Here is a 60,948-nt window from a genome sequence, read left to right as displayed (position 1 = left end):
TCATTGATGGAAACTTAGGTTGTTTTCATGTGTTGGCTATTGTGAATAGTGCTGCAATGAACACAGGAATGCAGATATCTCTTTGAGATCCTATTTTCATTTCCTCTGGATATATAAACCCAGAACTGGGATTGCTGGATCATATGGTAGTTCTATTTTAAATTTTTGAGGAATCTCCATATTGTTTTCCATAGTGGTTGCACCAATTTACATTCCCAGCAACAGGGCACAAGGGTTCCCTTTTCTCCACATCCTCACCAACACTTGTTCTTATCCCTTTGACGATGGCTATTCTAACGGGTGTGAGGTGGTACCTCATTGTGGTTTGGTTTTGCATTTCCCAGATTATTAGTGATGTTGAGTACCTTTTCATGTACCTGTTGGCCATTTATATATTTTCTTTTGAAAAATGTCAGTTCAGTTTTTCTTCCCATCTTTTAATCAATTTTTTTTTTTTTTGGCTATTGAGTTGTATGCGCTCTTTACATATTTTGGATATTAGCCCCCATCAGATATATTATTTGCAAATATTTTCTCCCATTCCATAGGTTGCCTTTTCATTTTGTTCATGGTTTCCTGGACTCCATTTCTTAAAGAGAAAATTTACATTTCTGATTTTATATTTTCTTTCTAAACTCCTGCATCAGAGTCCTTTTTGTGTCCTCCAAGACCTTGCTCCATCTCTTTGCCCTATCCTTCTACAACTTCACTCCCACTCCACTATTTCTTCCCCAAAGCCTCCCATGGGCCAGTCCCTTTCCCCCTTAGGTCACTTGTCCTTTTCCTGTATCCTCCTCTGGCTATCTTCCCATCTCCTCTCTTCCCAACTGAACTTTGTGAAAATATTTGTCTTGCTTTCTCTATTTTCTAACTCCCATTCACTCACCAGCAAACTGCAAACTGACCTGCAAACACGCATCTCTGATAAATGTGCCTTGAAAAAGCTACCAGTAAACTAGTCAGAAGATGACTGGGTTCCTTTCCTGACCTCATCTAACTGAACTCCACTATACTTGTTATTGCTGACATGCCATCTTTCTTAAAGGCCATCCATGTTTATGAGTTTCCATGATAGCTGTATCCTCCTATTGTTCCTCATATGTGCAAGCTTGCCTTTTTCATCTCTGTTATGAGGGGGGATTTCTTATTCTGCTCACTCCTTTAGTGTTGACATTCTGTCTTTGGTTTGGTGCTTTTCCATTCACAGACTCTCTGAGCATGAAACATTCCAGAATTTAGTGCTGAACATCTGCTCTTTTCTCCTATATCTTTGTCTCCAGCCCAGTCCCTTTCTACAAGTTTCAGATTTATGGTCTGGCTGTTTGTTGGGCTTGCTGTTTTATGTTGAATTGTGTCTCCCCAAAAGGTGCTGAAGTCCTAACTCCCTGTACCTGTTAATGTCACCTCATTTGGAAATAGGGCCTTTGTAGATGATCAAGTTAAGATGAAGTCATTAAGGTGGGCCTTTATCCAATATGACCAGTGTCCTTATAAAAAGGGGACATTTTGATACAGAGACAAACATGTACAGAGGGAAGATGATATGAAGACACAGGGAGAAAGCCATCTACAAGTCAAGGAATGCCTGAGGCTACGAGAAGTGAGGCATGGGACAGAGTCTCCCTCACAGCCCTCAGAAGGAACCAACTCTGTTGAGATTTTGATTTCAGACTTCTAGAGCTGTGAGACAAAAAAAATCACTGTTGTTTAAGCCACTAGTTAGTGGTACTCTGTTATGGCAGCCCCAGGAAATTAATAGATATGCCCACTCGATAATCCCACTATTACCACTAACACAACACGTCCCAAAGTCAACTCATTATCTTCTTTCTGAAAGGGCCTCCTCTTCCTGCATTCTCTGGCTTAATTGTTCAGACCATTCTCTATCCAGTCTCTCAGGTTAAAGACCCAAGACTCCTTAACTGCTCTCTTCTCCTGTATCCAGCTAACCAAATGCCATGATCTTTCAATTCTACCTCCTAAACATTTTTCCTGTCTCTCTTCTTCTCTCCATCTTAGCTCTGCCTACCCTAGTTAAGTCCTCACCAATGCTGTGTGGACCATTGCACAGGTGGTCATTTAACTAGTCTTGCTGATTCTGCAATTGGGGCTGAGTGTTCTATCTAGAGACAAAATCTGCTCATGTCACTATTGCTTGTGAGATATCCCTCAAGCTCCCTAACATGGCAGACAAGACCTCCATGCTGTGGTAATGCCCATTTCCCTAAACTCATCTTCTGTACTTTCATAACTGACCACGCAGGCAGGTGATTCCCTTCAGAACCAATTCTGTTTCTTGTTTTCATGCTTTTGCACAAGTTGTGCGCCAGTGTGGGAAATCTTACCATACTACTTCCTATCTAACATTTAGCTCAGGAATTACTTGCTGAAGGAGATCTCCCCTGTGCTTTCCAGTTCGGGATTGGAACCCTTCATCTGGTCTCCCATGATGGCCTGGATGTCCCCCTGCTATTGTAACTAAGACATGCACTGTCATCTATTATTATGTCTGTCCTCCATATTAGAATGGGGCATAGTGACTGTGTCTAATTTAATTTACTGTCCCAAGGGCCTAGACTCTAGACTATAGCAAGATCTCAGTAATTATTGAATTTATTTAGATTTGACTTTCAACATCCTTGCCCTAATTTTTCACTCATAACTAATGTCCACTACATCACCTCTATACAAAATGACCTGATGGCTGTAATCTCTGCCTGCATGGTAGAGATCACCACAAGAAGCAACCTAGAACATGGTCCTGGCCCCTCTGAACATGCTCTGACCCACTGATACCTATGAATTGTCATTTTACAAAAATACTGATCCATTTGATGTTTGAAGCTTTATATATGATTTGACCATGGAATTAGTTGCATCTCAGAAGGAAAACATGGCAGACTTACACTGAGTAATTTGAGCACAGTGTTAAAAGAGACATTTTACACAGGGTTGGGAAGGTGGTAAGGAAATCCTAAGATACTGTGGGGAATCCCAGAGCTAGCAAAATAAAGGCAAAAAAAAAGGACCTGAAGAGACAGGGGAAGAGAGAAGTTACCAGAACATGTGGAGGAGCTACCTGTCAGGAGCTGTGAACGGTAGTGGAAGGATCAGCCAACTCCAGACCCTATAAGGAGGAACCTTAAAGATAGATACTCCCTGTCCTCACTCTCCTACCTCCGTTGAAATCCAGCAGAAGCCATTGGACAAAGGAGGGTGGGATGCAAGCCATGCGGGTCAGCCTCCTTGGCCTGCACAGGATGAAGTAGAGTGTAGCGCACAAAGGGAGGAACACATTAACAATATATCCAGCCCAACAAATATAAATTAATAATCATTTTCACAAACAGGAAAAATCATTGCCCTAGTGAGGTTACCACCCTAGATTGAGAATTTCAAAACATTATTTCCTGTTTCGAGATCCAGAAACTGTGAATGGAGCCTATTGGCTCCTGCATGGCAGCTCCTCCGAATCCATTGTTAATTCTATGAAGATGACAACTTTGTTGTTGGCTATCATTTTATTTGAATTTTCATTCAGCTTATATTTTCCTCAAAAATAAATCTGAGTAAAATAAAGAACTGATCTTGGATTTGAGAAGAGCCACAGCGAACACAATTCTTTCTGTTGGTATTTTCATCACTGAAGCCTTCTCATTTATGAATAAGGTGCCTAAAGACTTTTCATCTGAGGTGGAATTACTAAGAAAGAAAAATGACATAGAATTAAAAATTTAAGTAGTATTTCTGTGGCTATAACCATAGATGAAATCATTATCCTTTACCTTCATAAACGAGTGAGTTTCCTCTCTTTAGCCCAGTCTTGGACATCTCCTTCTCCAAATATGAGGTAGATGAGCAGTCCTAAGAGGTTAATGGCAAACATCAAGAGGAAGACATTCCTCCACCCAAATTCAGAGTCCTGGGGACACAAAACCTCAAGTGAATATTATCCCTTTCATCCTGTTTTCTATGAAATTCATATTAATAGTTTAGAAGACAATGCTCTCTAGTGAGTGTCCATGAAGAAATTCATTTCCTGAAAGTGGATGGATAGTTGCATGGAAAGAAGAATTTCAAAATACATTCAGAATATTCTTGATAAAAGGGATTTAGGGACCTTTACGATTAACCTACAGAACTGCATTTGTCACAATTTATCAAAGTGCCATACACTTTTTCTTTCGTGAAAATCATAACAGCATAAAATATACTAAGAATGTTTTCAAAGTTCGTCTTGTATTGTGATGGCATAGTGAAAAGATTGTGGGCTTTGGAGCGAGACAGGTCTAAGTTGGAAGAATTCTGATTCTATATCTTCTTAGCGGAAAGATTTGTTTTATCAGATTTTTAGTTTAATCATCGGGAAATGAGGATAATAATATTCCACTTTCACAATTGGTGTAAGAATCAATAATTAAGTGAAATTACTGCATATAAAATACCTATAATAACACCTGCATGTATCAGACACTTAAACATATTTACTTTCATTATCTCTGCTTTTGCATGGTTAGGCAAATGAAAATTTCAAAGTGTTGCAGAAGACATGGCCAGTTGCATTCATGCACAGAATCATCATCTCACGAAATCTATGTGGCTGTGTGGTTTCAGTTTCAAAGACTGAATATTACTAGCGGATCACTAGTTAGTTCTTTGGCTTTAGAATGAGTAAAGATGGAGGTCCAGAAAGAAATTGTTCTATATTTTTCTTTGCCAGACTGACCTTATGACTAAGTTACTCACAATTTAATTTTGTTTTTCAAAATGTGAACACATTCTTTACGCTATTACCTTTCTGAGTGGATTTGGAAGGGCATTTTAAGAGTCCTTGACAGGAAAACTCTACCTGACTGAGGAGAAATCCACTAACAGTGGGTGCCAGGACAGCTGCTATTTGTGCAAATCCCCTTGCGGCTCCCGTGAGAAAACTGGAGTATCTGTGGGTGACAGGAATGTTCCAGGCTAGATCTAGAGATGCTTGACAGTATTCTTCAGACTTTCTCTGTGTATGAATCCCTCATATAATTATACCCAAAACTACTTGTGCTATGTGTGTTCCACGAAAGGCTCAAAGACACATCAATATTACCCCTCCCCCACATACCTGAAAAAAACAGCCACAGGTCTATCTGTTGTCCTTGCCCATGATTTATTATTTCCCAAAGTTTAGGGCTCCCTGAAAGCTAAGCAGGCTAAATTTTTCTCAAAAAAGGTGAAAATAAGAGTGGAGATTGGAGTCTTACCTTGGAGCAATATCCAAGGCATTGATATAGACCCCTGTCTGACATAATGAGCTTAGTCCACAAGCCAGCGTCAGGAGGGTCATTGTTGTGATATAGCTGGAGGTGAGGTAAGGCAGAGCCACCAGGAATGCTGAGGGAGGGAGAATTCCTAGGGAATGAAGAGCACACAAATTAAACAATGAGACATCTTTGGCCATTGTGTATGCTTTATGAATTACTGACCCTTAGGCCCTGTTCTTACCAAGAACTGTAGCAATTTTCCTGACTGTAACAATCCTAAAATTCTTGGTCAGAAGGAAATCTGCCAGGTGGCCTCCCAGGACACCAATGACCCAGGCAACAATAAAGGGAAGGGCAGACAGGAACCCATTCTGAGGGGAAAAATTTGAGTAAACCATCATAATAAAGGCAGCGAGCCCACATGTTTTATTGATGAATCACTGATAATCATACTGACAATCCTGTAATCACACTTTCTTAAGAAAATCAGTAGCCTCTTCAATCACATCCTCAGAAAAGCTACGGGCATGAGTATTAAATATTAGATTATTTCTTGGTAATAAAAGATAAAGCTTTCTAAATGGAATGATTTGTGAAGGCAGAGTAATTGTGAGTCATGCTAATAGGAGTAAGGGTTGAGGGGACATATACTCACATCTCTGATGTTAACATGGAACACACTGCTGATGTAAGTTGGTGTGTATACAATAAATATGTTAATTAACCACAGATGGCTGAAACTGCAAAAACAAATGGACCAAAAGGGAAGCGATCGGACCACAGCTTTGATGGGAAGAGACTGCTTAGAAGAGCTGACCTGAAAATAAATTTACTGATCAGAATAGTAAGATCTGAGACATGGTCACACATTCTTAGTCACCCTGAGAAATCCAGATGCTGATACAACACAGCTGGAGAAGGTTGGAGTCCTTACGTGTACCTGTTGGGCCAAGGAGGATATGATGTATTCTTTTTCTGTGACATTTATCCATGGGTGTGAGACAGGGTCATCATAAACCAGAACAAACCAGAGAAGGCAGCAGACACAGCCAATGCCTCCTGCAAGCAGAGGGTAAAATTGGTAACTGAGCTGATTTCTGCCTTCTATATCAATTTTTTTTACATTGGGACATTTTCTGGTACAGGTCTTGGGAAAAGCTCTTGCTCATAATAACCCCTTTCCATTTCTCAAAAAAATTCACATGAATATCACAGCTTTCTAGAACCCAATCCTTTACATTTCTTGATTATTTGTGCATGTGGAAATCACAGACCCTAGGAATGGCACAAATTTGGTATCTCAACCTTTTTAATATTAGTAAAGGAAGAACTATTTCTCTTCTCACAACACTTCTGAAAACAAATGTGTGGGGTTTTTTCACACTAAGCAATTCTCCAATTCTCTGTGGACACCAACTTGGTATCCTACAGTTTAGCTTAACTCTGACACGGCCTGGCATAGTAAGGGCTCAGTCCCACAAGACTGCCCCCCACTTCAGACATCAATTCCAAGTAGCGGGTCCCCAGGTTACCTACACTTCTGTTGGGCTTGACTACCAAGTCAGAGGTTCCCACAACTCCATCTTAGTTTTGATAATTTGCTAGAACAGCTCACAAAACTCAGGAAAATTTACTTATGTTTATCAGTTTATTATAAAGGATATGATAAAGGAAACAGATGAACAGCCGGATGAATAGATACAAAGGGAGAGGTCCTGAAGGGTCCAGAAAACAGGAGCTTCTGACCTTGTGAAGTTGGAGTGTGCCACCCTCCCAGCACGTGGATGTATTTGCCAACCTGAAAGCTCTCAGAACCCCATCGTTTAGGGATGTTTTGGAGGCTGCATCGTGTAAGCATAATTGATTATTAGCAAATTCTGCAGCCACCATCCCTCCTCAGAGAATGGAGGGTGGGGTCAAAAGTTCCAAGCTTCTAATCATGGCTTGGTCTTTCTGGTGACCAGCCTCCATCCTGAAACTATCCAGCAGGCCACAAAGAGTTACCTTATTAGAACAAAAGATGCTCCTATCACTTGGGGAATTCCAAGGGATTTAGGAACTCTGTGTAAGATGCTCCTGTCATCCCCATCACTTAGGAAATTACAAGGATTTTAGGAGCTCTGTGTCAGGAACTGGGAGCAGACACTATATATACTTCTTATTATGTCATAATTAACCATTCTAATAGGTGTGCAGAGGTGTATCATTGTCATTTTTATTTGCATTTCGCTAATGACTAAGGATATTGAGTTGACCACCTTTTCACGTGCTTATTTCCCCTCTCTCTATCTTTTTCGGTGAAGTGTCTTTGTCCATTTTTTAATTGTTTTTTTTTTCTTATTATTGAGTTTTGAGAATTATTTATACTTTCTGGATAAAATTCCTTATTTTATATATATAGACATATGTTTTGTAAGTATTTCTCCCTATCTTGGCTTGTCTCTTTATTATTCTCATAATGCCTTTTGAAGAGGAGAAGTTTTTGACTTTGATGAAATCCAATCTATCAATTTGTTATTTTATGGATCAAGCCTTTGGTGGCATATCTAAGAAATCTTTGCCTACCTAAAGAATAAAAAATTTCTCATTTATTTTCTTCTAGAAGGATAATGATTTCAGATTTTACAATTAGGCCCAGGATTCATTTTGAGTTAGATTTTGTATAGGGCACAAGATATGGATCAAAGTTCTTTTTTTTTTTTTGCACATGGATATCCAATTTTTGAGCACCATCTGTTGAAAAGACTATCCTTTCTTCACTGAATTGCCTTTGAATCTTTGTCAAAAATCAGTTTACCTTTTATATGTGAGTCTATTTATGTCTGCATTATGTTTCACTTGTCTATTTGTCTGTCTTTATACCAATACCACAATGTCTTGATGACTGTAATTTTGTCTTGACATCAGGCAGTATTAGTCCTCCAACTTTGTGATTCATTTGCAAAATTCTTTGGCTATTCTAGGATCTTTTATTCTCATGAGAACTTATTAATTTTTTTTTTTGAGGAAAATTAGCCCTGAGCTAACATCTGCTGCCAATCTTCCTCTTTTTGCTGAGGAAGATTGGCCCTGAGCTAACATTTGTGCCCATCTTCCTCTATTTTTTATGTGGGATGCCTGCCACAGTGTGGCTTGATAAGTGGTGTGTAGGTCAACACCCAGGATCTGAACTGCTGAACCCTGGGCTGCCGAAGTGGAACATGTGAACTTTGCTGCGCCACCAGGCTGGCCCTGAATTTTCAGTGCATAAATCTTTCACAGCTTTTGTCAGATTTATCTCTGTATTAAACATTTTTTTGATGCTATTGAAAATGATACTGTTTTCTTTAATTTGGGTTTCTGATTCTTTCAATTTTTATATATCTAAAATGTCCTTTATTTGCCTTTGGTTTGAAAATTTTTTCTCTGACTCTAGAATTCTATGTTGACAGTTTTGGTTTTTTTTCTTGCAGTACTTGAAAGATGTCATTCCATTGCCTTCTTGCTTGCATTGCTTTTGACCGGAAAGCTGCATCATCTTCTTTGTTAGTCTGTATATAACATGTTTTTTAGCTTAGCTGTTTTTAAGATTTTACCTGGTTTTGATTTTCACTGGTTTTGAACCATTTGATTATTGTGTAGCTTAGTGTAGTTTTCTTCATGTTTCTTGAGGTTCATTGAACTTCTTGAATCTGTGAGTTAACATTTGGAAATTATTTCTTCATTTCTTCTTCTGTTATTTCTTCAAATATTTTTTTCTGTTCCTCCATCTTGTTCCTCACCATTGGGCACCCCACACCTTACTGCTGTTCTCATTTCCTTATTATTATTTTTTTTCTCTGTGTGGTTCATTCTGGATGGTTTCTATTGCTATTTTTAAGTTCATTAATCTTTCTTCTATTGTGTCTAATCTGTCATTAATTCTATCCATATACTATAGTTTTCAATTCCAGAAGTTTGATTTGGGTCTTTTAAAAAATATTTTCCATGTTTCTATTTAACTTTTGAATAAATAGACTTATAATACAGTTATAATAACTGTCTAATTTAATGCTCCTGTCTGCTAATTTTAACATTTATGTCAGCTTTGGGTTGGTTTTGATTGTTTTATTCTTCTCATTATTGTGGATTGTGTTTTCTTGCCTTTTTTCCATGGAGCCAGACTTTGTGAAGTATACCTTGCTGGGTGTTGAATATTTTTGTGTTTCTGTAAATACTTTTGAGCTTTGTTCTGGGGTGCAGTTATGTGGACACAGTTTGATCCATTTAGGTCTTGCCATCATCATTTGTGAGAGGGATATACAATAGTGCTCCCTCTAGAGCTAGTTATTTCTTACTACTAGGAAAGGCTTTTATGAGTATTCTGCCCAATCACCCATGAATTATACATTTTTTCAGGCTGTCTTGTGGGAACAGGCACTACATCTGATTTTCTGTAAGTAGTGGACACTGTTCTTTAATCTTTTCCAAAGACTTTTCCCCCTGGGCTCAGATGACGTCTTCACGCACATCCTGATCAGTGCTTTGCTGAGTATCAAGGGGGACTATTTAGTATTTCTGGCTTCACAATCTGATTCATAAAGTGTTTTCTCTCCTATTTTCAGGAAGAATTTGTGTAAAATTGGTATCATTTTTTACATGTTTGGTAAAATTTTCCACTGACATCATATGGGTCTGGGGTTTTCTTTGTTCAAAACCTTTAAACTGCAAAATCAAATTCTTAATATATATGAAATATTCAGATAACCTCTTTCTTCTCGAGTGAAATTTGTTACTTTATATCTTTCAATGAATTTGTCCATTTTATCCAAATGATTAAATTTATGGGCATAGAGTGTTTCATAATATCCATTTATTATGATTTTTTTAAACATTTGTAGGGTCTGTATTGATATCTGTTTTTTATTCTTGATATTGGTTATCTGTATCTTCTCTATCTTCTATTTATCTATAATATCTATCTACTTCACCTATCTATGTTATTGATCTTTTCAAAGAACCAATTTTTAGTTTTACTGATTATTTTTCTGTTTGAATTAATTAATTTCTGCTTTTATTTTTATTTCTTTTCTTCTATTGATTTGGGTTTAGTTAGCTTTTCTTTTTTTCCTTCTTAAGGTGTAAGTGCAGATCCTTAATTTGAAACCTTTTGTCTTTTCTAATGTAAGTGTTCAATGTTAAAATTTTCTCTCTAAGCATTGCTTTGGCTGCATTCCACAATTTTGATATATTGAGTTTCATTTGCATTCTATTCAATTTAAAAATTTCCCTTGTGGGGCTGGCCTAGTGGCACAGTGGTTAAGTCCATGCGCTCTGCTTCAGTGGCCCAGGGTTTGCTGGTTTGGATCCTGGGCATTGACCTATGCACAGCCTATCAAGCTAGGCTGTGGGAGGGATCCCACATGTTAAGTAGAGGAAGATGGGCACTGATGTTAGCTCAGGGCCAATCTTCCTCAGCAAAAAGAGGAGGATTGGCAGTGGATGTTAGCTCAGGGCTAATCTTCCTCAAAAAATAATTTCCCTGTGTCTTTTTCTTTAACCCATTAGAAGTGTGTTATTTAATTTTCAAATATTTGGGGCATTTCTAGATATCCTTCTGTTATGGATTTTTAGTTTAATTCCATTATGCTCAAAGAACACATTTTGTATAATTTTCTATTCATTTAAATTTGTTAAAGTTTGTTTATGAGTCATAAGATTGACTATCTTGGTGCATGTGCAAAGTACACTTGAAAAGAATATTCTACTGTTACTAGATGAGGTATACTTCATCTGTCTTCCACAATCTCTAATTGTGGATTTATCTATTTTTCCTGGCACTTCTATTAGTTTTTTCTTCACATATTTTGAAGCCCTTTTGTTAGATGCATATACATTTCAAATTGTTATCTCTTCTTGGTGAATTAACACTTTTATCTTTATTTGTTGTCTACCCTTATCCCTGGTAATAGTCCTTGTTCTGAAGTCATCTTTGGCTGATATTAATATATCCACTCTGTTTTCTCTTGATTAGTGTTTTCTTGGTCCATCTTTGTCCACTGTTTTATTTGTATCTATCCATGTCTTTAAATTTAAAGTGGGTTTCTTGAAAATAGGATACAGTTTTGTCCTTCTTTCTAAATCCAGTCTGAAATCTGTATCTTTGTAATTGATCTATTGAAGCCATTTATATTTAATATAATTCTTGATATGGTTGGATTTACATCTACAATTTTATCTGTTTTTTGTTTTGTTTTGCTTTCTCTATGTACTTTTTGTTTTTTTCTTTCAATTGTTTTTGCCTTCTATTAGTTTATTTAGAATTTTTAAATATTCCAATGTAGTTTTCCTTTTGAAATTTGGCTATGTCTCTCTATGGTTTTTTATTTGCTGCTTTAGGGAATACAATATACATATCTATCTATTCTTATTCTTAATTTAGTCATAGTATTAGAGTTAATACTGTAGTACTCTAAGCAAAATATAAAAGTCTTGCAAATATATAGGTTCCATTACCCTCTCCACTGGCCATTATGCTATAGTTGACATATAGTTTACATCTGCATACATTGAAAACACCTCCAGACAATGATGTAAGCTTTACTTTCAACAATCATACATATTGTAAATAACTTAAGAAAAATAGTATTTTTTTATACATTCATATATTTATAATTTATGTTACTCTTCACCAGGCTGGCCCCTTGACCCTCATTTCTGAAGGGTATTTTCAATAGGTATAGAATTCATGATAAACAGTTCATTTCTTTTAGCACTTTAAAGATGGTTTTCCACTGTCTTCTGGCCTCCAAATTTGCTAATAAGAAATCTGTGGCTTTTAAGTTGTTGTCTCCTTGTGTGTAATGTTTTATTTGTTTTCTAGCTTTTTTAAAGATTTTTTCTTTAACGTTTTTCAGCACTTTGATTATGATGTATCTAAGTATGATTTTCTTTAATTTGTTCTCTGTTAAGTGTTCACGGAGCTTCTTGAATTAGTAAATTTATGTCTTTTGCCAAATTTGGGTATTTTGAGGGTATTATTTTTTCATATATGTTTCAGCCCTGAACTCTTTCTTCTCTTCTTCTCTGATTCTAATAACATGTATATGATTCTTTTCACATTGTCCCATTAGCTCTTAAGGCTCTCTTTAATTTTTTCCAAATGTTTTATTTTCTTCCTTCTATTATATACTTTTGCTCTGTCTTCAAGTTCACTGACTTTTTTTATTATCTCCATTTTCTCATTAAAGCTATATAGTGAATTTTTTGTTTCACATAATGTATTTTTCACTGGTAAAATTTCCACATTGTTCTCTTTTTACAATTTACATTTCTCTGCTAAGAAATTCTATCTTTCCATTCATCCTATATGTATTTAACTTTACCTATAGAGCATGGTTATAATGGCTGCTTTGAGACCTTTACCTGGTAATTCTAATATCTGAGGAACCTCAGGGCTAGCATCTACAGATTGTCTTTTCCCTTCAGAATTGGTCGTATTTTCCTGGTATGCATATGTTGAGAAATTTCTTAATTGTATCTTGAACATTGTAATTGTTATGACTTGAACCATGATTTAAATCAGTGGAGTTATTACAGCCTTTGCTAATCCACTTTGGTCTGCCCCATGCATGTGCAATTCAGGGGTGATCCTAAAGCTTGTGCACGTTTATCTTCAGGTCTTTCCCCTCTTTCTTCCATACACTATCCTGCTTGCAGGAGTCTATTTTCCTAGTTCCTCTTTTTAAAAACATGGAATTTCTATTGGAATTTTACTCATCTGCACCATGGTGACTAGGCTCACTCTCAGGGCAAAGCAGTGAGAGAAATGAGAAAAAAAGAAAAAAGGAAAGTCAATTCCTTGCCTCTCACCTTTCCAAGTTTTTAATTCTTTCCACAATCTGTCTACTTCTGTTTTTGTTTCAGAGTCTTCAGGTTGTGCTTTTTGTATTTTGTCCAGAATTTTAACTTTTAATCAGAGATAGGTTGTGGTAGACTTATGCTAAAAGAATAGAATTAAATCTTAGTAATTATTTCTTGAGTGAATGAAATTTTTTCAGTTGTATGTGTGTGACTATACATGTGTGTTTGAGAAAATGTGTGAGAGAGCAGAGAGTGAGAGTGAGAGAGAACACATGAGAGAGAGAAAGAGAAAGAGAGAGAGTATTAAATGTTTACTTGAGTTCATTATCTTGAGGAACATTCTGGATTGACTGGCCCACATAGACTATTGTCCCACATTGCTCTATCAAATTACTGAAGCCATTGAAATGACAAGGTAATGTCTAAAACTGAAAAACAGAGACACAAGATGTGATTTTGAATTCAGGAAGGCTTAAAGAAAAATATTTTGAAGTGAAACGAAGTTTCGCTGCCCTTTCTGCAGAATCAATAAACATGACAAGCCTGCATTTAGACCTTTTCTTTCCTTTGTCTTATCGGTAAAATGAAGATAATAATACCAACCTCACATGGTTATTTAAATGTTAAGTGAGAAAATGTACATAAAACCTTTAGAGCCTGTTACATAGTAATTATTTTATAGTTAATTACTATTGTCATTATTATTACTGTTATTTAAAAATTTATTCTGGGGCCAGCCCCAGTGGCCTTGTGGTGAAGTTCAGTGTACTCTGCTTCAGTGGCCCAGGTTTGGTTCCCAGGCATGGACCTATACCACTTGTCTGTCAGTGGCCATGCTGTGGTGGTGGCTCATACACAAAATAGAGGAAGATTGGCAACAGAATTTAGCTCAGGGCAAATCTTCTTCAGCAAAAAAAAAAAAGAAAAAAAGAAAAAAAATAATTCTGTCTGACTTTAGCTTAATATTTGTAGCATCATACAAATGAAGCAATTTAAACATTCATGAGCAAAATTCTAAACAATTCAATTAGGTTTAACTCATTTGTTCAACAAGTATGTCTAGTACTGCCAGGGGGTGGGGACAACAAAGACGACTAAGATCTATCATGGTCACAGTGGAGTCCACTGTCTACTGGAGTGGATAGACTTATGGACTACATGGTACTAAGTATGACATGAATTGGAGAGTAAGTGAATTATGAACAAAATACTGTGTAAGCATGAAGAAAAGAATAATTTAAAATGAGGAAAAGAGAAAGGCTTCACAGGAGGATGACTCATGAAGGATGTAGGACATCAATAATTGCAGAAGCAGGGAAAGGTCCCTCAGGCAGAGGGAGCTGTGTGAGGAAAACCCATGACAGCCCATCAGTGAAGATGCTGTTCTGGTAAAGGAAAGCATCCTGGTGTTTCTAGAATCTATTAGTGTGTAGGAACAGGAAGGAGTGTTGAGAACTTAGGTTAAGAAGAAAGTTATATCAATAGACCCCACCAAGGCAAGTGAAAAATGTCAGGTTACAGTTATTAGTAAGCACTTCCTGACAGAGCCACGGAAAGGGTAACTCTGTCTTCCATAAGTTTGATTCAACAAATATTTATTCAGCCCTTACTATGTGCCAGAGACTGCAGGGTCCAAGGAACCAAGAAGGCTTCATCTCTGGCTTCCAGGAGCTCATCTTGCCCACAAAGAGAGACAGATGTTTAAACAAATACACATAAGGTGGGGGGAGATTTGAAAGCAGAATGTAGAAGCTACTGAAGTCTGAAGTGGTGGAGGAAGAGGTTGCTCTTGATTTCCATTAGTTAAATGGAAGGCTCTGGGGGAAAATGCTGGAGTAGGCAAAATTCATCCTATTGGTAGTTGGTGTTTTCTCTCCTTTAGGCAACTTGAGCCTTTTCCAGGACCTTCATTGCCATGCTTAAAAATCCACAGCAGCAGCTCTCTCTCTGGACTTCTTTCTCCCATCTCTCACAACCACTGCTCTGCAAGCCTGTCCCCTGCTGCCGGCAAGAGGGTACCCAGTCATTTTGTGTTAATAATGCATTAGGGTTGGTTAATAGCATCATGGGTAGGAGGGCTTCTAAATTCTTTGATGGTGTGGGTTAGTTTTTCCCTAATATTATATTAAGACACTTTGTTTTTCTAGGATTTTTCTCTCTTGACTCATGTCCTCCAGAAAAGTACACACAGATAGATGCTCAGAAGAATCTCTCTGAATATGAACTCCTGCAAATGGGGAGACAATAGCTTACCAAAGATATAGAAGACGAAAGGCCACCCCAGGGCTTGAGAGATGACACCACCCAGGAGGATGGCCATGAAGGCTCCCATTATCATTCCTGCAAAGGGACAGAGAGTAACAATGGGCCTCTGGACTCCACCTGACAGAAACCTACAGAATGACAGTAACGTGTTATAGAGCAGTTGTCGCCAAACCATAAGGAGACGAGCATACTGGAATACATGAACTTCAGATTTATGATTTAGTTCATATGTTCTTCTGAGGATTCATTATTCTGGCTGTTTCCTAGTAACATTGCAGATGAGAGCCATGCTTTATTTTACACTTTTTAAACTTTTAATTATACAAGTCATATAATATGTGCTTATTGTAAAAGTAAATTACCACAAAGACCTAGTTTCCCTCACATGCCCCACTAATCTCCTGCTCTTCTTCTCTCTGATGTTAACCATTAGCAACTGTTTGTTATGTGATACATAATTGCATACCTTTTCCTCTGTGCACACGTACATAATGTATATCTACACACACACTTCTCTCTTTGTAAATGCGTTTCTGTAATACACAGACAGGAAGCTAGATAGATTTATCTATAAGTGTGTACTAACACTTTTAATTTCCACAGCTTTACAGAATATTCTCATATACAGTAGGGCACATTTCTTTTTTACAACGTTTTCAAACTGTCTATTATGTTTTTTTATTTTCCAGATGAACATTAACATCAACTTGTCAAATTTCATATATATGTATATGAGTTATTATTTTTAAATAAATGGAATCATAATGCACCTGTTGGCCTGTGACATTCCTTTTTCATTTAACAATTGTTCTTGTATTTCCATGTCACTGTAGATTCTACCTAATTATTGTTATTTTTGAACATAAACTTAATCATCATTTCTGAACATAAACATAATTTATTTCTCTACAATTGAATATCATAAGTAGACTTGTTAGGTCAAAAACTATGTGCATTTTAAATTTTTATAGCTACTACTGAATTATTCTGCGAAAAGGCTATACCAAATTAAATTGCCAACAAATATTGGTTTTTTCCTCATCTCCTGGATGAGGACATCCTCGAAGTCTATAAAAATAGTTTTCCAAATATAAATGTAAAACAGAATCTCATTATTTCCTTTTTATAGTGAAGCTGAATATTTTTTCCTCCGCTAATCATTTTTATTTCTTCTGTGAACTGTCTGTTCATAATCTTTTTTCTTTCTTTCTTTCTTTCTTTCTTTTTCTTTCTTTCTTTCTTTCTTTCTTTTTCTTTCTTTCTTTCTTTCTTTCTTTCTTTCTTTCGCTTGTTTAACTTTGTCTCAATTTACAGAATCTGTATGTATAATGAATAATAATCTTCTGTCTAGTATGCTGGCTACAATTCTATTCAAACAACTTTAACTTTGTGTATGGTGCGTTTTGTAATTCAGCAAGTGTAAGCTTTTATGGGGTGGGATCTATGCATCTCCTCTGGAATGACTTGTAGATTTACTCCCTTGCTTAAAAGGTTTTCCCCATCTCATAGTTTAAAAAAAAATGGTCATTTATGTTTTCCTTCTCATTTAGCCATGCTGTTTATTTAAGCATGTTACCTGTGTTATTTCTTTTAAGTTCTAGTATCAAAATTTAGAATTTAGGAAATAGAGACATGGAAAAGTTAAATAACTAGCCCAAAGTCACACAGCTAATAACAAGGAAAGGCAGCATTTGAAATGAGGCTGCGTGATTCCAGGGCACCAATAGATGAAGATGGAAATCAGTGCATTTTCCACCACTAAGTCCACCAAATCTGCATCTTTTCCCTGAACCTTCTGCCTTTACTCCAGTTACGATGGAGGACAGGTTCTTGCATTCACTCAAGACCAGGCCTCCTCTTGTCTTCTGGACCACATCTCCTCCAATCTGCTCCAGACCTAGGTACTCTGAGAATGCACTTCACTTCTGCATCCTCACTTACTTCCTCAACTCCTGGATCTCTCCCATCCACATGCAAACGTACCTTCATAAAGCCCATGTCCAAAACAAAACAAAACAAAACTTTCGACCTCTTCAGAGGCTCCGTGTACTTTACCATTTCTCTGCTTCTCTTCAGGGCAAAACTTCTCAAAAGGCTGTGCTTACTGCTTCCACTTCCTTTCCTTCCTCAGCCAACTCCAAACACTCTTCCAACCCGCCCCGCTCCCTGCCGTGCACCCCACATTGCCATGGTTCTTGTCAAGGCCTTTAATGACCTTCAGCTTGCCAAACCCACGGCTATTTGCTCAACCCTAGCAGTATGTGGTACAGCTCACCCTTCACCTCTGCTTGAATGTTGTCCAGTGGCCTCATAGGAAGCTTCTTAGCCCCTTCTACTGGCCTCTTATCCTCCTCTGTTGGAGGCCTGAATTTTGGAGGCTTCAGAGCTCTTTCCTTAGTTTTCTTCTCCATCTATGTTCTTTGTCTGGGTGATAGCATTCGGTCCCAGGGCTTTAAATATAGTCTGTATATGTACCACTGTATATGTACTGAGAAGTTTCGGTATGTCTTGTTATATCTCATTTTCCCACTGAATGCCAGACTGTAATCTGATCTCCATTCAGATGCATTGTAGTTCACAGCTAATACTTGATTTATGTGCATGGTGAATCACTTAATGCTCAAACATATCTATCTATCTGTGTATGAGAACTGTATCATATATGTTGTTCATATATATGTTATACGATATATATATGAATCATATATGTATATGTATACCTAATGCGTATGTTTTGTTTTGATTTTTTGATCTTTATTAAGGTGATATCATCCTGGATGTTCTCATCTAGGACATTGTAATGTGTCCTTGCTTTATTATTCAAGAATTTTTATTTCTACCATAGAAGATGAATAAATTCATCTTATAAGACACAGGAAAATATCCTAAGATATCTTAGGTATAGACAATGATTAAGTCAGCAGATTGTGAGATAGAGAGACGAGATTTATAAGCTGTGTTAATTAAAGACAAGTAATTTACTAAAAATAACATGTTTGTCTTTGAATATAGACAGAAAAAGATACAAAGACCAAGAGACACATAACATTAGTCAGGCAATAATTATAAACATGAGACCCTGTACATTCTCAGGGCATATGAGCACTCAATCAGTGGAGTGCTGGAGCTGGTGAAATTTCATTGTGAACACCTCTTCCTAACCCTGCATTCAGTGACTTAGGGTGGATATCTTTAAATCAGCCATAGTGGGAGTATTTAGAGAACAGAAATTGATAAATACTATAAATCAGCTTTTTTCTTTTTTCTTCCTACAGAGCCTGTTTACCAGCACAGCATTGCTGACGCAATATTTGTGAAGGCCTAATTTAGCCATCCACTGGGAATACCCATTCTGGCCCTTTGTGTCCTCTGTGTAAGAAACATAAATAAAACCCATGACACTAATAGGTTACTTAGTAAACTGAGCTGTGGTCAGCTGCACTCATCCCATTTTCTCTCCCATAGAGTGAGTGTGTGTCATTGGCCCAGGATGCCTCCCCTCTGTGGGCTCTTTTGCTTGAAGCCCAACGCTGGTTCTCATATCCACACCATCAGTGGGAAGGATGATGGAGCAGAGAAAGAAACAGAGAGATAGAGAGAGATAGAGAGAGAGAGTCAGACAGAGAGATAGTGTTTGAACATTCTGCATGCTTGACTCAGGTGGTGTGGTCCTTCCACCTGGTTGCACCCTATCTTAAATGTGTTAATTTACCCCATTTTGCATCTTACCTCTCACTCTGTGGTTTAACAAACTGTGCAATTATAGTACCTAATTTGGCCTGTGAGCCTATCTGTTCCATGACCTCTGGGATAGCTTGCCTGGTAGTATAACTGGGGCTTCCATTGCATTAAGGCAATTTTAGACATGCTTTATTCATTCAACATTTGCGTTTCTAAAACTTACCCATGTTATTGCATGCAGCTATAGTTTCTTCATTTTCATTGCTGTATGATATTGCATCATCTTTAGATTAAAGGGGTGTGTGCGTGTGTGTATGTATGTGTTTCCATCATCTATGAGGCCTGTCTCAAATATGAGCTGGCAATTCTGTTTGGGCTACTTAGTCCTCCTCTCTTAAGTTATTGAGCTCCTAAAGTGGCTACAAACTTTCCTGCCTATAGATGTGCCACTGTGGGCCCCCTTAGAGGAAGATCCATTTTTTCCTAGAGGCTGGCAGTACCTGGGCCCTTCCACTGAGGGCAGGAGCCTTTTTTGGGGAGTCCTCCTCCAACCTCATGGGCTGAGTGATCCTGTTCACTAGTGCAGCCTGCTGAGGAACCCCAGTATCACTGGAAATGGCAGTTTGTATAAGAACTACTGAGGTAAGCAGGTAGATTCTGTCTACTCCACCTATTGATGGGTTCCTCCAGTGACTTTCTATTGGACTCTCTCAGACAGCCAAAGGCTCTGTGCTCTCTGAACCAGGTTCTAAAGGCCAGAAAAGACCACCTGCCTGGGTATGCCAAGATATTCCTCCAACACTAAACACAAGGAGATCTCTGGAACTTGCAGTCTTGTAGGTTTCTAAGATTCCTCTAGTCACTCTCAGTTTACCTATTCCAGTTGCTCTATCCTTGTATAATAAGCAATGAGAGGAAAGGGCATTGCCCCTTGTATAAGATCACTGTCTTCCTTCCAAGTCTTTTAAATTTTCTTTTGTTTTCCAACTCCTGATTTTCTTGCATTGTATTCTGGGATAATCCCTCAACCTATCTGTCCAATTCACTAATTTAACGGTCATCTCCCTTCATTTAGAAATTCAGATTACTCATTTTGATTAAAAATTTTGGCAATCATATTTTTAATTAGCAGTAACTGTTTTTTACGCAATCTGTTCTTTTTAAACAAATGCTGCCTACCCATGTTCCCTTGGATTTCTCTGATGTTATTTGTCAATTATTTAAAATTTTCTTCTAATTCCTTTATTAATTTATTTTTCATTTGGACTTGTTCTTATGGTTTTGGGTTTGGTCTCTCTCTTTCATGCTCTTGGTTTCCTTCAAATGTTTGAGGATTTATGGAGGTCAATTCTCTTTATATTTGAGGACCTCCCTTAGTTTTGTTAACTGAAGTGAGTTTCTTTAGTCCAAATTGGAGCCTCCATTCCCTAATCAGTGAATACAAGCTCTGATGACAGAGACTAATCCTCCAGGGCTGTTAAGGGCTCTAGAGGAGCATGAGGTCAGGTAGGGTGCAAGTGTGTGTGTGTGTGTGTGTGTGTGTGTCTGTGTGTGTGTGTGGTTTGTTTGCCGGACTTGAAGAGTCCCTGGCTCTCTTGATATCTACAAGTTACCTAGAAAGTTACCCTTCTTTTCTTCCCAGCACCCATTTAGGCAATCTCCTGTTTGTTAGCCATATTCTTTCCATTTTTCATTCTTCCCTGATATAACCTAAGCTTCTCCCTCCAGAATATTTATTCCAGGTACACTGTTCAGGCAGATCCTTATCAGAAAGAAATTCTCAGGAAAACTGAGAGCAATTCCAAAGAAGATTAAGTTGGATCCATACCTTACAATGAATATTAGCATAAACTCCAAAATAATATAAAAACAGAATCATACAAATTCAAGAAAAACCACTGGTGGATGCTTTTATGAACTTTCCACCTATGACTCAAAATTCAAAAGCCGTAAAAGAAAAGAATGATCAATTTGACACTACAAAAATATATTTTTTTAAAATGGAAAAAATCAGTATAGGCAAAGTCACATTACAAATGACAACCTAGGGAAAAATAACTGAAAGTCATGTCACAAACGATCCATCTCTCTAATTGATAAATACTTGATCAACATTGAGGAGAAGACAGAGAATCATGCAACAGAAAAATTGTGAAGGAACCCAGTGCGAGAATGTGAGATTGTAGCAGACTCACTTTAGTTATATGTTTTTACCTGATAAAGCAAAGGAGCAGAGGCGGCTTCGTTCATGTGGAGGACCCCATCTCTCCCAAAGTGCAAACTGACCCCCAAAGACTGATCCCTGAAATAAAAATAGAGTTCTTGATACGTGGTACCGTATAGAAATTCACATCCAGCTCATATTTATAAAATGCCTAGCTACCTGGGTTAGGCCCTGGAGAAGTCGTGTTGCAATAAGGAAAACCAGTCCAAGGTCAGCTGCCAGAGGGGTGAAGAGACTGAGAATTGAGGATCCAAACAAAGAAAAACCAAGCACTCGTTTTGTTCCTACTCTTCCAGCCAGGTATCCACCGGGAACCAGTGTCAGCAGCATGCCATAGTTGATAGAACCAAAGATGATGCCTTGGATTTGAGGGCTCCAGTCATACACAGGGGCCTTCTAGAAACAGAGAAGGCTGTAGTAAGCCATTCACAGGAAGACTCTTCCATAACTTAAGAAGCCTCTTTAGACTTTTGCTTGCTTTCAAATCACTATTTTCTTAATTAAAACTTTCTAATCTATAAACTCTAGAAAAACAAATGTCCAAACAAACAAACAGAAAAATAAGAGCACAACTTAAATCTTGCATTGCTTACCCCTGCAGGAAGACTCTTTGGGGCATTATTTGGGCCTCCAAATGAGTCAACAGGCGGCCCCTCAGTGGAGTTGTTAAACTGGGACTGATGGCCTGTACTGTTGACCATGGTGACCATGGAGATGTTCATGATAACATTTTGTGCCATTATTGTGAAGTTGCAGAGATGTGCGAGGAAGGCTATTCCATAGCGGGTGGAACACAAGCTTGGAGCTGGAAACATTATGACATTACATTAGTGCTTTCCATATGGAGACATCATTTGTCTTTCACAAGTTGTAATACAGAAAAGGACCACAGATCATCACTGGATGATTTAGATGGCATTTCTACTGGCTTTAGGAAGGAAAGCTACAAAAGGAGGAAATCACTGAGTTGAGGCAAAGGGTGGTTTATACCATGGTTTTATAGACCCTGACTTGCTCTGGGGCATTCTGTCTTTCCTGTAATTTTGTCTCTCCCATTCCTAGGTTATTTTATTCTATAGTTGATGAAATTACTCATAAGTAAATAGATATAGACATAGATACAGATATAGATATATAGTACACACATATACTAAAAGTAAATACATACATATAAATAAAAATATGTATATGTGTACATATTTAAATTATACAATTTATATTATATGTACTGTATTCTAAATTATATGTATACTGTAAATTTTAACCTTTGAAAGAATTGTTCATTGGTTATGTAGTTGGTTATTCTTCTCATTTGTCTTCAGGCATTGGGGACAAACTTTCATTTAGATTTTGAAATTAAACCTCTAGGAAGTTTTTCTCATTAGAGAAATTAACAGCCACAATGAACAAATATGATGAAAAAATAGTAGAAAAAGAAATAAGTACAGCGTGCAAATAATGTGTTTTTGTATTTCCAGAAAAGATGACTATCGCCAGGAAGAAACTATTGCAATAATCCAGAAGAGAAATGAAAAACCTTGGACTAGGATGCTAGCCATAGAGGAGCTAAGACGTAATCAGATCCCAGGTAAATCCCAGTCAACTAAAGTAAATCAAGGTTTCAATTTTACAGATGGACTGGGGAGGGGCATTGGAGAGGTTCTTAGTGTAAACAACTAGACAAATGGTGTTGCCAGTCACTGAGGAAGAGAGTTCTATGGGAGGAGCAGATTGGGGAAGCGAGGTTGATAAAGAGCTTATTATCGGACAGTTAAGACTGAGATGCCTCTTAGGCACCCAAGAGAAAGTGTTGAGAATGTTGTTCGACATACAACTCTAGAGTTGAGAAGACAGGTAGGGGTTGAGAAATAACATTGGGAGTTAATAACCTACAGATGATACTTGAAGCCATGATATTTCGGAAGTGAGAATAAAGAGAAAAGAGAACCAAAGACTGACTCTGGGGCTCTCCAATGTTTAGAGGTTGGGTAAATGGGGAGAAACCAGCAATGGAACCTGAAAAGGAATGGTCAGTGGGGTAGGAAGAAAACCAGGAGAGTGTGGCATTCTGGAAGCCAAGGGAAAAATGGCTTCAGTGAGGAGAGAGTCAGTGGGTGTGTCAGGTTGTGATAGGCTATGTAACATGATGACTGAGAATTAACTCATTTAATCCTTACAACAATCCTAGGAGGTGGCTGCTACTACTATCCACATTATATAGATGAGGAAACACAGGTGCAGAGAGGCCAGCTAACAGTGTAGCTCAGGTGTCTATGCTCTTAGCCACCGTTTTGCATGTGTATGGTGGCTTTTATTTTGTCCCAGATGATGCCATGAGAATACCTTTGCTACAACCCAAGAGCACTCATCTGTGGGGTTTATATGGCTGTATAGTGTGGGAGAAGAAAGCAACACCCTGCGTCTTCAAAATGTCCTCCAAACTTCCGGAAAAGAAGTGCCTTGAAATTAAGAAAAGAGCCTTCTCCTCAAGGCCACTATGTTTTTTCTTTAAGTGAAACACAAGTCTTTGTAGTGAATGGAGAGGGGAGGAATAATTTGGAAGAAGCTGGAAAATATACTGTAATTAGAATGAGGGGCTCAAATATAATATCTTTGCAAAGGTTTTCCTTCCTGATTCAGGGCTGGGTGGTGATTTCCTATGTCAATCAAATCAACTTAATTTATGAGTTCTTGTGGCCTCTGATTTCCCCAAGTTGCCTTGGGATACTAGAGCCAAAGGCTACTGAAAAAGAGTATCAGCAAACCAAGAGGCTGATGGCTCACAAATGAGTAGGTGGTACACCTGCCTTATGAGAGTGCTGAAAGATTTACTAGAGGGTGTTTTTAAAAGGCTTAGCCTGGTGCTTGCTAGGTATTAAGTGTTCTCTACAGGCTACTGTATGTGTCCTTAAAAGTTATTTGTTTCCTGGTTCCATGCTGAATGAACTGTTGCAGTGGTGTCTACTCTAATAGGTTGGTGCCATTGCCATGCTGGCTGTTAAATGTTTTCAATGATTCCCCTTAGCCACATGAAAATGTGTGAGTTTATACATGTGTGTGAGAGACTGTGTGAATCAGTAAATATTTTGAAGGCACAGTATTTAAGCACTGGAAGAGAGCATTGATGCCATAAATCATGGACCTTTGAAATTGGATGTTTATATTGAGGAATTAAATACTATTCTAATCAGGATCCAGGAGACATGATTTTTAACTTGATGTAATAGACAGTTCTTAGGGTGACCCCCAATGATTTCCACCCTATAATGTTCACAAATTTGTGTAAATTCCTCTCCTTGAGTGGGGGCAGAACCTATGAATTACTTCTAGCCAGCAAAGGTGATGGAATGTCAGTCCCATGATTACATTACATTATACAAGACTCCATCTTAGCAAATTGAAGCTAGACACTCTTCTTGTGGGCTTCATGGAGTAAGCACAAAGTTGGAGAAGGCCACCTGGTAAGGAACTATGGACAGCCTCTTGGACCTGAAAGTGGCCTCCAGCCAAAATCCTGCCAAAAGCCAGAACCCTCAACTGTGTAGCTATAAGGAAGTGAATTCCATCAACAACCTAAATGAGCTTGGAAGTTGTTGTGATGAGAAAACAGTCAGAACCTCGTATTTTGAGTTGCTGCCTAGGCATTTTGCTGTATGACAACTCTACTCACATCCAGAATCTGCATATTTAGATAAGGACTCGAGGTTAGGATTCCCACAAGTTCCTGCTTTGCTTTTCCCAGGGCAACTTTAAAAGAACCACTTAGAGTTGAGTCCACAAAAAATTAATAGCCTTATCCCCAGTCACCTTATAGTAATAGGTGCTTGCCACCCTGCTCACTATTTCCTGATTGCTTATGACCTGGGACGGAGGACTGCCCTTGCCCCAGCTCATTGCATCCCTCCCATCTCCTACTCCCCTGTTTTGTTTCTGGAATCTGTAAGCAATAAACCTTGTGACTTTTATTCCTTTGCATAATTGTATTGAAACTGTGCCTTCAATCATAATGACCCTGGGGTTTTCACTTCCCTGAAGTGGGAGCTCTGATGCTGAGTGAGCTACCTGCTGATCCCACATGAGTGACTTGTGCCTCCTGATTCAGTGGGTCAGAATCTACGTATTCTTAATTTAATACACCAACTATGGGCCCCCCAACACGGAGGGGTTTTCCCAGTCTAGCCTCCAAATGAGAATGCAGCCTGGCCAACAACTTGATTGCAGTCTTGTGAAACCCAGAGGAGAAGAACCAGAGTTCCATGGCTGGAACTCGGACCCACAGAAACTACGACATAATAATTGTGTGTCATTGTAAGCTGTTAAGTTTGTGGTAATACATTTGCAAGAATAGAAAATAAGTACAGTTGGAAAAAATAATAAATATCAACAGAATATATTAACAGACTACACAAGAATTTTTTTGGAGGCGAGGGCAAGCATTGAAAGATCTTTGCATTATAAAGCATTGAAATTTGTCATGAGGGTAAAATGGTAATACATCATTATATGGAAAAAAGAATAAGCAAAAAAATCCAAGGAACAATAGAAAAACTTCCAAAAGAACGATATAGTGAGTAAAGAATGTTATGGCAACTAATAGAAGAAAGCTAAATGATGTAATCAGTGGTGCTGAGATGACTGATTAAATATATGGAAAATTAATGTTGCAGTAATATCTCATGTTCTAAATCAAAATAAAGTCAAGATATAATAGTAATATTGCACTTTGTAAAATTGGAGCTGCCGTTGATTTTAAGATGCATCATTTTTTTGTTCCACTAAAAATCAATCGATCAACTAATCAACAAATCAAACTTAGATCCAAAACTAGTTCCTGAGCTCCACTCCCAAACTCGCTCTGCCCGGATTCTTTCTCAATTCCGTTGATGGAAATTCCATCCTTCCAAACGCTATAATTATCCTTGATTTCTTTCTTTTACATCTTATGTCCAATCTGTCTGGTACATACTGTTGTCTTTACATTCAAAATGTACGTAGAATCCAACCACTTCTCACCAGGGCCACTGCTTCTTTTGGTTTAGAGTCTCTTCCATGTGATTCTACCAACATGCCTTGACTGGATTTTTGCAATAGCCTTCAACTCGACTTCCTTCTTCCAATCTATTCCCAATACAGCAACTGGAGTAAATTGTCATGCCATAAATTAGATCACCCCCTCTTTTGCTCAGAATCTTCTCTGGGACTTCACTTTTGCTCATATTAAAAACTAAGGTTCTGGGGCCTGCCCGGTGGTGCAGCAGTTAAGTGTGCATGTTCCGCTTTGGCGGCCTGGGGTTCGCCAGTTCGGATCCCGGGTGTGGACATGGCACCGATTGGCAAGCCAGGCTGTGGTAGGAGTCCCACATATAAAGTAGAGGAAGATGGGCACGGATGTTAGCTGAGGGCCAGACTTCCTCAGCAAAAAGAGGAGGATTAGCAGCAGATGTTAGCTCAGGGCTAATCTTCCTCAAAGAAAAACCCAAAAACACCCTAAGGTTCTATAGTGGCTAATGGAAATGAAATGTTTACAACTTTTGCTTAAAATTTTTAATTTCTTAGGAATAAACCCTGAGGAAATAAAAATTCCAACTGTAGACAAGTCTTATATTAAACGACATTCATATATATATTTTATATATATCCTAGAATATATATAATGTTATAATATATAATGTATATAATATATATAATGTACACATATAATATATAACATATCTATAACACATAGTATATATGTTATATACATACAACATTATAAACATATAAACATATAAACATAATAATATGTAACAACATATATATAATAGCTAAGTAACAAACCTCCACAACTTAAATATCCAACCACAGGAGGATTTTTCAGGTAAATAATACTTTAACTATTGGATGTATTGGAATAATAATATATATCCTTTAAGAATAATGATTGTGAGTATTATAAAGTGTATGGAAAAGTAACTGTTGTCAAATTGAAAAATATACAGCATAGAACTATGTAACATATAAATATAAAAGGAAGACAATAAAAACAAATTACAGTGGTTGAATTAAGCTTATTAAAAACTTTTTTTCATTTCTTGACTTTTCAAACCTTCTGTAATTAATTTTTCTTACTTTACCTAATTAAGAAATACAATTATGTTTATAAAATTACATGCAATAACAAGCAGAATACACAATACTGCGTGTAGATATTTGGTAGCAATTATCGAGAATGTAAATGTATATGGACAAAGATTAGAAGGTAATCATCAAAAATAAAAGACATTTTTAGAATAGTGGTATTTGTTTCCTTCATGTATTTGCAAAATGTACATTAATAGTATCTGATTTTCTAAAAGAATTAAACAACTTACAAAATATAAATTCATTTCTTTGTATTATCACATTGTAGATAAAGAACCCCCCATAAAATCCTAAAACCAAGTAGCCGAGGTTGAGTTTACCTTTCCTGAGAATGAGCTTCTCATCCACTTGCGTATCTTGGGAGTACTTATTCTTTTCTTCTGTGGAACTCAACTCTGTCATGGTGGCCATTGCATTCTCTCCTGATGACTATTTCTCACCTATCAGGGTGATACGCAGTCCACAGGTGTCAATCAAGAGAAAGAGGCTCCTTTAAGACATCTAATCAGTGGGCAACAAGCAAACAAAAACGGGGCCATTCCATCTGGATGGGGTATAGGGAGGATCACTACCCCCTCTTGGCTCGATACAACAGGTGTACTGCACCTAAGGTTTGGAATTGTTTATTATTTAGGATCTAGAGTGCTCACTATGTGCCAGTTTAAGAGCTTTGGAGCTAGGCATTTCTAAATTCAAATCCAGGTTGGTAATTGATCTAATGTGCCAAGTGCCACCAGGAGCAAATTTGTGTGTTTCAGTTTCCACCTGTTGTTAATAATAGCAATAACAACAACAGCAGCTTCATCAAGGATTGTTAGGATTCAATTGACCGAACACGCCTAGAATTCAGCAAGTGGTAACTGTATAGTTTATTGTCATTGTCGCTGGAGCTGCCACAGATGTGGGTCACCTCAGAGCCGTGCTCCTCTGGAATCCTCTACTGCACTTGAGAACCTGGCTTCTGGTGCCCCTGATGGCTCCCATATTGCTTCCTCATTTGACCCACTGTGAGTGTTGTTGATATGTCTGTCACTAATAATTGGGGACCAAATTTGCACAATGAGATGATACAATTCTAATCTCATATTATTTTTGGCCACAAGCTGATGTGTCTACAGAGTTCTAGAAACAACTAACATGGAGATCTTCACCTTTCTGCCTATAAAAGAACTAAAACTATCTTTGCTACTTACAATATTATAATCTTTAACACCCAAGGGGATTTTTGTGTTGTGCTGTGTATACAGTTACAATATTTGTGCTATGTTACTGCTCAATTTATTAAATTTATAAATCTCTTTAAAAGTTTCAAAATATATAACTACTTATGCTGCTAATAAATCAAACTTGTTGATTTAATAAATAAAGTCCTCTTAAATATTTAAACACTAGCACTTAACTAGACCTGGTCTAATACCATTTGTGCAAACTGAGGCATACCTCTTAGCACCTATTTATAATGAAAAGTTTCATTACTCAGAGGTGTTTATCCCCAGGAGATGAGGACTTGATTCAGGGCAGTAGGCTGTCCATGAGTGTATACAGTTAGACTGTCTCCGGTGACACATGGCCAGCAGTGTTGCTTCTGCTTCTCACTGTTTCTCAGTGTGTGATTACCAGGGTTGATTGATCTTTTGTGTTCTTGATCCTATTTTTCTTCAACTATTTGCCCTACTTCCAGGACCCAAATCCATCCATTCTTCATATAAACGAACTTCATATGTAGACATATATACTTTTAAAAAAAGGAGGGGAACACACTTCTGTCTATTCTTTTCTACATATTAAAATTTATTTTTAAAATATTGCTAATAATGTCATCCTTCTTTTGTGTTACAACTATTATATTAGTATTTCTTACATCAGTCTCCTTTTTAGACAGTTATTATGGAATCGTGGTTTAAAAATGATTCCATTTAAATGTGATTACGATTTTCTTTTCATGTTAAAATTATCCTCCTTGATTGCAGGTCATGTTCAGAGTTTGGCCTTTGGATGTCTCCCCTCTATTTCTAGTCATTTTTTTCCTTAACCAGATTTATTGAGGGATAACTGACATATAGTGAACTAAGCTTACATAAAGTGTACAATTTCATAAGTTTCGAAGGATGTATACAGCCATGAGACAGTCAATGCAATCAGAATAGTGAACATATACGTTACTGCCTAAAAGTTTCCTTCCGTCCTTTTGTGATTCTTGCCTGCAGCATCTCCCAGCTCATCCCATTTGTCTTGCTCTTCCACCCTGGCAACCAATGATCTGCTTTCTGTGATACAGATTAGCTTGTGTTTTCTAGAAATTTTATAGAAATGGAATAGTGGTTTTAATTTGCATTTCTCTAATGAAATCAAGCACTTTTCATGTGCTCATCTGCTATCAATGTATCTTCTTTGAAGAAGTGTCTCTTCAAATCTTGGCAGTGGACATTCTAATTCCATAGGGTGGCCAGGCCATTTTACTTAGAGAAATTACCCTGATTCTAAGTGCAAAGACTGTTTGGGAGATATTTTACCATTTGACAAAGACATGACCACCTGCATTGTCTTGTGCCACTTAGCAATGCTGAACAGAAATATATTGTTTCCATTAACAGCTTTTCCCCATAAGTGATATTTATTCTCACTTCAATGCTCTGTTATGATGTCAGTCAATGTAATTCTCTAGCTGTGAGACTTTACCATCCCCCTACTGTGGGACTGTTTCGACTGGAACATTCTGAATGTCAGATTTCCATTCTAAGCCGCTCCAAGATTAACCCCAGGTAAGAGGTAAATCTATGGGCTCTTCACAGGGCATCAGCCTCTGTATACTTATTTTTGGTTACATGATGGAAAGATTAGATTCTGGAGCCTTAATGACTGGCCAAGAAGAGGAAATGCTTAGTGAAGTGCTAATAATCACATGAATCCCATGACTGCCTCAAGTGAACAGTGTTTCTGTTGTGAATGGGATGTATTTGGTTTAAAGTTATACATATCCTCTTGTTTAACTAATAAGTAGCTGGGATTGTGATGTTGCTTTTAACTGACCCATAGTGTGAAAAAATGAAACTATATATATAATCCGGCAGGGAAAATGGAGGTAAAACTTGATGATCAAAATGTCATCCCTTAGCAGCTGGGTCTGAGTTCAGAAATAATGCCCACAGGTTTGAATACACTCCATTTTAGCATCCAAGAATGGGGGCTTGAGACTCTGAGTCCCCTGAACTATTGATATTGGAACACTCTTAGTTTTCCCTTTCTTAGACTCTGTTGAGGGCTGCGCAACAGTTGACATCTACCTCATTGAAGAAATTCAATAATTTCTTGATGGGAGGGTGGTTAGCTTTTTGTAGAAGAAGGTTAAATAGAGGCCCTAAAAAGAAAAATGAGACAACAGACAGCCTCAGGAATGTTAAGTTATATCAGAGGGCAAAATTGTATAAATAGATGAAGGCATGGAAGAACCTGAATTGAGATAGGAAAGCAAGAGAGAACCCCAACATGGTCCCCTCAGAGAGGAGAGTACAGGGTAAGGCAGTTGTGTCCCAGAGTCAGCTCACATGAGCCCCCAAAAGCAGATTGTTAAATTTTTAGGAATTTTGCAAGCTGATTGTTGAAAACAGCCACTATTAGCAATTAAATTATATAAATTTAAACAAATTATACTTTAAAAAAGTAATAAATATTTAAAGATTATCATTTCATAATATTTTACTGCATTTTACTGTCAGCTATGCTCTTGAGGTCTTTTGTGTTTCTTGCATCTCTATAGTGGGAATATTACATAAAGGCAGGCTATTGTGTATCTCTTCTTAGCTCTGAATTCAATGATGTCATGTTGTTAGCTTGAAATTGGCCGTGATCAGAGCTTGTGCACCAAAAAAATGGCAAATGCTACAAATCTGGGCTTGATTTATTGATTTCCTAAACTTTAGAAATTATCAAACAATATTATGTTAGAATTATACTCATTATTGATGATATGAGCGACTTTTTTGCTTAATTGGATATTCATCAAACATTTATTTATAGTCTGATTTTATGGTACTGTTGTTGGTGATAGAATTATAAAAACTCAGAGTGGATTTTGCAAGAAATAGAAAATCACACTGAAGTTATAGATGTAACTGGAAAACAGATTAAGTACTTTAGCTGAAGATATGTGTTATTTTAAAAATAATGTAAGTACATTAGTATCAGACAGTTTCTGTTAACCCTCAAGTGGTATTGTGAATTTTACTAACATGAAGTTAATTTGAACAATTTATGCATTTTGTAGATAGTACCATAGAATAAAACAACGCTTCAACTCTTGCAACTATACAAAAGCTGAAAAGAATAGTTAGAACTATTGTAATTCAGCTGTAATTTCAATTGAAGCTGAAAGTGATTTCAGTTTAATGAATATAATTTGTAATAGAGTGAGAAATAATTCAATAGATCATCGATGAGATTTAATGAGAATAAATATATCAGAAAGAATTGGCACACTGGGATGCAATTTCATTTGTCTAGTTGTGGTTGAATTTCAACCATAGGTTGCCTATGGTCTACTCAAGAGTTTAGCAAAATAAATGAAAGTTGTATACTTTAAATATATATACAATTCCTATTTGTTAATTATACCTCAATAAATCTGGAAAAAAAGAAAGTATTCCATGAGAATCAATTGGCTCTATGGAATTTATAATAAACAGTATTTTATATTTTATTATTATTTGTGAATTGTGCGCTCCAGATCCTTTATATCACTAGAATTTATAACAAACCTGTATGTGTTTGTGTCTGCACTTTTCCCCTGGTAAGCCAGTTGTGGAATATTCACCAGCTGACCACCAGGGTAAGGAAACCCATTAGATAACTTCCCTTTGGGCCTCTGCACTTGATGCAATCATCTACTGATAAACTCACATTTTTCATTTTGCCACCAGCATTTAAAAAGTTTTCTAATGAGTTTTATGTCATTTGACACCCCTGTTCCAGGGATTCCAGAAAGACAGGCAATTTACAAGGAAGTATTTTTTTTTTCCTCAGGAAGCAAAGGTCTAGTTTTCCTGTTGAAAGAACAAATTGGAAATCTATCTGGTTCCTGAGTTCCATGTTCATTCCTGTTGCATGTTCTATCATGAGACACTCAGATCAAAGTCCACTGAAAAAATGAATATATTGGGAGGTTCATTAGGCCCTCCGAGTTCCCATGGGGTGGTGATTCTCACTGAAAAGAACAATAAGGAGGGTTCCAACCTATCACAACTACTACAATTAAATTCCAAGTGTTATTCATTTCCACTGCCTGTGGCTCCTGGACCAGTTCCAGGAGACAGGGATCCTTACAGGTACCTGCAGCTTGTTGGCATCACAAACACTGATGTTGTCTGATCTGTGTAATATTCTGACCATCCTCTGGCTTATGAAGGACCATCTTGAGCCATTTTATTACTGTTGATCAGGTTGTTGACTGCCCGGACAGTGACACTCTATCCAGCCAAACTTTGCGCATGATGCCATTATTATTTGAGAGAAGAAAAAGCCTCTAGCCATTCCAGGGTGATCTAGAAACTAAGCTTATTTTATTCTCTTCTTTTATGCTTTGACTACCTAACAGCTGGCCCCTTAAGATGGAGAGCAAGATCCTGTCACCTGAGTTTGATGCTGAATTCCATTGGATGAAAACATGATGGTATGCCACATTCATGGTTTACCACAACTTTGTCCATTCTTAACTGTGTGCCTCTGACTGATCCTTGGGAACTTCCTCCCAAGGCAGGACTCAGTTCTTGAGCCCTCTAGCTCTGGGTCTATCTATCCAGGGTGTAGCCCCAGTGAAGTTCTTATATTCTATGGAGGGTATTTGTCCATTTTCAAGTTGCTTTCAAGGCTTAGAAACACGAAGTAGAATCTCAGTATTTATTAACATTGTGCTCAGAATAGCAGCTTTGATAGAAGCAGAAACTTAAATAATAACTTTTAGGTAATTTCAAGTACTTTTAGTTTTTTATTATCTCTATTCCAGACAGCCAGACATGCCTTGTCCTGGAAACCTGAGTGCCCAATCCCAACAGATGTGACCGTATACATGGACATCATTCTCCCAGGAGATTTTGTAAGCATTCTCTCACACAGCTAAACAGGTGGTTGGGCATAGACAGTGAATAGGGATTCACATAAAAGAAAGTTCTGAGAGCATTTGGCTGTCAAGGGAGTATCTGAATTCCAGGGTAGGTTGGTGCCCTCAAGAAGATTTTGTGGCTGGATGCCCAGACAGTGGGGTTACAATGGTTATACTTTTGTATAGCTTAGGGCTATACAAAAGAAACAACTTATAGTTTTATATATATTTATTCACACACATCTATATATATACATATATAATTAATATATATTATATGTGAATGTTCGATATGTGTTTTGTTATATATGTTTTGTATATGTATATATGTGTATGTGTGTGTATGTATGTATGTGTATATATATGTATATATGTATTTTTAACAGCTACCTTTATCTTCCACTATTGGTCCAGAAAACCACACTGGTGGCCTGGGTCAGAGACTGTTTATGGCATCCTGAAATGTTTCTGGCTTGCAGCAGTGCTCACAGGGAATCACACTGAGTATCAGCTTCCTGCAGAGACTGTTAGGTTTACAGGCCAGGGCTGTCCTACTAATAGCATCCCCCTGACACCTCTGTAAGGTCACAAGTACCATCAAAAAGTTGTAGCTTCTACATTCCTGCCTTGAGGACTCCCCCTGGTTACCTCCTTCCAGCTGCCCTCGGCCCACCATCTTCTGCTGACCTGGTGACTACTCCATCGCCTCATCTCTGTGCTTCCTCTTCCAGCCCCAGCCATCTTAGTTTGGTTAAATTTTGTACTGTCTCTTTGGTTCTTGACTCAGCATTCCTCTAGATACTGTCTTGGATCAGAGCCACCCCGAGCCCTGTCTTCGGTCAAAGCCCTGGACCCTAACTGATCTGAGTAGGAAACTAAGTCAATGAATTTCATTACAAAAAGGCTAGTGTCCTTCAGGACACTGGGAATAGCCCCAGTGCTGCAGTAAATCTGTCCAGGAGAAAAGCCCAGAACAACCTTCTTTGGGGCAGTGAATCTTCATGTAAGAGATGGAGATGTGTTTGCCGATTCTTTCTTATTTGGAGTGTTTCGTCACAGTTACCCTACAGCTCTTCCTGTGTGTCCCACAAGCTGTTGGTATAACACAAATTATTATAGCCACTGTTATTAACTACTGCACCAGACAGTTTTTATCAACCCCAGATGGAGATATTACTGACCCTCTTGGTCCAGGTCGCCAAGTTGGTAAATGAAAGAGCTGATATTTGTTCACAAGCCCCCGGATTTAACCCCCCAAATTCAGCTTTTAAACACCTCACTAGAGTGCCTGTTTCTTGGAAATGTCTTCCACAGCTGGTATTGTTCAAAGTTTGGGGATGATCAGGCACAAAACTTCAGCTTTCTGCTTCTACCTCCCTTCTCTCCACCTCGTTACATTTTTCACTCACATTTTTTTTCTATCAATATGAGAAAACCTGAGACTTGGGGGTATATAAAAATTGTCAGCTGTTACACAGAAAGGACCATTAGAGATCTTTGGCTTCAACACCAAGATAAGTGACTTACCGACTCAGTGTCTGAAGGAGGACTTCAATTTAGAAGCTGCTCTTCCTCACGCCCTCTCTCTTCTCTCTTTACTGCCTTGTCAGAAGATTGCTGAGGATTCTTTGCCACCTGGGACTTGAGCTGCCAATCATTAATGAGATTCCTCAAACTAGAAGTGGAATGAGAAGTGCTTCCTGCCAAGTGGACTTTGGGGAAGTTTTCAGAAATGTGAGGTACACAACTTGGAATCTGAACCCCCTCCGCAGCTCCGCCTCCTCCTCCGCTGACGTGATCCCCTCCACCTTTCTCCTCAGGTGTCTCCCAAAAACCTCAGAAGCGTTCTCAAGATCAGAAATCTGCGTGTGGTTTTTGCTTTGCTCTGTGGTATCTTTAATAGTTTTAGTTCTGTTCTGAAAAGCTTAAAAAAAGAGAGACTATTATAATTAAATACAGAAGTTTAGTACTTTTTTTGTTTTTTTCTTGTGATTTTTGTGTTTTCTCCCTTTGAAATTTTGTTAATTTTTTCTTCTTTGAAATACATGAACTATAAGATTACAGATAAACTTGAACTTCACTCTGTTGCTTTCCCTGGTCCTTTCTCCTTTCTCACATACAAAAACAACAATAACAAAAACATCTCACATAAATTTAGTGAGGTTTCTCCATATATTTCCATTTTTACTATCTATAGGTGTGTTCACAAATTATATAAAATAATACTTTGTACTGTTTCTAAATTATACATGCTATCATGCAACGTGGACCATTCTATAATTCACTTTGGAACACCCACGTGGGCACAGTGGAGGCCAAGCTCTCTCAATTTCTTTTGGTTGACTTGTTTTCATCTATATGCCCACATAGTTGAAAACAGCTTGACTGCTTTCCAAGCTTGCGTGTAGCTCTGCTTATCCTCATCTCACAGATGAGGCAACACCTTCAGATTCCCAGCTTTATATATAGTTCACTTTTAGCTCCCTGCATGCTCTGTGCCTGCAATCCAGACTCCTTTGCTATGTAAGCATTAGAATCAGTCCCCAGTCATGGAAAATTAAACGTGGTTCTGCACTTTTATGACCCCTCCTGACTTCAGCTCCTGCTCATCACTTTGACTTTTTTCCTTCTTAGTTTATGGCTAGTGAGGAGATCTCCTTTGGATTCTGAGTTTGACAATTTATGACTATTTGAACTGTATTGTGGGAGAGTAAACCACTTCCCAGCACCCTGGTGGGGGAGTGGGAGCCTGGCAGAGTCTATCACTGAAATCAAGAATTCAGAAGGAGGAGCCCAGGTCTTGGGAATCAAAGCCATTCTTCCAAGCATTTATTGTATGTCATCCTCATAATTCTTTCAGGTAAGTTTTATTATACTCTTTATAAGATAGGAAGAGAAAAGAAAAAGAGATTTGTTCTACTCGCACTTTGGAAATTTAAGCGTGGGTGATCTAAGTCATTATACAGGGGGAGAGGATGTAAATTTCACCTTCCTGGGTAAAAGATTTTTCCCTGAGTCATTTTTGACGGACTCTGGACCCTGTGATAAATAATCAACAACTTCAGAATTCAAATTTCATGTAAAATATTTCTAACCCTGAATTATTATCCAAGTCAGAAAATGTGACTTTGGTTTTGCAATTTAATTTTTAACTTCTAAAATACTCATTAGTTATTTGTTCTTGCATTCTCCTTGGTTTGACCTGGTAGAAATTGACTCAAGTTGTCTCTGTGTGGGAAAAAAAAATCCAACCTTGCCTTGTCTTTATAATTAATTTTTAAACACTTGACTATAGATTGAAATATTTCCCTGACCTAGATTATAATAGCCATCTTTTTTAAAATTTATATGTTTTCCTTTTGAAAAAAGGTTGACTTAAATTGCTTTGTTTTGGTCATGAGAATTATTACAGAGGATAGAGTGCACCTTTCTCCTTTGGTAAGTGTTAAAGTTATCCTCAGAGCTGGTTTCATAACACTGTGCACAACTATCATTAATAATAAGCCACATTACAACTCAGCAGGATGTTGGCTCTGGATCTGGGTAATAGTTCAGAGGACTCCAGTGACCAATCTTATTGTGATTACAGAAAGCCTGTTGTTTCTAGTCTAGAGGCCAGGATGGGCCCTGGCAGAGGAAGCATCTCTCATGTGGACACTCTGCCCCAAACTTCATGATGTCCAGCAGTGATTCAGGGACAGCTGTCAAGCAATCACATCATATTTGTCTAAATCCTGAAACAACAGACTTGACTAAATGGTAATAGTCATTCTCTGGAACTTTGCTGCTTTTGCGCACACACTCTAAACCATGAACCCGCGTGCCGTGTTGTATCTGCTCAGAAACTTAACTCTTCTTCATGGTTCTGGAAAATTCTTTTTTCTCCAAATTCAAGTCAAACTCCTGTTTTGCCTCACCATCTCTACAATAAATGGAGGCAGTCTAGTCATCAAGTTCGCAGTGGAAGACCACCTCTATTATTTTGCCTTCTTTCAGCGGAGCAGAATGGTGCTTTTTTTTGTAATCTACACAACACATTCAATTATGTGCTAGAATGCTATACTGCAAATACTCCTTGCTTTTTTTCTTAGACGTGGCTTTTTTCTAGTCTACCTTCCAGTTTCAACATTCCTTATTTCAGCAACTACAGTACCACCAATGCTTAGCTAAACCCACAAAATCTCATGCTATTGAAGATAACAGCCATGGAAAAGAAAGAAGAACAATTGTGACAAATATAATTTTTAGGAGAAGACATGGAAGAAAATTGGGAAAGTTAATGGGCTGAGGTGTTATGTGGTTCCAGATAGATAAACAAAATTAAGTTGCTGTTTGTATTGTAGGAAGAATCTCAGAACTATCAAGTAAGTAAGACAATGTTGCATCCTCTAACCAGCACAGGTTACATAATTATCCCAAGCTGAGTTTATAACCAGACACTTTTACCTACTACGTGGGACTCAGATCAATTGTATTTTACTTTGTTGACTCACTTATTTGGAGATCATTGAAAGAAGCAGGGATAAATCATGCAATAAAACAAAACCACTCACCATACTTTGCATCTAATAGAAAATCAATAAATGAAAGTCAGCATTTGCCATCATCACTATTATTGTTATTATTAACACCTCTGAAATGTCATGTAATGATATTCATGACTGAAAGCAATTAAAAATCTAACTTATTCAAAACAATCAAATGTAGTTAAATTAAAAAGCTGGGGGTAGCAATCTATGTCAAGGAAATATCTAGAACGGATTATTGTATGCAGTTCAACACAATGAAAATGGAAAGCATTCCCTGCAAACTGGCAGTCGAACAAAATTCAAATTAAATGCAAATTAAAGAGCATCTATAAAACCAAGAACAAACCTTCCATTCAAAGGTGAACCTTCCTGTTAGAATCAGGTATAAAAGAGGGGTGCTTGCTACCACATCTATTCACCACTACACTGGAAGGTTTAACCAACACAATAACACAAGAAGGAAATGTGAAATGATTGGAAGAGAAGAAGGAAGACTGTAATTATTGATAGATGATGTGATTCTATACACAGAAAAACAAAAACTCTACACATAAATTATTATAATCTATAAGAGAATTTAGCAAGTTTGACAGATATAAAAGTGGCATCCAAAGGTTGATTGCATTTTTAGTTACCAGCCCCAAAGTAAAAATATTATAAAAAGAGATATAATTCACAATAGCAATAAAAGAACATAGCCACAAAACGAAAATAAGACTCAGTATGGAAAAAAGTATGGAACACCCTTATGTAGAAAATTGCAAAAATTTATTGTAAGATATTAAAGTAGGACTAAATCTAGAGACATTACATTTTCATGAAGAGGAACATTCAAAAATGGAAAAAATCTCAAGTCTTCCCAGAGTAATCCATAGATCTCATGCAATCCCAATCAATATTCCAGCATAGTTTTCTATGGAACTTGACTAGCTAAATGTATTTTCAAATAAAGATAGTGGTTATCTCTTCCTTTCCAATTCCCATTGTACTCTACTCCTCTCCCCCTTTTCAGTGACTCCTTTGGATGAGGCTTTTTACTTCTCACAGCAAATCTCTATGGTAGGTGTTGCCGAGATCAGCTAGGCAGCCAGCCGAAGGGGCAGACAGAATTAATAGACAGAACACAATCTATATTATTCAATGGGACAGGGGACCATCAGCCTCAAAGACTGGAGTGAGGTCCCTCGGATCGCCACATATTTATTTGCGGGTAAAGAATCACAAGCAAGTACAATAGCAGAAACTCATGCCTGCAGGGACACGCAGGCCAGAGTCCAAAGGTTCTATTCTTCATCCCCCGAAGCACACCAGCCCATCCAAGGTCATTCCCTTGAGGAGTATCTTAAAGACAATCAGCAAGGTATGCAGGCGGCGTTCTGTTCCTGCAAGGGCCGGACGTTCCTAAGACCCTTGCCTTCATGCCTGATAACATATTCCCCTCCGGCCTGAGAGTCCAAAGCACAAGCAATCTGGTATAATGATTATGGGAATCAGTAGATCACATATCCCCCCAGTCACCCATTTGGAATTTATTTTTCCTTAGGCTTAAAGCCTAGCAAGAATGCTGCTATGGTCTTCTGCAGCATTTCCCCCTTTTTGTTTTTGTAAGAGGAGGTAGGCGGTCTGGGCAGTTTCTCTCTTAGTCAGTTCTCGGAAGGTTTTTCTCGTGCATCTGAGGACTAAGCAGAAAATAATGAAAAATATGCAGCCTGATATAACAGTTCCAATAAGGTCACTGCCAATAGTTTTTATCCAGCCAGTAGGAAACATCTTTGATAAGCCAGTATGTATACCATCAAATAGTTCAGATTCAGGTAGCAATGATAATTTAGCATCTTGCGTATGTTTTACTTTAGCTTGCAATAAATCTATATCTAATGTGAGATTGTCCTTGAGGTGGCCCTTTAAATACCACCTTATAGTGCTCCAGGCATGCTCACTATCATTGTAAGGATGTGGTGTAATACAGAACTCAGTAACATTCCAATCACATTGCAGTCTGACTAGCTTTTTTAAGCTATGTACTTCATCTCCCAATATTGATACAGCGTTTTCCAGATCCACTAGCCATTCACGGATTCCCTGATCAATTCTTATCTGACTGTTCCATGCTTCACAGGCATTTTTGTGCCATTGTTGAACAAAGGTAGTGGTTTGAATTGTTTGATGCAGTGCCACCCCAGCAACGGCGGCAGTGAATGCTATTGCTATAATGCATAATATAGCAGCAATTAATAATCCTATAAATCTTTTAGATCTTTTTAAGACTTTCTGAATTATTTTTAGTAAGGCGTGGGTATCCGGAGATCCTTCCCATGGCCTATTTTGACCTACTGGAAGCCAAACGCCCAAATGTTGCCTCATATATAAGTGAGAATCATTGTCTAAGGAGCTATTGAGACAAGTGGATAATTTGCAATCCTTACAATACACAGTTTTAGCTGCTTCAATAATAGACACCCTACCTACGGCCAGTACATATGGATCTCGGACACAGGCTTTGATGTAAAAAGTCCAATTGGTGGATGTGCTGAAAGACAATTTTGTGTTCTCATAGTTTCCATCCCAAATTCTGAATCACCTTAGACTGAAGGCTAGTTTCCATAAGTCAATCTGTGGTCTACCATATTAAATTGAGGTTGTGGAGGAGAAAATCCTTCCCCGTGCCATAAAATGGGATATACACTATGTGTTGTAATAGTAGTGTGCTTAGACCCTGAAATTTGCCATCTTAACCTTTTATAGGGATTGCAAGCAGAGTCTGTATGGGAGCAATTTGAGACTGCATACCCTTGGGGGACCAGTCCCATACTGTTCCATAGGAACCATTAATCAAAATTACCCCCTCTGTCCCGCGACAAACATCCCAATGTATTCCATCAATTTTATCCACCCATAATCTTTGGCTAGCACACACTGATGATTTGGAGCCGTAAGATTGTTTTGGGGAGCAACAGAATAGTGGAAACTGTAACCCAATAACATATGTAATTGTGCTTTGCTATGATGTCTATCGAGCATGTAAGCAGATAGCCAAGCCTGTGTAGTGAAATTTAAACAGCCTCTTCCTCTTCCTATGCAAATAGGCCAAGGGTCAAAACCAAAATCAGTTATTTCACATGGGGTACCTTCTTCCTTTTCAAATATAGGTAGACGGACATCCTCGGGCCCCAAGACCCAGGATCAATCATTAACAGATACAGGGACAGAATTTTCTCCCCAGTTCACTACTCTGATCTATGGGGGGTTAGGAATATAAGCCCAATATGTATAAGTATTGTTATTCGGCTGGACTATGGACCCGGGTATACTTACGGCCACCGACACCAGGGTAAACATCGCCAGAGCCAAGTTATTTGGAGTGACAGGATTCTTTTCTTGTTCTAACACCTTCTCTGCTTGTTGAGGCAATTTCTTTATTTGTGCCCAGGTTGGAATTGATGCACGATGCATCTGTGGCAGTGGGAATGTGATTTTGGTAGTCTTCAGGCTTAGACCCTGAAAACTCATCATCGGTGGTTTGACATCCCACGCGAATCGCCGTTTTCTTGGCGGAGTGCTCATGATATGGCTTAAGATGTCTAGAAGGAACCCAGATCGGCTTTTCTAAATCTCCTGGCAAAACACAAGCAAAGCCTCGTCCCCATGTTATTAATGACCCCCTATTCCATGTATTACTCCCAGGATCGAACCACCAGATAGATGGTTTGTTTTTCTTCTGCTGCTCTTGTGCATGATGCTTTTCTGCTGGGGTCCCTTCCTCATATGCTTGCAAAAAATTCAAAGGGAATAATGCTTTATAAATTCTTTGTCGAGAGGAGACAGTGGCATCTCCCCTTTTTTGTTTTCGTAGCATGACTCAGAGTTTGATTTGCTCGTTCTACAATGGCCTGTCCCTGAGGGTTGTATGGAATGCCTGTAGAATGGCGGATACCCCAATCTGTTAAGAATTAGCAAGAGAGATGCTGGCATAGGCCGGACCGTTATCTGTCTTTATGGCTTTAGGTCGGCCCATTACTGCCATACAACTATGAAGGTGCATAATCACATGTTTGGCAATCTCTCCCGTAGTGGCAGTTGCCCAAATATAATCAGAAAAAGTACCAACACAAACATCTACAAATGATATCTTCCCAAAGGAGGGAATATGAGTAACACCCATTTGCCAGAGGTCATTAGGTTTTAAACCTCTAGGATTAACTCCTGTATGAGTTTCAGGGACTATGTGTACTTCTTGACAAGTGGGACAAGTTTGTACAGTTTGATTAGCTTGGGCCCACGTTAAGTCATATTGCATCTTTAAACCTTTAGCATTACAGTGAGCTAAAGCATGAAAATGTTGAGCGTCAGAAAAATTGGCAATAGTAATGCATCTGCTTGGGCGTTTCTGTCTGTGAGAGGTCCTGGAAGAGAAGTATGGGCTCAGATATGGGTTATATAAAATACGTGGTGCTGGTTAAGAATGGTGGTTTGTAGATCATTGAAAAGAACATATAAGGAATCGGAAAGATTTTGTTTGATAAGTGCTGTTTCAATCAAACGTGTTACTTGAACAGCATATTAGGAATCAGATAAAATGTTAATAGGTTCCTGGATATTTTGTAAAGTATGAGTGATTGCTTTTAACTCAGCCTGCTGAGCTGATAATCTAGGGGTATCTATCACACAGGTATATGCTCCGGTGTAACCGGCCTTATGATTACTAGAGCCATCTGTAAATATAATGTTGGCACCGGATAGGAGTCAATTTAGTGATCTTTGGAATGATCCACCCAGTCCTTTGTAAAAATTGTAACACAGGTATTTTGGAAAAATGATTACCTATTTTTCCCACATAATCAGCAAAAGCCAATTGCCATTTCATATGATTTTGAAAACATTGTGATACTTCTTTGTGGGATAACATCAAGCAAACAGTACCTAGGTTATTTCCAGAAAGTTGTTTAGTTCTTTCTCGTCCCCAACTTACTACTTCAGCAATAAGATCTAGGTATGGGGTAATGGATATAGGCATATTATTAGGTAAGAATATCCATTTTATTAAATTATTTTGCTGCATTAGGATTCCTCTTGGTGAATGGGGTGTAGAAATAACATATAATGAAATTGGAATATGAAGGTTGACTCTATGCATTTGGGCAGTTTGAATATATCGCTCAATTCGTTCTAATTCTTGATTTGTTTCTTTTGTCAAGCTTCTAGGGTTATTTAAATCGGAATTTCCTCTCAGAAGTGAGAATAAATGTGATAAAGCATATGTAGGTATTCTTAATTTTTGTCTTAACCAGTTAATGTCACCAAGCAATTTTTGTAAATCATTTAAAGTAGTAATTGAGTCCCTCTGAATTTGAACCTTTTGAGGTCTGCTAGTGGTTTTTTCTACTATTGTGCCTAAATAGAGATAAGGTTCCGTGAGTTGAACCTTTTCTGGGGCTAGTTTTAGCCCCGCATGATTCAAATGAAGTTGTAATTCTTGGAAGACAGACAATAAATTAGTGTCTGGGGCTGCACAAAGGATGTCATCCATATAATGAATAATATACGTTTGTGGATATTTTGCCCTCACGGAGTCTATAGCTTTAGCAACACAATTTTGACATATAGTAGGGCTAGTCAACATCCCTTATGGTAGAACAGTCCAATGAAACCTCTTGTGTGGCTCGGCCAAATTGATGGAGGGCACAGAGAAAGCAAAGCGCATTTGATCCTTTTCATGTAGGGGGATGGTAAAGAAACAATCTTTCAGATCTATGACTAAAATTTTCCAGTCCTTTGGTATTGTATTAGGACTCGGTAATCCAGGTTGTAAGGCACCCATAGGAATTATAGTAGCATTCATAGCTCTCAAATCGGTTAACATTCTCCATTTTTCTGCTATCTTTTTAATTACAAAAACAGGAGAATTCCACAGGCAAATATCTTCTTGATATGCCCCTTTTTGAGTTGTTCATTAACTAATTCTTTAAGAGCTTCCAATTTCTCCTTTCTTATTTTTTTTATTCATTTTTTTATTATTATTATCATTTTTTGAGGAAGATTAGCCCTGAGCTAACTACTGCCAGTCCTCCTCTTTTTTGCCGAGGAAGCCTGGCCCTGCGCCAACATCCATGCCCATCTTCCTCCACTCTATATGTGGGAGGCCCACCACAGCATGGCATGCCAAGCAGTGCCATGTCTGCACCCCACCGGCGAACCCTGGGCCGCCAAGAAGCAGAATGTGCGAACTTAACCGCTGCGCCACCGGGCCGGCCCCCCAAATTTCTCCTTTTTTAAAGGCCACTGCTCTACCCACACAGGTTTGTCAGATTTCCATGCCAACAATATAGGTGTCAGTGGGGGTAGCTTTATATGAGCAGTGGCCTCCATTAAAAAGGCAAGTATCCTAATGCATCCTTATTCTGTTTCCCACTAGGGGATACAGGGCTTACTTTTCCCTGTAATTGCCTTCCTAGTCCTAAACCCGGGACATGCTGTTTTTCCATAGTTTTTTGTGACTGCTCACTGTAGAATACCTGAGGAGGAATATATATTTCTGCTTTCCATTGTTCTAACAAATCTCGTCCCCATAGATTAATGGAAGATCAGCGACATAAGGCTGTAAGGTAGCCTTTTGTCCATCTGGCCCAGTGCAATGTGATATATTCCAACTCTGCTGCAACCCCTGTGCTTCCCCAAGGCCAATACCTGAAATCAGGGGAGGAATGGTAGGCCAGCGATAAGGCCAGTGTTTACAGCTGATGATAGAAACATCTGCCTCGGTATCAATTAACCCATCAAGTGTTTTTCCATTGATGCTAATTTTGCAGGTTGGTCGAGATTCTAAACTTTTTTCAGTAAGGAAAACCCCCGCTTGTCCCATACTGCCAAATCCTCATCACCCTCTAGTTTGTTGTGAGTTTCCTATAGCAATACAGGGCAAGATTAAAAGTTGAGCAATGCGATCTCCCTTTTTTATCTGCCAGGGAATTGATGTAGACACCATAACCTTTATTTCCCCTTGATAATCGCTATCTATGACCCCAGTATGCACCCTAACCCCTTGTGAAGTCAATCCTGACCTCCCTAAAAGTAGTCCAACCACGCCTTTAAGTAAGGGATCAACATCCTAGTGTTAACCAGAGTAGGAGTTTCAGAGGGAGTGACTATGCAATTCTCACTGCTGGTTAAGTCTACTGAGGAACTTCCACTCTTGGCGGGGGATAAATCCAAGGCACGGGGGTTGTAATCGTTGGTGTCGTTTTCCTGCTTCTAAGCAGGGAAGGCCCCCTTGTTTGTCGGGGCTGGGAGCCCCCCCCCCCCCCCCCCCCCCGGTAGTTTCCCACTCTTATGAAATTTAGATTGGCATTGACTAGCCCAGTGATTGCCTTTCTGGCAACGAGAACACAGCCCAGGAATGGCAGGTGTTTTCCTCATTTTTTTGGTTACAGCCATTATCACTTTTCTTCCTTTTTATCCTGCATTCCTTTCGAGTGTGGCCCGATTTCCCACAACTAAAACATACTCCAGGAAATTCGCCCACTCGCAGCCCTGCCATGGCTTGTGCTAACATCTCCACCTTAAAAGTCTCAGTTCCCACTCCCTGGCACATTTTTATATAATCAGTCAAATTACTCTTTCCCTTAAATGGCCCAAGTACCTTCTTACAATCAGAATTAGCATTCTCATAAGCCAGTAATTGTAAAATAGTGTCTGCTGCCTCTCCATTAGTTATCTGTCGTTTAATAGCTTCTTGTAGTCTAGCAATAAATTCTGTGTATGGTTATTTAGGCCCTTGAATGATTCTCCGAAATGAGACAGCGGCAGTACTTTTCGTCTCAATCTTTTCCCACGGTCTCAGGCAACAGTGCCTTAATCGTCCTATAGCTTGATCCTCCATCCTTAGCTGATTTTGTAATTCAGCCCAAGGTCCAATGCCCATCAGTTGTTCTAAAGATATCGGAATCTGTCTGGCCTGATTATGCGCGGCTGCTGTCTCGGCATGATCTTGCCACCACGTATGAAATTGCAAAAACTCCCCGGGGGCTCAGACAGTCTTTGCCAAAGTTGACCAGTCCGTAGGGATCAGTCTATTGCCCTCAGTGATCCCCTGAACCATACCGACTGCGAAGGGAGAGTTAACTCCATAATTCTGAACTGCCTGTTCTAACTCTTTTAAGATCTTAAAAGGAAAAGGATGACGAACAGCTTCATATATGCCATTGGGATTTTGAGGATCAACACCAGGAGCCACCCTCTCATGAACCGTTACAGGGAATGCCACGTGAAGGGCTTCCAGATCTCCCTCCTTTACTGCTTGTCTAACTCCCATTGGTAAAGGCGAAAGTATGGAAGCCGGAGGACGCTTAGCTATGGCGCCACCAACAAACTCCGGAATGAGCGGAGGAAGGAATGGGACCGGAGTGGGCGGTGGAAATATTTCATCAGGCTCAGGTGCCGTTGGCCACATGTGCTCCTTCCTTTTAGTAGCCATCCCTTCAGAGACTGCATATTCAGGGCTCTTGATGTGATCAGTAAAGGAGACTCCCTCTTCTCTGTCTGTCTCTCCTTCGCTCTCCTCTGAGGAGTCATGGGTTTGGACGGGCTCTAGTACGGAACGAATTAATGACCAAGTGTTCCATATAGTCACAGGCATCGGAATGCCCTTCTGACGTTCTTTCTTTAATTCAGTTCTCACCTTTTCCCATGATTGTAAATCTAACGTACCTAGAGTAGGAAACCAAGTACAATGCTTCTCTATGATTTGCAACAACTCAAACAATTTATTTTTACTGACCTTAGCCCCCGCTGCCCTCAGCAATTGCCTGAGTAAGCAGATGTAAGGGCGATACCGTTCTGTGCTTTCAAAATTACCCATTTACCCTGTTAAAACTTCTGGAAGCACTTACCCACACGGGGAATCTTCTGAGGTCTCACACCGCTTCCAGGTTCCCTCCGCACCGCTGAAACTCCGCCGTCGGTCTTTGGCGACCCTTCTTTCGTGCCCCACGTTGGGCGCCACTTGCTGCCGAGACCAGCTAGGCAGCCAGCCGAAGGGGTGGACAGAATTAATGGACAGAACACAATCTATATTATTCAATGGGACAGGGGACCATCAGCCTCAAGGACTGAGGTGAGGTCTCTCGGATCGCCACATATTTATTTGCGGGTAAGGAATCACAAGCACTTATAATAGCAGAAACTCATGCCTGCAGGGACACTCAGGCCAGAGTCCAAAGGCTCTCTTCTTCATCCCCCGAAGCACACCAGCCCATCCAAGGTTGTTCCCTTGGAGAGTATCTCAAGGACAATCAGCAAGGTATGCAGGCAGCATTCTGTTCCTGCAAGGGCCGGGCATTCCTGAGCCCCTTGCCTTCATGCCTTCATAAAGATTATGAAAATCAGCAGATCACACATCCCCCCAGTCAGCCATTTGGAATTTATTTTTCCTTAGGCTTAAAGCCTAGCAAGAATGCTGCTGTGATCTCCTGCAGCAGGTAGGCACTATTATTGTGCCCATTTTACAGAGAGGTTAAGTAACTTGCTAGTAAGAAAACAGAGTCAGCATACACTGCTGGTGGGAATGCAAACTGGTGCAGCCACTATGGAAAACAGTATGGAGATTCCTCAAAAAACTAAAAATAGGACTACCATACGATCCAGCCATCCCACTACTGGGTATTTATCCAAAGAGCCTGAAGTCAGCAATCCCAAAAGTCCTGTGCACCCCAATGTTTATTGCAGCACTGTTTACAATAGCCAAGACGTGGAAGCAACCTAAGTGCCCATCAACAGACGAATGGATAAAGAAGATGTGGTACATATATACAATGGAATACTACTCAGCTGCAAAACAGAACAAAATCATTCCATTTGCAATAACATGGATGGACCTTGAGAGAATTATGTTAAGTGAAATAAGCCAGCAAGAGAAAGATAATCTGTGTATGACTCCACTCATATGAGGAATTTAAAACTATGGACCAAGAACAGTTTAGTGGATACCAGGGGAAAGGTGGGGTGGGGGGTGGGCACAAAGGGTGAAGTGGTGCACCTACAACATGACTGACAAACATTAATGTACAATTGAAATTTCACAAGATTGTAACCTATCAATAACTCAATAAAAAAAAGAAAAAATAATAATATCAACAACAACAACAAAAAAGAAAACAGAGTCAGGAGTCCAACTACCCAGGGAGTCTAGGAATATTTGTTATTTCTAAGAAAACTTTTTTTTTTCCAAAATCTTTCTTTTTCATGCACCCGATTCTTTAAGGACCTATAAGGACAATATATCACCAAACATTTTTGTCGTTATTCATTTATCTAATTTAAATATTCATACAAATACACTATTTTTGGGGGGGGGGCACTAGTTTTTCTAAGTTTGGTGCTCTATTTTTAAGGACGTTGACTTGTACTTGTTTATTGATTTGTGTTGATGGTGTTGAATTACCAAATGGAAGAGTATTTTTCCACAACTTAAGTGTGAATCGCTACTTCGGTGTGGGTTAATGAACTCCCTGATTTCTACAGCCTGTCTTGAGGGAGGAGGGTGAAGACTGGATGTGCTGCTGGGCCAGGTGTGTGAGGCGGACATTTTGAATCTGACGACTCCTTGTTCTTATCCGAAACATTTTTGTTTATTAGGCCCCAATGACCATGTCAGTCATTTAAATGGTACCTAGATTTCAAATCTTGGAGAAAACCGCGAAGCGTAGTTTCTCTTTTCTCCTCTTCTTTTTCTTTTGTTTCTTTGCCCTCTGCTACCTTTATGAAGATGAGGAGTTTGTCTCGGGCTTGACCTGACTTCTTTCTGGTTCCAACATTTACCTTAAAGCTTTTGATTTGACTCAATCCTTTTTGATTCTTCCCTCTCCCACTCAGATTCTCCTTTACCCTTTGGCGCTAAATGACGATGAGGGGCAGGATCATTGACCTCCATTGTTGCTACAAAAGAGGATTAGGAGCCAAATTAAATTTTTGGCCATTCCACTACAAGGTTAAGTTTTGATCGTACTCTATTAGTTGTGGCTTCTATTTGTCAGACATCTGTGCTTCGAAGTGATAGGAATCCAACAAAAATGGCTTTGGAAGAAAGAAAGAGAAAAAGCAAAGATAGAGACTGAGGTAGGTGACAGAAGATAAGGAGGAACGGCTGTAACAAGCACAGTTCCGGAGACCAGAGAGACTGCAATGAGATCTCTCCCAGCGAAACAAAGCGAAATTTTCCAAACTCAGTTTGCCTGTGCTCTTACACTCCCATTCCCTTTTCTTAATCTTCTCCAAGAGGCAAGAGACATGACTGCAGGCAATTCTGGAATCTCATTCCTCATCTCCATAAAAAGACAGAAAAAGCAGCTGTGTTCAAGTTCCAGGTCTGAAAATCCCAGGAAAGGCTCTTATTTGCTCAGCCCAGAGTACTCTGTCACCATTGGAACCAAAGTTTCAAGTACTCTGATTGGCTGTTTCCATCATCCCAATACTTTTCAAACTATAAGTCGCTACTTGCCTGTAAAATCAATTTGGTGCTTCATGAACAGCATTTAAAAAGAAAAAAACAGAATGAACTAGGCTAAAACGGAATGGAATAAGGCAGAGTGCATCCCACTTAGTAAGAGTAAAAATTGTTTTGTGAAACTTTTGATTCCAAAACACGTCTATACTTATACATAATGAACATGTTGTACTGGCATTGCATCACAGTGTAAAAATGTATATTACTTACTGTAGGTCATACTTCAAAAGGGTTGAAATTTTCTTTCTAGTGCACACATTTTATTTCTATTAATAATGCCTCTGCTTCCCAGATTTAGTGCTTTCGTTTGGCTTTTTAAAAAATGACAGCCTAGAAAACGATTGCTTAACCAAGGCTATCAATAAGTGTACCAGCTGCATGTGAATTCCTTTTATCAGCACTTGAATATCCTAAACCAAAGACATTTTTTGGAGCCATTTTAGTTTTTCAAATTAAAGTTCTAGTTAATGTGTCTTTTTGCTAATAATTACTTGGTTGTGAATCACCTAGTCAACTAGTAAATTAACACAACAGGAAAAAAAAGTTTGAATTTTCTCTCAGCTTTCACACCTTTCCTTATGAATAAAGGTCTTTTGCAGTTTTTTGTTTTCAAGGTTGTATAGTACTGTGTGCATATGCTCTCATGTACCACTTCTGAAATGAGAGCCTCTGTTCGTTAGTTTTTGATTAGAGGCGATAAACGTCATTTCATGCCATGTTTAACACTTTTCTTTAGTGTTTAAATACTGTCTTTATAATGTTCTCCACCTTTTATGGTATCTTGCTTTAATCTGTTTTTTAATATGCTAGTCCAACTCCTTCTTTACAAATTTTTCAGAATTTTCCCAATTTACTGAGGTTTTCAATCAGTTCTGGAGACACTGGGGCCTCAGTCCAGGTGCCGTGTTTTCCAAGACCACTCTCCTCCCCTAGGTCAAATAGTTCTTGCTCAATCCACGGGTGGCCCAGTCTTTAACAACAGTTGATGGTGAGTGGGTGGATGTTCAACCCAAACTAGGCCCACATCATTCCTCATGGACTTAGGTTAATTAGGTCAGTGTGTCTCAAGTAGTTGAAACTAAAATCTACAGAATTTAGGCGCTGTAGGGAGAATCTTTTCAAAGCTTCTTGGTAGAGGCTATACCAGCTACCAGGCTGTCTGGTTGCCTTGGCTTCCTGAGTGGTTCATGCCAAGCATTAATCCTATCCAATCAAATTTAGCTTCAAGCAGCTTATTTCATGCCAAGCATTAATCCTATCCAATCAAATTTAGCTTCAAGCAGCTTATTTACACGTATTCTTTCTTTACTTTTTATCCAGTCAAAGATTGGGTTGCTTCAATACCTCCTTTGAATACAGCAGCTATAAATAGGTCCCACTGGGTGCCAACTGCCATTCTCTTTACCTCAAATAGTGGGAGGCTGGTGGTAAACTCAAAGGAGGATCTACCATGCCTGGATCTTCCTTTAAGGATTTTGATAGCTCCATAAATGACTTTAAGAAAACTTGTTTGCCATCTCCAAAAAGGACCGTTTATGTGGACATGTGCAAAGTTGTTAGGGTGCCATGGCAGAGCCACTCCTCTACACAAACTGTAGGATTATTTTGCCTTATGGTTTTCAATAGATAAATTTCTTCTCTAAATGCACTGTCTGATAGTCTGATAAAATGGTTTAAAAAATAGTGGTAATAGTGGATTTGAATTTCTCAAATATAATACACAGTTTTGTTTGACATATATTATTACTTCCACATTACTAGCAGGCTTTAATTAAAATAAATATAAAATATTAGCAACTACTCATTTAGCAACTACTAAGTAACATGATTCTTTTCTCCTTTAATTAGTATTATGAGTTATATTTATGATTTTTATCATCAGCAACAATAGGAGCCATAACAATGGAATAATATACAGAAAGTGTTCTTGAAAGAGGCAACACACTTCTCAATTTAGAATTCTATGTACAGCTAAACTAACTTAAGGGTGAGGGGAAAAAAGACATTTTTTAAACAAAGAGTGAAAATTTTTACACCTCACAGAGGGATGTTTAACTTCATGTATAGTCAGAGAAACTAGACAGACCATTTTTACCATTTGAATTTCAGAAATCTAAAAGTTTGAAACACTGTTGATAAGAACGTAGGGAAATAAGCAATGAAATAAATTATTAATGGATGTGTAAATTGTTGCAACCCTCTATGGAGAGCAATTTGGAAGAGTCCAAAAACATTTAAAATACAGATAACGTTGACCCAGGAATTCAACCTCTTAGATTTTCACCTGAAGTTACGCTTGCACAGGTCTGCCCAGAAGTAGATGCAAGGATATTTAGTGCTAAATCATTAATAGCGTAGAAAGAAATCAATAACAGCAAACACTTGCATAGCATTTAATATGGTTAAGGCACTGTCCAAAGTGCTTCGCATATATTAACTCATTGATTAACTCTCCCAACAACCCTTTGAGGCCAGAGCAATCATTACTCCACATGACAGATGAGGAAACTGAGTGTAGCCTAAGTGCCTGACACTGAGCTTTTGTGATTGTAATGTGAGCGCCAGACATTAAGCTTTGGATTGCTAAGACATCCACCTCAAATAAACGCATTGCCAGCTACACAACTAGCCAAAGAGCCAGGCTGCCCTACCCACGAAGTTCCCTTTTCAGAAAGCCCTGGTTGTCCTGGATAACTGACCATTTGAGTGACTTCGCTTTTCCCTTCTAATACTTTAATTTCTGCTCTTCTGTTTTTATTTTATTTTTTATTGAGGTATAATTGACATATAGTATTATATTAGTTTTAGGTGTATAATATAGTGATTTGACGTTTGTATACATTGTGAAATGGTCACCATAATAAGTCTGGTTACTGTCTGATTTAAATTTGCCAGTAAAGAATGAACCCTAGACACCCCACCCTTGACCCAAAAAGGCAGAAGCCCAGGTCTGTGCTCCTTCTCTCTCTCTCCCCACAACCTTGCTGTGTGGCTCCAGGCATGCCCTGTATTCTCCAGGACTTGTGAGTAATAAACCTTGTTTTTTCAAAGTCCCCCAATGATTTTTGCTGAGGTGCATCTTGCAATCATAAGAACGAAAAGGGCTGATCCAGCCACAACATTAGCGCAGTTTGGGGAAATGTCTGTGAGGGGCTCTCCTCAAGTAGCAGGGGCCCAGGTGAGCACCCTAGGCATTCCTAGCCAATAGGATCACTACTGATAAGCTGAGACCAGAAACAAAATACCAGGAAACAGAGTTGTTAAATTATTTGCCAAGCACTGTTCTAAGTGTTTTATTTAATGTGGAAAGACAATGTTATGTGTCAACTAAACTGTTTTTCTCTTTCTAGGCACTCTGGACTACTCATTTCCCAGCATCCTTTGAAGTCACTTTGTGTGCCATCTACTGTCCAATCGCCATTGGACAGGGATGCCAAATAAGAAATAAACATTTGCTTTCTTAAACTGCTGAGATTTTGTAGTTTCTTTGTTAGTCCAGTATGGTCTAGCTTATCCTGACTAGTTCAGATTTTGGTGTCAGAAATGGTGTACTACCATAACAAAAAACTAAAATAATTCTGTTCCTATTGCTGTCTGGAAAAATTCATAGAGGCAATGAAGATAACACAGTATGAACTGTATTTCAGTAAGCATGGTGCACAAGCTGCATGTAGATAAGTAACAACAGGTTAGGTTTCAAGGGTAATGTGGCATGTTCCACATTATTTTTGGCGGTGCCAAACTCTATTTAAAAATCCCCAATTCCTCACTATATTCTATTAAAGAAAAGCTAAAAACTCAATTTTTAAGCCTCCCTTGTAACAAATGGGGTCATGATGCATATTTCTGGCCAAGGACACACAAGCAGAAGTTGACTGAGGCTGCATCTTCTCTTTTCCCGTTTTTCTGCCTTGAGAGTGGATATAAGGTCTAGTAATACATCCAATGACCATTAGAAAAAAAATGAGCAGAAAAGCCAACAGGCTGGGGATAGGTATGTCATCCTGGAGGTGACAAAGGAACCAAAAATCTCAATGACTTACTAAAGGTCTAGATCTTGTTCATACTACATATCCACTGAAATTGGCTGCAGCTCTGCTCCATGTCATTTTCCCTTCAGGATGTGGGTTCATGTGGTGGGCTCTATGTGGAACATATGTGGTCATCTTGTGAAGAGGAAATAGAGAACTCGGTGAGCCATGAATTGGTTCTAAAAGTTTATTGTGAGTCTGACTCTTGTGACTTCTACTCACATTTTATTGACCACAGAAAGTCATATGGTCAAGCCTGATCCAATCAGGTGGGAAAGTATCACTATCTAAAATGGAGGGGCAGAGATATTTGTAAACAAAAATGTAGTTCATCACAGCCCAAACTTATAATCATAAATATTCAGTTGACTCTCCTTTTTGTACACAAAATATATTCAACATGAGCTCCCCCTGTCCCAAGAAAGAAAAGCCAAAATTTCCATCGAGTCACAGCATCAGACTTGAAGTGAAGGATCTCATGATAATCTCTACATTGGTGTGGATTTGGGTCTGTTTGCTCTGAAAACCAATAAAGCCATAAGTCTGCCCCATTCTCACTCCACCTCACACACACAACATAAAACAGTGGAATAGGAACAGTTTAACTACAAAAATAAGGAACAGACAATAGCCATTTGTCCAAGGAAATTCTGAAATCACCCTGGGAAGATATAAAGATTTTCTTTTCCTGGAGGTAGGGAGCATTTCCTGATCAGTTTGTTGAGTCATATGTCTCTTAACGATGGGGTTACATTCTGAGAAATGTGTCATTAGGTGATTTTGTCATTATGCGAACATCATAGGTGTTCTTACACAAACCTAGAGGGTATAGCTACGACGCACCTAGGCTATTTGGTCCTACGTATTTCACTTATGTTAATAGTTTCTCACATTTAACACACTAATAATGTTTTCTTCACAGCAGAAGATGGTATTTTTTTATTTAGTCTTCCAGAAAGCTTGCGTTATCAAATGATCGCTCAATCGTTTAACCTTTTTGCTTCTCTTACATGCATTGATTTCATGAATATATACACTAATTTCACCATCTATTCTTTAAATTTAAACCTTATTTTTGTTTTGTTCCTTACCAAACTCATTTGTCTATATGCCCACTTCTACTTCCTTTATTCTATCAACTACTTAAATCTATTTTGTGCTTAAAGTATGGAAAAGTAATCATAACAATATACTTTTCTCATCAATGGCCCTCACCTTTTCTCTGAGAAATTCAGCTTTGAAAACTTTAGTTTGTCATGATTGCAAGTGTAATACAGCCCAAACCACAGAAGTGTTTCAAATTTGGTCTTTTGTTTATTTGTCTCTTTGGAATATGTGTAAGCAAGCATGTTTCTCTCTTATACTGCAATTTGTGTGAAATTCTGAGTATCCTTAAGAGGATGCCTTAAAATAACAATATTTAATTGATTCTAAGTCACATATTATATCACTTTTTATTATTTCTGAAAGCCACAGGCAACTTAAAATTGATAGTATTTTAGAACTTCCCTAGGCTGGAGTAGTCCTGAAATAGTCATATTACCTATTCTTTTTTCCCTCAGCTTTATTGAAATATAACTGACATACAACATTCTGTAAGTTTAAGGTGTACAGCATGATGATTTTATATATGTATGTATTGCAATGAAATGATTACAACAATAAGGTTAGTCAACACATCCATCACCTCACAAAATTACCCGTTTTTTGTGGTAAGAACATTTAACATGTACTCTCTTAGTAACTTGCAAGTATACATTATTATTAACTATAGTCACCATGCTTTATACTAGATCCTCAGAACTTACTCACCTTGTAATGGAAGTTTTTGCCTATTGACCAACGTCTCCCCATTTTCTCCACCCCTCGGCCTCTGGCAACTACCAATCCACTCTCTGTTTTTATGAGTTCAGCTTTTTTAGATTTCACATATAAGTGTTAAATCTGAAATATATACATGTACATATAAAATATATATTTGATATTATATATAAATAATACCTCAAATTTTCTTTATCTGTTCATCCATCAATGGACACATGGATAGTTTCCATGTCTTGGCTATTGTGAATAATGCTGCAATGAACAAGAGGGTGCAGTTATCTCTTTGAGATAGTGACTTCATTTCCTTCAGATGTTTACCCAGTAGTAGAACTGCTGGATCACATAGTAGTTCTACTTTTAATGTTTTGAGGAAACTCCATACTATTTTCTATAATGGTTGTACCAATTTACATTGCCACCAACAGTGCACAAGTTTTCCCTTTACTTCACATCCTTGCCAACACTTGTTATCTCCTGTCTTTTTGATCATAGCCATTCTAGCAGCTGTGAGATGATATCTCATTAAGGTTTTAACTTGTATTTCCCTGATGATGAGTGATGTGGAACATCTTTTATGTACCTGTCAGCCATTTGTATGTCTTCTTTGGAAAAACATCTATTCAGATACTTTGCCCATCTTTTAATCAGATTATTTGTTTTTTTGCTACTGAGTTATATGAATTCCTTTTCTATTTGGGATATTAATCTCTTATCAGATATATGGTTTGCAAATATTTTCTCCCTTTCCATAGGTTGCCTTTTCATTTTGTCAATGATTTCTTTTGCTGTGCACAAGACTTTTAGTTTGACTAGTCACACGTTTATTTTTGCTTTTGTTTCTTGTGCTTTTGGCGTCATATTCAAAAAATCATTGTAAAGACTAATGTCAAGGAACTTTTTTTCCATAGGTTTTCTTCTAGGAGTTTTATGGTTTCAGTTCTTACACTTAAATCTTTAATCTATTTCTAGTTAATTTTTATATATGGTGTAAGATAAGAGTCCAATTTCATTCTTTTGCATGTGGATATCCAGTTTTCCTAACACCATTTATTGAAGGGACTGTCCTTTTCCCATTGTATGTTTTTGGCACCCTTGTGTATACTTTTGGCACCCTTGTCAAAGATTAGTTAACTGTATATGCCTGTGTTTATTTCTGGGCTTTCTATTCTGTTCCATCAATCTATATGTCTATTACATTATCTATTCTTGACCAAATGTCTAAAGCTCCAGCCCCAAAGCTTGCAGAGTAGGTGTCAGTGATTTAGAAGGAAATCTCTAAGGTAATAGTAGAGGCATTTTAAACTCCTAGGAACTAAATGATCATGAAGAGGGAGTGAACGAAGTGTTGAAACCAACGTGTTGGGCAACATTCCTAAAGCATGAGTCTAGACAGGCTATCTGGACATAGTGTCAAATTGAGTTTAGGGAATCAAAACTAAGTCCTTAATTTATTTTAAAAATTCTTTTCAGAAATGCTGAATCAATGACCTTTAGAATGTATAGAAATTATTTCCAAAAAATATGAACATCAGTGATTCTAATTGGAAAAAATGATCTTTTAAGAGCTATCAGAGTTTCCAAAATAAGTGCGGAGGTCGAATTAGGTACTGTATTTTTCTGATTGTAACCTACTGCCTGTGAATCACTTACCAAACCAATGATCAAACTGGAATATGTAGAATGCATGTCCTGCTCATTACTTGCACTTGCAGGTTGTAAATTTAGTAAAATTACAAGCTCACTCTTTGGTTTGAACCAGGTTTGATTTCAATTATGTTGATTTATTCTAGGGTTACAGAGATTTATTTTATACTTGTGTAGGGGCTGGGGTCCAACATGTAATAACCCTCCAAGCTTCTCCCTGCCAGCTTTGGAGGGAGCATTGCTTCTACAACCTCAGCATTTTTGTAAACACCTCTGGGGACTTTGAATCAGGACCTGTGGATGGAAAAAGGGAAGCCCAAAGGGAGAGGTGCTCTGAGTTTCCACCAACCCCTGTGGAAATGTCACTGCAACATTTGCACTAACAGAAGCTCAGTGTCTTGAGGAATGAGTCTGGATTTCTGGAGAAAAGGCAAGACAATCTCTCTTGCTACTTGTTATTTTTCCAGCCAGGCCACTGAGATAAGAGGGCATGGAGGGCAGAAAGAGCTGAAAACTTCAGGAAAGTCTGGAGTGGGATCATTAAACCAGTTCTGCTCCCTCTCGAGGCCAGTTTTAGCCAAGTTTTGGGATTCTTCCCGTAGCCCAGCAACTCCACTCAGGAACAATTTTTGGATTTGAGGCCACAAATCCATGAGCAATAAAATATTCCTTGGCCTGTCACTGTCCTCGGTACGATGTTAAGGGAATATTTATGTATGTGGAGCCTTCTCTCTCCTGAAGATATTTTTATGCTATTTAATGATTGATGACCATAGTCTGACAACTGTATTTCTGGCCAGCTCCAATAATCCTTAATATATTAATTAATGGATCAATCTCAATCGTATGTCACCAATATCCTGTAGCTGCCACCTGTACATGGATGTTCTCCTCACCCTGTTCAGGCGCCAATGCCTGTGCTGTGGGTCTATCTGCCACAAGGATAACCTCTTTACCCCAATCAGGCTCCAACACCACAGATAGGGCTGCCTCCTGCCACTCTTTGCAGACACTCTCTTCACCCTATTCAGGCTTCAACACTCTGCCAGGCCACCACTGCTACCTTCCCCTCCTCGAAAGGAAACCCTTACACTCTGCTTGGGCTCCTATTCCATACTAGACAACTCTAGCTAAACATCATTCCTTCCATTCCCCTCACCCTGCCGCCATACACACACAGTTTACCTTGCTTGACCCAACCTGCCGTATTTGGCATTTAATCATTCAGAGAGGAAAGAAGGAGCCAGAAGGAAAGGAGAGAAATGATTTATTTTTAATAGATACAGATTTTATTTTTACTTGACAAGTCTTTAGAAAAATCTAATTGAATAGTCAAAAGTTCTGCTAAAATTCTATGTAAAATCTTACAAAAGTTCTATTAACAATGAAACAGCTCTGACCCGCTAGAAGTCAGCCAACAGATCCGATGGAACCAACATTTGCTCTCCTGAATTACATGAAAGAAGATCCTGATGCCTTATCAGGAGAGTTTCATATCAAACTACAGAGCCTGCATTTCTCCAAAACCTGTCTCAGCCCAGTGGCCACTCTCAAGGGTTACTTTGCTTACCTAGCCCTCTCTTTTCTCAGGAAATTTGGGGCAAAATGTATGGTAATAATAAAAAAGTTCCGACCAACTTTTTGTATCAGTCAGGATGTTTTCGGCTGCAGGTAAAGATACCCCTGACTCAATCAATTTAAAAAATAGATGAATTTCTTATCTCACAAAACAAAATGCCCCAAAGCAAGAGGTTTCAGTAGTGGGATGATCAGAGCCCTGGTTCCACTGCCCTCAGTCTTCTCACCTCTGACCTCCTCCACGCCTTGGCTTTACCTTCATGCTGGTCACAGTAACAAGCATTCAAGCAGACACAATAAATTAAAGGCAGGAAGAAATAGTCTGTTTCTCTTTGAGAACAAGGGAAGGCTTTCCAGAAGACTTTCCCTTCATATCTCATTTGCAGACCTGAACTTAGTCAAGGCGTTGCCTGAGGCAATCACCTGTGGGAGAAGCAACCACATGACTAGTGTGATCCAATCAGAATTCACCTCTTCAAGCTAGCACTGCAGCCAACCTGTCCAGGGGACAAGGCCATGTAGAGGACCAAGGATTGCTGAACAGAATATTGACAGATCTTGGGGTCAGAGTTAGGATTAGAGCCCCTAGCCCCACCTAATCCTCACCCTGTTTTCTTCTGTTCCTTTAATTTTTTTCATAACATTTATCTGTGTGTGGCAAAGTGTATGTTTTTACTTGTTTATTGTTGGTATCTCCCATTTAGTATATAAAAACCTATAATTTACTGTATCCATGTTGGAGTGATGTTCTGTCTAACTTATTCATAATCATCAACCAGCTTGACCTATTTGACATTCATAGAGTACTTCATCCAACAACAGCAGAACGCTTTCTTCTCAAATACACGTGGAACATCCTTTAAGATAAAACATATTCTGGGCTATACAACACATCTCACCACTTTTAAACGAATACAAATCATACAAAGTACATTATTAGACCACAATGAAATTAAAGTAGAAACAAGTAACAGAAAGATATCTGGAAAAAATTGAAAATCAAATAATATACTTCTAAATGATCCATAGGTCACAGAGGAAATTTCAAGAGAAATTAAAAAATATTTTGAATTAAATTAAAATGAAAATACAATACACCAAAATTTGTAGCATGTAGCTTTACGAGGGCTTAGATGGAAATTCGTAGCACTAAAAATTTATTAGACTTCAAGAGATATCTAAAACCAATAACCAAAGTTTCCACATTAGAAAACTAAAAGAAGAAAAGCAAATTAAACTTAAATCAAGCAGAAGGGAGAAATAAATATTAGTGCAGAAATCGATGAAATAAAAACCAGGAAAATAAGAAAGAGAGTCAATGAAACTTAAATCTGGTTCTTTGAAAAGATCGATACAATTTGTAAATGTCTAGCAAAGCCAACCAAGGAAAAACAAAGAGAGAGTGAAAACGAATTAACAACATAGGAATGAAATCAAGGTCGTAATTACTGACTCCATAGACATTAAGATTTAGATTTCAGTCTATTCTTAGTATATAGAAATAGAATTTGATTTTGTATGTTGACCTTTTACTCTGTAACCTTGCTAAAGTCACTTATTCATTCCAGCAGGAGGATTTTTTGGTAGTAGTGGGATGATCAGAGCCCTGGTTCCACTGCCCTCAGTCTTCTCACCTCTGACCTCCTCCACGCCTTGGCTTTACCTTCATGCTGGTCACAGTAACAAGCATTCAAGCAGACACAATAAATTAAAGGCAGGAAGAAATAGTCTGTTTCTCTTTGAGAACAAGGGAAGGTTAATATGGGAATATTATGAGCATTTATATGTTCATAAATTTGATAACTTAGAATCAAACCCTTGAAAGACACAAAGTACTAAAACTCACTAAAGAAAAAAGCAGATAACAAGAATAACACTATATATGAAAGAAATTGAATTTGTAGTTAAAAGCCTTCCAAAAAATAAAATTCGATGTCCAAATGGTTTATTGGTGAAATCTACCGAAAGTTTAAGGAAGAAGTAACACCAATTCCACACACTCATTTCCAAAAAAATAGAAGAAGAGGAATACTTTCCAACAAATTTTATGAGATCAGGATTACCTTGGTATCAAAACCAGACAAAAACATTACAAGAAAAGATATTTACTGAATTTTTTCTTTCACAAATATAGATCAAAAAAATCCTCACAAAATAAGCTAATTGAATACATAAATATATAAAAAGGATAAAACTAAGTGGGGTTCATTCTAGGAATGCAAGCCTGGGTTAACATTTGAAAATCAATCAATATAATTGACTATATTAATGACTAAATAAGAAAAACCATATAATCATATCAATAAGTGTAGAAAAAGTTTTTGACAAAACGCAACATCCATTCATGATATAAAAAAAAGCTCTCTTTTTTTGGAGCTTATTTTGGTCTTTTTT

General features: G+C 38.3%; 1 protein-coding gene across 6 annotated transcripts; it reads right to left on the bottom strand.

Moving 5' to 3' along the window:
- Window positions 1-510: 510 nt before the first annotated feature.
- On the bottom strand, window positions 511-35,098 carry SLC17A3 (solute carrier family 17 member 3). 6 transcript variants are annotated; one of them, XM_046639018.1, is made up of 13 exons: window positions 34,979-35,098; window positions 27,678-27,797; window positions 21,831-22,042; window positions 21,397-21,633; window positions 21,228-21,315; window positions 15,321-15,407; window positions 6,187-6,305; window positions 5,902-6,063; window positions 5,488-5,617; window positions 5,247-5,394; window positions 4,850-4,940; window positions 3,786-3,922; window positions 511-3,702 (listed from the first exon to the last, which is right to left on the bottom strand). In XM_046639018.1, exons 2-12 carry the CDS (start codon window positions 27,766-27,768, stop codon window positions 3,788-3,790), a joined length of 1,500 nt encoding a protein of 499 aa, XP_046494974.1. In that variant the 5' UTR covers window positions 27,769-27,797; window positions 34,979-35,098; the 3' UTR covers window positions 511-3,702; window positions 3,786-3,787. The 6 variants fall into 6 exon arrangements, 5 of the variants coding, with proteins under 5 accessions (XP_046494974.1, XP_046494975.1, XP_046494976.1 ...); XM_046639019.1 differs by having other exon boundaries at window positions 21,397-21,630; XR_006885214.1 differs by lacking the exon at window positions 4,850-4,940.
- Window positions 35,099-60,948: the final 25,850 nt, after the last annotated feature.

This window comes from Equus quagga, chromosome 15, assembly GCF_021613505.1.
Source record: "Equus quagga isolate Etosha38 chromosome 15, UCLA_HA_Equagga_1.0, whole genome shotgun sequence".
NCBI classification, from domain to species: domain Eukaryota; kingdom Metazoa; phylum Chordata; class Mammalia; order Perissodactyla; family Equidae; genus Equus; species Equus quagga.
This window is presented reverse-complemented; position numbering and strand designations above follow the sequence as displayed.

Bases quoted from the DNA above. Each gene is read 5' to 3' on its own strand.
- SLC17A3 (XM_046639018.1), bottom strand. From the start codon at position 27,768: ATGGCCACCATGACAGAGTTGAGTTCCACAGAAGAAAAGAATAAGTAC. The intron at 21,634-21,830 runs GTAAGCAATGCA...CTCTGTTTCTAG, and splicing joins CAAAGAGTCTTCCTGCAGGG to AAGGCCCCTGTGTATGACTG. The intron at 3,923-4,849 runs GTAGAGTTTTCC...TTGTGTCCCCAG, and splicing joins GTGGATTTCTCCTCAGTCAG to GACTCTGAATTTGGGTGGAG.